Genomic DNA, 72,089 nt, shown 5'->3' on the forward strand with positions numbered 1-72,089 from the left:
CAATTGCAAATATTGTGATTAAACACTCAGGGAGATTATACCGACTGATTGTTTGTATTTGTATGTGAGCGGTTGTGTGACCTGTAATAATCAAACCATCGACTTGTGGTAACTCTTCAGCTAATGAGAGGAATTCCATGTGGCAGCACGGAGATTGGGGACTTTAAAAAAAAATGCATGTACTCTGACTGAATGTGAAGCAGCTGATGAGCAGCAAAATGAAGCTGTTTCTGAGCAAATTAACTGATGTGTTGTTTTACAGTTACAAATACTCTGAAATGCACTCTATTCTACTTACATCTGACACCGTTACGGACATCAGACTGCGGTACCTAGTTTGCTGCTGGACGTTCAATTCCTCTCCCCGATTTCCCGGTGTTGGATTCAGAGGGAGGCGACACGTCTGTCTATCAGGTTGTGTCAAACTGCGCTGTATCTGTTGGAATCAGTCAATGTTCTGTTGTAAAGTCAGTGAGGAATAGGAAACAAACACGGACAATTCTGCAGGCATTGAGACCGAGACAGTGTGCATGGAAAGAGAATGCAGTTAACACGCGTGTCAGGGGCCTCTCTGAGAACAGGTTTGAGAAGATACACTTTTAATGCTTTTCCGCACAGGTTCTGTTTTGTCTGGATGAGTGTTTCCAGCATGTCCTGATTTTGTTTTGCCCTTCGGCTGTTCTGTCGCTGACAGGGATCACCATGCAATTTAAAGATTGTCTAATGGAAGAGTCCTGCTATCAGCGTCTGGATTTACTCATTTGCTTCACAGAAGACGTGGAGGCGCCGCTAGAAAATGTTCCATCCAGTACTCACCCTGCTGGCGTATTTACCCAGTGTTAGCTTCCGCTCCTACCTGATATTTCGGTCATCAGTAAGGAATCCGTGTTTAGGTCACATTGATTTTATTTTACTGTATCATTCTCTGCCTCGTCCAGATCTGCACCATTTCGTCGCCCTTCCACGCTCACGTGTAATAATGAAGTGGAATGCTACGAAGTTCCCTCAAATTGCTGCATTGGTTTCTGTTTAGTATTTTCCAAACTTGAGGTTCTGTGTCTCTCTTCCAGCGAACCTGGTGGCGATTGTGATCCTCTCCCGTGGAAAGTGCGGTCTCTCCAAATGTGTCACTCGCTACCTGGTGGGAATGGCAGCGGCCGATCTCCTGGTCGTTATCTCGCAACCGCTGCTGATGTGGACTGCTTGGATTTATTTTCCACAATCATTCCTGTTCATTACTCCTGTGTGCAGTCTCGCCAGATGGTTGATTTTTGCGAGCACCGCGGCCTCTGTCTGGCTAACTGTCGTTTTCACCGTCGATCGATTTGTGGCTATTTGCTATGAGAAGCTAAAAACAAAATATTGCACCGAGAGAACGGCGGCTGTGGTTATCGGGACAGTGAGTGTGCTGGCCTGTTTGGAGAACGTCCCTTGGGGCTTTACTTCTGAACCTCTTGTAATAATTGATGGTGTTCCCTGGTATTGTGTTCTTACATCGAGCTACAAATACTCTTCTTCATGGGCGGTATTTGAGATGCTTCACCGCATTTTTACCCCTTGTGTCCCATTCTTTCTGATTTTGTTGTTCAATATTCTGACAGCCAGGCGGATTCTAGTGGCCAGTCGAGCCCGCAGGAGGCTCCGGGGACAAAAGACTGGAGAGAATGACAAGGACCGGGAGATGGAGAACCGACGCAAATCCATCGTTTTGCTCTTCAGCATAACCGGTAGTTTCATATTGTTGTGGGGAACAAATTTGGTATTTTATATCTATCAACGGATTTCAATGAGTTTTGTTTATTATTCTGTCATGCATCCCGTTTACATTGTAGAAGAGACATCGGGAATGCTGCAGATCATCAGTTCCTGCGCCAACACGTGTATTTACGCCCTGACTCAGAGCAAATTCCGAGAGGAACTCAAGAATGCGGTGATATACCCACTGAAATGGATTTTGAAACTCATTCAGCGGATATAAATAAATGCTGTGCAGTAGTACAATTCAGCTGCTTTCATGTCCCTATTCTGTACTCCCACTTGTGAGCAAACGGAAACAATACGATGAACAGAGTTACAAACAAAGCATGAGAAACTCTGTCGATGCTCGAAATACAGAACACACACGAAATCATGAAGATTGTCTGCCCGAATAGTTGAATGTTTACTTTTTTCCAAAGTTGCCCCCTATCTGCTGAGTTGCTCCAGCATTTTGTGTGTGTTGCCTTACCGTTATAAAACAGCTATTTACAGTCGATCCCGACGGCACCAGTGGCCTCAGCATCCCAGAAAAATCCCCTTTGCATCTCACCCTCGTCACACTGAAATTGAATCTTGAGGCTAACCGGCCACCCCTTCTTCCCGATTCTGACAAAACTGTCTGTTTTTGGAGTATAATTTCGTCGGTATCAAGCACTCCTGTTTCCATCATTACCCGTCCTTTCCTTCACGATCTTTTTTCTCTTCTGTCTCTACCTGTAGTTTTTCCTTTTGTTTTCCCGTTTGAACTAACATTCAGTGTCAGAATTTTAGCTCTCAGAGAAAGAGTTGCGGGGGTGGGAGGTGTGGTTGGGTGGAAGAGGAGATGCTGTGAACCCAGAACAAAAGACACAGTGAAGAAAATGGGAACTGATGTGGTCTAATCCTACACATAGTGCTGGAGAAAAGCTTCAGCTCAGGCAACAGGACTGGATATATATATATATATCCAATTCTGCCCAAGATATCCACAGTTTACTCTTCTCCATAGATGCTGATGTCCACAGTTTACTCTTCTCCATAGATGCTGATGTCCACAGTTTACTCTTCTCCATAGATGCTGATGTCCACAGTTTACTCTTCTCCATAGATGCTGATGTCCACAGTTTACTCTTCTCCATAGATGCTGATGTCCACAGTTTACTCTTCTCCATAGATGCTGATGTCCACAGTTTACTCTTCTCCATAGATGCTGATGTCCACAGTTTACTCTTCTCCATAGATGCTGATGTCCACAGTTTACTCTTCTCCATAGATGCTGATGTCCACAGTTTACTCTTCTCCATAGATGCTGATGTCCACAGTTTACTCTTCTCCATAGATGCTGATGTCCACAGTTTACTCTTCTCCATAGATGCTGATGTCCACAGTTTACTCTTCTCCATAGATGCTGATGTCCACAGTTTACTCTTCTCCATAGATGCTGATGTCCACAGTTAACTCTTCTCCATAGATGCTGATGTCCACAGTTTACTCTTCTCCATAGATGCTGATGTCCACAGTTTACTCTTCTCCATAGATGCTGATGTCCACAGTTTACTCTTCTCCATAGATGCTGATGTCCACAGTTTACTCTTCTCCATAGATGCTGATGTCCACAGTTTACTCTTCTCCATAGATGCTGATGTCCACAGTTTACTCTTCTCCATAGATGCTGATGTCCACAGTTTACTCTTCTCCATAGATGCTGATGTCCACAGTTTACTCTTCTCCATAGATGCTGATGTCCACAGTTTACTCTTCTCCATAGATGCTGATGTCCACAGTTTACTCTTCTCCATAGATGCTGATGTCCACAGTTTACTCTTCTCCATAGATGCTGATGTCCACAGTTTACTCTTCTCCATAGATGCTGATGTCCACAGTTTACTCTTCTCCATAGATGCTGATGTCCACAGTTTACTCTTCTCCATAGATGCTGATGTCCACAGTTTACTCTTCTCCATAGATGCTGATGTCCACAGTTTACTCTTCTCCATAGATGCTGATGTCCACAGTTTACTCTTCTCCATAGATGCTGATGTCCACAGTTTACTCTTCTCCATAGATGCTGATGTCCACAGTTTACTCTTCTCCATAGATGCTGATGTCCACAGTTTACTCTTCTCCATAGATGCTGATGTCCACAGTTTACTCTTCTCCATAGATGCTGATGTCCACAGTTTACTCTTCTCCATAGATGCTGATGTCCACAGTTTACTCTTCTCCATAGATGCTGATGTCCACAGTTTACTCTTCTCCATAGATGCTGATGTCCACAGTTTACTCTTCTCCATAGATGCTGATGTCCACAGTTTACTCTTCTCCATAGATGCTGATGTCCACAGTTTACTCTTCTCCATAGATGCTGATGTCCACAGTTTACTCTTCTCCATAGATGCTGATGTCCACAGTTTACTCTTCTCCATAGATGCTGATGTCCACAGTTTACTCTTCTCCATAGATGCTGATGTCCACAGTTTACTCTTCTCCATAGATGCTGATGTCCACAGTTTACTCTTCTCCATAGATGCTGATGTCCACAGTTTACTCTTCTCCATAGATGCTGATGTCCACAGTTTACTCTTCTCCATAGATGCTGATGTCCACAGTTTACTCTTCTCCATAGATGCTGATGTCCACAGTTTACTCTTCTCCATAGATGCTGATGTCCACAGTTTACTCTTCTCCATAGATGCTGATGTCCACAGTTTACTCTTCTCCATAGATGCTGCCTGGTCTGCAGAACTCCTCCAGCGTTTTGGATTTCTAAAATCTGCAGAGCTCCTCTTGTTTGTGTTTGGTCTAATCCTAGTCAGTGTCAACGAGATGTTTGGCTGTGCCAACACAGAACCGACCCTGGACAAAGAACAAGCGAATAATGGTTGAAAAGGACAGTGTTACAGAAACAGACACTTGATAATTAATGGAACAGAGGCTCAGTTAATTTTGAACTCATGCAACTGGAAAATTGGAGGATCTCTCTAAACAAACGCAATCAGGGATATTATTGTTTATACAATTAGAAAGGTGATGAGAGTAGTGGCAGTTTGTATTCAGATATTACATACTCCAGACAAAACTGAATTGAGGAATCAATCTGAATCATTCAGTGGTTGGTCCGTGATGTCAATTAATGTTCATTGTGAGGGGGTGATATCTAAATACAAACTCTAAATGTAAGCTTGGTTAAGACGGGTAATAGGTAGTGAGGATAATCCTGTTAATTGTATAACCATGACTCCTGGCATTAATGGAGGCTAAATCTTTGAAGGGAATTCTTTGCGATAGGGTTGACAAATATTTGTAGAAGCATAATTAGAGACAGTCAAATGGCTTTGTGAGGGGAAGATCATGCCTTACGCACCTGAATGACTTTCTGAGGGGTTGACAAAACAAAGGCTAGAGTGGTGGACGCTGTGTGTATGGAATTGAGTGAGGCGCTTGACAAGAGCCCCTGCAATAGATTCACCCAGAACGTCGGGAGGCATGGGACTAATGGAAACTCAGCTGCCTGGGTTTAGACTTACCTTGCCCAGTGAGTATGGGACTGGCAGTAAGTGGGGCGTTTCCAGGAGATCTACTTTTTCTCATATTTGTAAACGACTTGAAAGAGGAAGTGGATATGTGGGTTGGTAACTTGCAGTTTGAAGCTCCACGTAGTGTAGTGCTTAGAATCAGACTATTCCAGCTCGGGGCACTGGAAATCGGAGTTCAATGCTGATGTTTTTTGGAAGGAATTTGTACGAAATCCCCATCATATTTATGGGTTTTCTCCCAAGTTAAAAAAGGAAACAAAACTTAGCGATTAGGCTAGAGTAACATTGAGGTTGCTGGGCGCCGTGGCTCATTGTTCTTAGCTTCATCTCTAATTGAATGAAGGACACCGATGTGCTGTTGTTGTGGATAGCGTAGAATTTCATCATAGGTTACAATGGGACGTCGACACGGTGTAGAGCTGGGGTACGATGTGATAGATGGACTTCCATGAGTAACAGTACGAGCTGATACATAATAAAAATTCAAACTGGATTATAGAGCACAAATGGCAGATTTTACCGCAGTGTGGAGGATCAGGGGAGTCGTGCTATGCAAGTCTATAGTCCCCTCAAAATTTCCAAACAAGATAATTGAGTAGCTAAGGAGGTTTATGGCTTAAGAACTGGCAACTCCGGAAAAGTGATCTCACTATTACTTCCCGTGTCACGGGCTTAAGAGGGAAAAGATGCTAAGGAAGAACAGGTACTTGTGTGGCTAACAATTTGTGCAGGAGGAAGGGCATCGTATACACATATTATTGGGCTCTCTTCGAGGTTTGGTGGACTGGTGTAAGAACATTGGTTTTACACCTGCACTGAAAGGGAGTTGATATTCTAACTGGCAAGTTTGATGTATCTGCCCTGGCATTAACATGTGGCATGTGCAGGCCTGGTCTTGGGGGTTGGGCGGGAGAGTGGGAAATGGAACTGCAAGTGAGTAAGTAGGATTGAGTAAAAGGTAGAGACGAGGTCAAGGAATGCCAAAATGAAGTCCAGTCAGGACCCCGTTAATGAGCCCGGTGTCTCCGAGGGGCTGAAGTGAGGTTATGTCAGTAAAGGTGTGTAACACTTAAGACAGACGTACTTAGAACCTGGATTAGTACGTGACACAGTGAGCCAGATATTGCAGAGCTCTGGTTGAGAGAAGGTCAGGGCTGGTCGCTAACCATTCCAGAATTCAGATGATTCAGGCAATCCAGAGGGTGGCGGGGGCGGGGGTGGTTCTGCACTGCTGATCAGGCAGAATGTCAGAATGTCCCAGGTCCGAGATCATCCCATAGGCTTCATCAGTAACACGATGCAGGTAGAGCTCAATAATAAGGAATGTGCAATGGCTCTGATGGTGTTATACCTGCAGCCTGTAAGACAGAGGAACAGACAGGTCGGGAGGTTGTGGGCTGATGTAAAAGCAATCATGCAGTTATTGCGGGTAAATAATCACTCCAACATTACTGGCATTCCCTTATCCCTTGAGGATGATGGGGCTTTATGGTTCAGATGGGTCCTGGAATGTTTCCTGAAAGAGTATTTAGATGGACGACCAGGGAGGGAGACAGGCTTGACTTAGTAGTATCAGTAGTATAATTCTGGAGGTTCGCAAACAGTTTTTGATAAGGATAAGACTGGAGCTGCAGGGGGATAAATGTAAATTCGGTGAAGGATAATGACAGTAGAATTGGGCATCGACTTGCAAACCAAATTATCCCAAAACTAGAATCATTCCAACCATTCACAGGATGACAAAATATGTTACACCCCCAAATCTGCACACTCCTCTCATATAAGTGTGCACCTCAAATCCAGCGACACCCCCAAATATGCGTGTACCCCCAGAACTGAGTGAAAAACTTTCAAAGGAACAGGATATATAAGTCAATCGTTATATGGTAAACTGGATTTTCAGATGACACCTGGATTCGGAGTGTGAGTGGACAGCGAAGTAGGTTATGAAAACTTTTAGCGTGAGTGAAGCAGCTGGAAAAACGGGCTGAACATTTTGAAGTTGGAACTTAATGTGAAATTCCATCGAGATGGGATCTAGTGTGAGCTGTTGCACTTTGGCAGGACCTACCAGGGCAGGACTTATACAATTAGTGGAAGGTAATTCAGATGTGCAGGAGAGCAGAGGGTTCTGAGAATACAGTTTCAAAATTCCTAGATAAGGTCATGAGGAGAATCTTTGCACACATGCCTTCATATATCAGAGTACCGAGTACACGAATTAAAATGTTATGTTGAAGTTGTGTAAGACGTTATTGAGGATCAGCGTGGAGCATTATGTATAGTTCAGATCACATATCTGCAGGAAAGAGATCAATAAACTTGAAAGATTACAGAGATAATTTATTATGATGTTTCAGAAATTGAGGGGTTGAGTCAGAAGGAGAGAATCAATAGGCCTATTCTCTCCCAAACTGAGGCACTCTCCCCTCAAGTTAGGTGAGACTGGAACAAGAGTTCATATTTTAAAGGTGAAAGTAGACCACGAGAGGAAACTTCTTCACTCAGAGGGCGGTATGAACGTGGGATGAGTAGCCAGAGGAAGTGGTGAATGCAGGCTCAATCTCAACATTTAGGAGACACTTGAACGGGTAAATGGATGGGAAGTATATGAAAGGCTATGGTCTTAATGCAGGTCGTTGGGACTAGGCCAGAAAGCAGCTCGGCAGAGATTGGAAGAGCCAGAGAAAATGTTTATGTGTGTGGTGTTCGATAACACTACATCTAATCCCGAAGAATCCTCTCCAGTAAGTTTCATACCCCGAAGTGTGACTCAGCAGTTGATATTTTCCAGGATAACCCATCCCCTTTTATGAATAATGGAATACCATTTATCTCCGCTTTTTGGGTATCTTGCTTGTAGCTACAGAGAAGAGGTCCTCAGAGTTTTAATCTCCCGCTTCTCCAAGTAATCTGCAAGTATATCCCGCCTGGCCCTGGAAAATTATCCACCCTAATGCACCTTAAGAGACAAAACACTGCCCCCTTAGAGGTCCTGTACTTAAACAAATTTAAAAAAAACACTGTTGGTAACTACAGGATAGAAAAGGTTCGATCAACGACTCTTACGGCAGCGAAAAGTCCCTTCAGACCCAATGCCTTGCGACTGAGATGTACATTCAGGCAAATTTCCATCCCAGAGCAGACGGGACAAACGCAGGCAGATGGGAATGTTTTGTATGGCACCTGAACGCCACAGAAGGGGTGGGCCGAAGGGCCACTGTCAATGCTGTAATGGAAATGTTGTCGCCGAAAGGTCGACTCTACTCCTCTCGATAGATCCAGCCTGACCCGCTAAGTTCCGTGAAAATGCTGCATTCAGCTCTGGTTAGCATTCTATATCAATGATACTTTGTGCTGGAAGACTGCAGAGGAAGTTGACCAGGACTGGGGCTTAGGTCATGGGGAAGATGGGTATGTGTTGATATACTGTGTTGATCTAGAAGGGGGTTTGGGATCCCAGTTCATTACTCTCTTTAGGTGCTGCACAGGGTGAGGGGTTGCTGCGAGCGGCGTAGGGCCTGCTTGTCTTTAGCAGTCGAGGCACTGAGTTCCAGGGTCAGGTAGTTATGCTGCAGTTTTATAAATCTCCAGTTTAACCACATCCTGAGTATTGGATTCTATTATTGGAAAATTGTGGAGGTTTTGAACTGAGAGTCGAAGAGCCTTAACAAGATGCTTCCTTGATAAGGAGAGATTGGACAGTCTTGGGATATTTTACCTGGAGCGGCAGAGGCTGAGGGAGGCCTGATTGAAGTTCATAGGAACATGAAAGGCACTGACATCGTGGACAGCCCGTTTGTTTTTTTTCCGCTGAACATGAAACATGAAATAACTAATACCAGAGTGCATGTACTTAAGATGAAAGGCCAGCGAAATCAGCATAGCGGTTGTTCTCAGATCTGCGCCTGGACGAAAGGAGCAAAAAAATCAAGCAGTTTGTAGGATGGGGGAAGAGGCAGAACGAGCCTCTTGTTGGATTTGGAGTAGGCGAGAGGAGGGGAGCTGGAAGCCAAGAGGAGATGGGCAGTGATTTGGCCACCACTGCCGGCCCATCAACTGGAGAGTGTCGTGGTTAAGGGTCGAAACACTCTGTGAAGGTTGGGAACCACCTGGTGTCATCTGCTTCTGGCTGAAGGCTACGGTTACCTTATAAGGTAACTGGAGAATGCACCCTAACAGGTATATGTAACAAGGTGAAAGGGGGAAAACTACTGGTGAGAGAGTTTATTGGGATAATGATAATGTGTGACTGATGAAAATTGAGCATTATGAACTGTAAATTCAGAATCGCCGCTCTGAGAAACGATTCTCACATGGCCATGGAAATAAAAGACATTCAAATATCTGAGTCCGCGTGTTGTTTTGTATTCTCCGACAATATCACTATTTGAGTCCGAACGTGATTTGACTTGGCCTGACAAATTTGGCGACGAGGATGGGACCTTTTAAACGCGATATAGTGAACCCTTGACCGAGAATTTGGCCCCTCGGACTGTGCCAGAAAAGGTTGTCCCTCACCAGCCGGTGATCAGTGTACCTGCGTTCGGGTAAGGAAAAGAAGAAAACTGCGAGAAGGGACAGGGAACCATGAAATTTAAAATTGCTTTAAAATAAAACTGATCCACTTTGTGACCCAGATGTTCGCTGTTATAATCAGTGGATTGTATAAGTGTATAACTGAGGCTCGCGAATGTTGCAACATCTGTTAAGTACACTTTAATTCTGAAAAATGTTGGGTTACCGTCCTAGTAGGTTGGTGGACCCCTCTAAAGGTAAACCGGCAAGAACGGCGCCTCACGAGCGACGCCCGAGTGATCCTAAAACGAAAGTACCGGTAAACGACACCGCGATGTAGGAAGTCGAAAAGTACAAGACAAAGAATTTGCTGGTTTCCTGCAGGATCGCCCGCTGATAAGGTTTGGTTGAGAACAGGGGATAGCATGTACTCTGTCACATTTTCTAGTGAGTCATATGCTTGGAGTCAAGGGGATTGGATTTATGGCGGTGCTTTCGACTCGCTAAAAATGAAATATTTGACCTCGATTACATGTTATGGTGTTCTAACAAATGGGACACCAACAACTTACAACTGAACGCAAGAAAGAACCTATTTCTAACAAATGAATCATGATTTCGAGGTGGCGCTCTCTGCGTCGGCTATTGTTTCCGCCGAGGTGCCGGGTCAGAACGGGTCCCCGAATTAACACCTATTAGTCGGGAACAGACAGGTCAGAAAAAAAAAATCAAAAGGGAACAGGAGAGAAGCAGTAGATAACTCTACTGGGGAAGATATCAGTGAGTTTCCCCGAAAATTGTGGGGAAAATCACAATTCTAAAGCCCTGGGTCGCGCCTGTGGTATAGAATACCGTTAATTAATCTCCTAACCCGCTAAGACAACCAACTGGCTCACACAAACTTGTCAAGTTTTCCAGACCGGGGATTTGCGCGCACTTCTCAGTGTTACATATGGAACTTCTTGGGGAGGGACACAGAGTAGGTTCTCCAGTCCCAGACAGACGTCCGAACGTGACTGGAAACCAGGTCGGGCGGGCGATGTAAGACAAGCCATGGATCGCTAAGGTAATGGAACCCATTTTAATGACGGCCCGACAGCACGGGGATTTTTGCGAACTTTCCCGAAGTCCACATATAAAAGGCAAATCCCTTTCGGACATTATAGCTCGTTTTAAGGATACCTGGTAGTCCAGTGCTGGCAAACTCCTAGACCATCAGAATACCCAGCTGGCAGTGTAGACTTTTCTGAACTGCCTCCGACCTGCGATTGCCCAGTCCTTTCAGTTAACTAATCTTAATTGGCAGACCCAGCAGTTATTATTAAAGTTTCTATAAATGAAACATTCTTGAGATTTTTCACTCCCCACCCCCCACCCCAAATCGGTGTGCAAATATATTTGCCAACATACCCCTAAATTTGTGCACATTCCTAAATCAGCACGCACCACAAAATCCTTGTGGAACCCCAAATCTGCGTCGGCTTCCAAATTCACGCAACCCGCAAACTCGCTGACATCTCCACATGCACATTAAATTATTCTTGAGCAAAATAATTTCAAACAGATCACAATCTGTCTGCTTCCACCTTATAAAACAGTAAGAACAAAGTTCATAATTGGAAGTGCTTTAATTAATAAAATATCGGAAGTAAAGGAATGTTGAGATTTGTCACAACTCCACATGCAACGGCTCCCACAAATCCGTGTGCAGCCCCACTTGCCTGTGCACCCCCATGTTTTTAAAATGTTTCTTCTTTGAAAATAAAATGTGCGTACATGGGTGTCAGCTGGGTTGGTGGTGCATACGGTCTAAGGGTGCTTACGGATTTGGGGATGTTGGTCGATTTTGAGTTGTAACGAATCTCAAGGTTGTTTCATTGAGAGGTATTTTATTAATAAATACACATTTAATTTTCATCTCTGCTCTTACTATGATTTTTAAGATGGAGGTTGCTACTGAGTGGCCTATTTGAAATTATTCCTCCTCTAGGATAAGCTGATGTGTATCCAAAGGGTGTTGTCAGGTTCGCAGTGAGCAGCGATATGGGTGTCCATCCGTACTTGTGAGTGCATCTCGATTTGTGGGTCTTGGTGGATTTGGGTTAATGACAAATATCAAGGTTGTTTCGTTTAGAGATACTTTAATAAATAATGCACTTCAACAGCGAACTTTGTTCTTGCTATTTTCAATGTGGATTCAGCCATCTTGTGAAAAAGATCGAAATGATTCTCACTCCAGGATAAACAATCGTACTTGCAGGAGCGCACTTGTATTTGAAGGTGCACAGACATTTGGAGATGTTCACGGCGAGTTTGAGTACACACGGATCTGGGGATGTCTCAAGGTCTTTTCGTTTATAGATACTTTAATAACAGATGCACATCGAACTTTGAATTTGTTCTAGATTTTTGAAAGCGGAAACAGCTATTCTGTGAACTGTTAGAAATGACTCCCGCATTTGGATAACCTAATGTTCATGTGAAGTTGTCAGCGGGTTTGGGATGCATATGGATTTAGGGGTTCGCTCTTATTTGCTGATGTGCGCAGATGTAGGGTCTGATATGTCTAATATGGAGGTGCACACGGATTTTGGGTACACCATATTTGGGTGTATCGGCCGATTTGCAGTTGCAGTTGAATTTTCGGATGCGTGCGGATTTTTATCATGGAAACAGTCATTTTCTGAACGGTTTGAAATGATTCCTGCTCTGAGTTAATCTGTTGCGGATGTTGGAGTTTCAGCCTGTTTGGAGTGGGTACTAATTTGTGGAGTGCTCTGATTTAGGGCGGTGTTGGCAAATAGGGGATTTCACACTGGTCAAATGATCCGAACAGATTCAGTGACGTGACCACCAGTATAATGGTGCAGTCTGATTCGCGAATGCTCGTTGATTTAGGAGCATGCAGATTAATATGGGGATGTTTACGGATTTCGGGTTTCTCACAGAGATGTGGTGCTTGTGGATTTGTAGTGTGACGTATCTGAATTTTGTTTTATTTATAAACACTTTCAGAATCAATGCACTTTGAAGTTTCAACAGTATTCTTGTTACTTTATGGCAAACAGTTTGCGAACGGTTTGAAATTATTCTTTGACCCGGATACTGTTCGGATCATGTGGTGGGTGTCAGCGTGTTTGGGATCCGCACTCAGTTGGGGATTGCACAGAGTTAAGGTAAATTCGGTATGTATACGGTGCACAGAGTTTTTGGGGGCTGCGCCTGGATTTCGGCATGCATGCAGATTTAGGCGTGTGCTCTGCCTTGGGGGTACACACGGATTTGGTGATATGCTCAGATTTAGAGCGTGTTGTCGAATATCCGGCTGCACACAGATTTGTAGTAACTTAGATATTTGGGTTGCGTACGGTTTTTTAATGTCGAAATACCCCCATTTTCGAAAATTTTTGAAATGATTCCTGCTCTGGAATGATCTATTATGGGGTTGCAGCGTGTTTGTGATATGTACTTATTTCCAGATTGCGCAGACTTAGAACAGAGTCCGCTAACAGAGAGATACACACCGATTTGGAAACGTCCATTGATTTAGGGGTGTGTAGGCCAATATGGGGCTGTTTATAGAATTCGGGCTTCTAACGGATCTGTGGTGTTGGGAACAGAGAGAGCGAGAGACAAGTGGTGTCAGAATGGGAACAAGTTGATCTGAGGTCGGTGTGGTAAGTTGTAAATAAAATTGACGAACTCAGCGTAGGTGCAGGAAGCAGCACCAATTCAGACGTCACTGGACTGACAGCACCAATTCAGCCGTCAATGTAGGGCATGAACGGGTTGTTTCGGGAACCCAGGCAACCTCGCAGGAGAATGGCTTTGCACCTGGACTAATGTCTCTGGGCAGCCAGAAGGATTGCAGGGTGGAACTACGGTGTAAATTGGATAAATAGGCCAGAGATGAGAAGATAGGCCGGCGAATGAGGGGCGATCATTGCAGCTGTATAATGAAAAATTTATGTAATTTCCGCTTGGGAGGTGTGAGTGGAACAAGGATATCGCAGGACCCAGAGGAACAAAAATTGCCCACAGTGGATAGAACTTCAGTGGTTTCAGGTCGAGCGACGCCGCAACGTCACGAGTTCTTCACAAACATGAGAGAGAGCGGTGATTTTACCACATTCTTTAGCTGCTCCCTGAACTTGGTCTGCGTAACGGTGTAAAGGGCCGTGTTCGTGCAACAGCTCAGAAGCTGCAGAATGGCGCCCAGCTCTCGCAGCGAATCAGGTGGGCGCACATACGTGACAAAAGCATACAGCCGATTCCACGCAGAATACACAGTGAAAGGTGCCCACAGCAAGATGAAATTGCCCGAGACGATCAGCAATAAAACGAGGGATTTCCTGCGTTTCTCCATCTCCGGGTCTCTGGCACTCTGTCCGTTGCCAGGAAAACTGAGTCTCCTGCGCGCTCTGCTCGTGACTAAGACGTGCCTGGCGGTGAAGCAATTCGTCAGCAGAACCAGCACAAATGGGAATACAGGGGTGAGGATGTAATAAAATAGTTCAAATTGAGTCGCGATAAATAAATTCAAATAATGCACTCTCCCCCTACAAATAAATGGAACAGCTATCCACGTGTAGTACCCCGAGAGTCTAAAATACCAGTAAATATTCTTTAAAAAGCCAATGGCACTCACTGTCCCCAAAACCACGACAGCGGTTTTCTCGGTGCAATATTTTGATTTCAGCTTCTGGCAACAAATGGCGACAAACCGATCAAAGGTAAACGTGACCGTGAACCAGACGGAGCAGTCGGTTGCGGTGTAAAGGAGAACAGCGTGGATATTACACCCCTTGGTCATTGATCGGAAGAAAACGTCGATTGGTACGTACATAAGTGGAATCTTGCTCAATATCAGGTCGAGGATAAGAACCAGCAGATCCGCCACTGCCATGGCAACCAGGTAGCAAGTGACAACTCTGGAGAGGCCGCACTTTCCCCGAGAAAGGACGAATATGGTCACCATGTTCACTGCGAAGATAGGAATCAATGAGGGTAAACACATCAGGAAGCATTTACATATAAAGTAATCCACTTTTCTGTATGTGACAATGTCAAGAATGAGCGTACCTGACAGAATAAAACAATCGCAAAAGTTAAACTGCTTTGCAAATGTGTGTACACTCAATGCAATATGTTGGACCGAATATCGGTAAAGAAACAGAGAGCGGAGGTTACAGATAACGATGGCTGACGATTGATGGATTTCGTACTTTTTGAGGCAAAGGGCCGAATAGCGCATCATCGATTAAATCTGCGGCATCTCGACTGTCGTGAAGTTAGTATCCTTGACAGGAACCACCTCTGGATAAAGAGCAGCTTCCCGCCGCTGACCGTCACCAGGGGCAACGGGATTTGCAAATGGAGCAGCAGCACAAATCACAATTATTGCACCTCTCTTCCCGTTTCTCGACTTTGAGGGAGTGTTATTCTCTTCAAATTATACCACGAGGCTCACCGTCTATTTGTTGTAGCTTTGCCTTTATATTCGTATGATATTCATTATATTCTCAAATACGTTTTATTTTCTCAGCAAGAATGAAGTTGATTTGTCACCATAAAAATACGTCACGATCAATATTTCAAGAACTTACGGAAGTCTATCACGTTTTCAGAAATGTGTTACCTAGGCTTTAAACATCGTCAAATGCACCTGGTGTGAAATATACATTCTATAATTTTTGATACCAAACGGAATATGCAGTTTTAAGAACACAGTGGGGAGGAAGACGGTCAGATGCAGGAGAGGGACGTCCTGATTACATTCGCGGAGAGATGCTTCCTTTGCTTCAGTGGAAACTCAGGCAGCTCGTGAAAGTTGGAAAGTGATTAAAGTTTGTGTGAAATTTGTCTTCCGACTGATGTTGGTTAAAACGACCAGGGAGAAATGGAGAAGGAATGCTCACAATAAGGTTACACTTTCTACAGGAATAAGACAGATAATAAGATACACTGTTGTTGTAAACCCGCTCTGGATCATCACAAGTGTTAGCACATATTTCCTTAGGCAGGAGTCCTGGATTCAGTAAATTATCGAAGTGTATTTGCTTAATTATCAACTGGTATGTGTGTCAGCAGCCTTAATTATTATTATGAGAGGTACAGGCCAAAAGGAAAATGTGCAGTTAAATTTTGTTTCATAAGTTACCTTTGGACAGAGACTCACCGGGAAGAGCAATGATGCCGAGCATAGGGAAGAAAATCACTTGAATGGTGAATAAAACATTCGTGACTCGAAAATCTACCGTTATCCGTTCATCATGCGCAAAAATATATGGAACCATCCAGAAGATGTTTTTCCCATTTTCTGTTATATTCCAAGCCGTCCATCCCGAATTCTGATCCATGACAGAACGAGCCGGTCTGTCCTTACTCTCCTCTTTGTGCCGCTCCGGATCTCTGTCCGTGACAGGAGAGGCTGTGCTCGCTGAAACTGGGGGAACTGAGTGAAAGCGACTCTTATTAATAAGAGAGAGAAACCCTCCGGTGACGTCAGCAGCCTACCTTGAAAAGGCGCTATTTATTTTCCATGAAATGACAGAAAGAGTTAACCCTTGGTTTACCCAGTAGCTGAGGAAGAAGTGTATATATAAGCACTGCTGCTATTACATATATTCGAATTACAAAAATAAATTTTAAAAAAAACTAACAATATAACTGCACCTCTTCCTAGAGATGCTGCCTGGCCTGCTGCGTTCACCAGCAACTTTTATGTGTGTTGCTTGAATTTCCAGCATCTGCAGAATTCCTGTTGTTAACAATATTTCAGTCGACTTAGCTGAATATTAAGTTGAAAAAATGGTCCTTAAATAATGAACAAATGTATGTATTTTGTTTTAAAATCCCGTGTAAGGAATGAGGTAAATAAGTCAAAAATCACAAGTGATTCTTCCTTGGTGTGTGTAAAATAAGAAATGCAGAACAGCGGTTCTGGAACAGCGGCATTAGCTTAGGATGTGTTAATTTTTATAACAGAGAAAGACTATCAGCCTTTCTCGAAAAAGGGGTTCCCTTGGGAGCCGGGAGTAGCGAGTAGACAAGAGCGGCAGATATGCGGGGAGGAGGAAGACAAAAGGTGAGGGAGAGAAAGGCAGAAACAGAGACAGGGGATGATGGAATTAACTGTCGGCAACTGGGATCCCTCCAGCACAGTGTGGATCAGATCACCGAGTGGCCGATAAGTATTCTTTGCACGCAGTCTTACTCTGCCTCTACAAGTGGCTGACTGGTATTTCTCACGTCATCCTGATATAGTAGTAGATTAATAATCTTCAACATGTGTACTCAGTCTCGGTTTACTGCGAATTCCTCATGCTGTTAAATCAGAAAGAAACAAGGGCAAAAAATAACTCCTTACTGTCGATACCCGTATACCATACAAGAGGCCAGGACGCATTCATACATACGGTACCACTCTCCGGCAGCTGATGCAATTCCGCTGGGTGTAAAGAGTCGATGTGACAGAAAACACTTAAATCCAGGAGCATCAGCACCTTTCTATGAAATGACTTTGTACTTATTGGCAAGCAAAGGTGACGCTGTACGTTTGTACAATTTACCCTCCATTGAAAATCACACAAAAAACAAAAGACACCAGTGCTCTAAATCGGTTATTCGGTTTACTTTATTATGATTCTCCCCTTTATGTAGCCTTCTTGGAATGTTTCCTGTTCTTTAACAGTATCTGCCTTCATATATTATTTGAAAATCTTTGGGAACTGGTGTTATTTTCATTTCCCCCTGAATAATGTCATGGCATATTTGTGAGACTGCAAAGATCGAACGGGAACTAGTGAAACACGTCTCTTCTTGACTGTTATTAATCTCTGTTGTGGTTTGCAATGAGCTCCTCTTAAAGCTTAGAAATGTAGAAACAGCAGAACGGGCACGTTTATTCACAATGGTCACCGCAATATATTTGTCAGAATGGTGTTCAAAGCGGTAAGCTTTTGATTAAAAGCGTACACGTTGCAATAAAACATATTTCTTCGTCACACAAAACATCAGACAAGCACAGTTGTGCATAGCAGGTGTCGAAGTAAAGGTATTCTTAGATTATTTTGTCGGCACCATTACGTCCAGCCACTGAATACCAGCGGCACATGGTTCTTCAGCTGCTAATCAACTGAGCAGTAATCAGATTTAGATTTGTGCGTATAAATCACAAAGTTCAACAAATCCCTTTTACAGATGTGTAACCCTGTGCTACAAACACTCGTTTTCCCTGCTGTGCTCGGAGTGTAACCACGTCTGATGTGATGATAACGATAAAACACAGCGAGCGTTCTTCCCCAACAGCTTGTGTTTACTGATATTCTTGTGTAAAAATATAAATCCAGGAATGCATCAATGATACCAATCCTGAGCCACTGACTCTGCAGTATTGTGTCTTGCTCAAACAGCCGTTATGTTTGCCTGTATGTGAGCGGCCATTGACAATCGAATATATTGTGAATATTTTCATATTTGCCTTTCGTAACCCGTGACAATGGGATCACTGATAATTGGACATCATCTTTAGTCGAACAGTTCTGCTCAGTGACATTTTTAAAGACAGGGCTTCGCACTGCCAGTGATGGTGTTGAAGTAGCAGCGACATTACTAGGGTCGACCCTACTGGATCTGGGCAAGCTGCTTAGTTCTCCGTGTGGACAGTGATGGGACTGGATATGCAGTGAGGTTATCACTGTGGTCAGGGATGTGGATTTGATCAGTCGTGACTCTGTCAGTCTGGTCAGTGATGTGTCTGGATCTGCAATGATAATAAGGAATAGCTTATTTCCCTCAGCAATCAGGATTCTGAAAGGGCATTGAACCCAACAATACTCCCTCACTACATGTTGTCCTCTTTTTGCACTAATTAAATTTAGTTTTTTTTTTACATATTATCTTCTAACTGTGATTTACAGTTTTTATTATTATGTATTGCAGCGCATAACGACACATTTCACGACATATTAAACCTCATTCCGGTTCTGATTTTCTACAGTCTCTGATTCGCGGCTGCTCCATTTATTACTACTCGGGTCCATTTACGGAATAAACTATGCCTCTGATAGCCGTCACGTTTCAGAAGTGCAAACGATTTTTCTCCTTCAGATCTGACAACTTTCTTTATCTACTGTGCAATATTACATTTGTAAATGTTTTGAGTTTACACTCTACCACGAATCACTTTACACGGTACGAAATAAATAATGTATTGTGCCAACCTTATTTTAGAATCATGCTAACATTTATTTCTCATTTTCATCTGTTTTTACAGTGCACCAACGTAGGTCTATCTTTCCGCAGCATAGTCTACGTCATAGTCTATTCATGTTGTTCAGCCACTGGGCTGGTGCCTTTAGCATAATGTTTACTCCCCTGCACAGGTACAGTGATAGGAACATGCAAATTAACCGACACCAGTACTCTGCATTAAAGGTATCAGATGTTATTTTTTCTTTCGTGATGCATATCCAGCAATCGTCGTCTTGATTTTAATTGTAATGTACTAATGTTGCATTTTGTCTTGGATATTTGCATTAGATATGACAGATATGTATTTCTTTAGGTGAACCACATACCCTAAAGATTAACAAGTACCATTTTGATTCATGTGATAACATACTGTATATTCATTGATAGAGCTGAGCTCTTTTATTTTAGCTTGTAGAAGAACAAAAGTACGTATAACTTTCCTGCACGAATATACTGTACTTTGCTGATTAAGTATGAGCTTCAATACAATCAGTCTCAGATGTTATAATGGGTCATGTGCTTGACCTGACTGCAGGCCAGGTCCAGGCCCCATTCGAAAGCCTGGTCATTCCTGCGGGCAGTGGCCACGTGACCTGATAGCTGCACGTCATGTTTCATGATTTTGCGATCTCCCTGGATTCAAGGATTCAAAGCTGGGTGGCAGTGTGAAATGTGAGGAGGATGTTATGAGAATGCAGGGTGACTTGGACAGGCTGGGTGAGATGACAGATGCAGTTTAATGTGGATAAATGTGAGGTTATCCACTTTAGTGGTAAGAACAGGAAGGCAGATTATTATCTAAATGGAGTCAAGTTAGGAAAAAAGGAAGTACAACGAGATCTAGGTGTTCTTGTACATCAGTCACTGAAAGCAAGCATGCAAGTATAGCAGGTTATGAAGAAAGCTAATGAAATGCTGGCCTTCATAACAAGGGGAATTGAGTATAATGGCAAAGAGGTCCTTCTGCAGCTGTACAGGGCCCTGGTGAGACCACACCTGGAGTACTCTGTGCAGAATTGGTCTCCAAATTTAAGGAAGGACATTCTTGCTATTGAGAGAGTGCAGCGTAAGTTCACAAGCTTAATTCCCGAGATGGTGGGACTGTCATATGTCGAAAGATTGGAGCGACTGGGCTTGTATACTCTGGAATTTAGAAGGCTGAGTGGGCATCTTATTGAAACATATAAGATTATTAAGGGATTGGACACGCTGGAGGCAGGAAGCATGTTCCCGCTGATGGGAGAGTCCAGAAACAGAGGCCACAGTTTAAGAATAAGGGATAGGCCATTTAGAACGGAGTTGAGGAAAACTTTTTCACCCAGAGATTGGTGGATATATGGAATGTCCCAGAAGGCTGTGGAGGCCAAGTCTCTGGATGCTTTCAAGAAAGAGCTGGATAGAGCTCTTAAAGATAGCGGAATCAAGGTTATGGGGATAAGGCAGCAACTGGATACTGATTGTGGAAGATCAGCCATGAATACAGTGAATGGCGGTGCCGGCTCGAAGGGCCGAATGGCCTGCTCCTGCACCTATTGTCTATTCTAAGTTCCAGATCCCTTCTGACATATGGTTGGAAAAGTATCTTTTCCTCAGATCCCTCTGTATTGCCAATCCTTTGACACGATTCTATTGTCTATATACTCTCCCGTCTCGTCGAGTGAGAAAGCTGTCCGGTTTTGAGTATTTCAACACCAGATGTACTGAAGAAGATGCTGATTATGTGTTATCTTGTGCGTAAGTCTATACTACACACGTGGAGTTTGAAACATTGACTGCACAGAAGCTAAAGTTGAAATTAGCAGCATGTTTACCACTCAGTTACATTACTGCTTTGCTCAATTGCTTCGCTCCGTCGTCCGAGCTATAAAACAAGCTATTTCTGTTGGTGTCTGTTTCATAGAATTGGCAATCAGGTGTGCGGTGGCTTACCTGTATAGATTCCAGACCAGATGCAGTTTAATAATTTGCAATCTATTGGCACTATAATAGCGACATATGGGCTGCACGTTTAAGATAAAAGCCGATGTTCGGGGTGGGCGCTGATCCTGCACCTGAGATTAGCGCTGAATCCACAGGACAGTAGATGGAGCAGTAATGTAGAGCATCTATTGACGCCTTTGATCAATATAATCGCGATCATCTGACTGCAGGGAGCTCTCACTTGATAATTCTCAACTTGGATTCCACGCAAAGTGGAGGAATTTAAAATATGGGTGCCCTGACAATGACCAGGACACGCTGTTACATAACCAGTATTGTCACTGTTAAGGCCACAGAGACAACAATATTATCATCATGGTCAACGGTAGTAATGACGCGGCAGCTTGGCCTGCAGTGAGATCATCCAGTCAGCTGAGCTGAGTTCCAGAGAAGCAATGACAACACCAGGGTGTTCAGTGACGTGCTTTGAAAGTGCAATCCATTCTGCGTATTGAATACAACAGCCCGTAGCGGTTCTGACGCTCCAGCATTACACTCAAAGTGTCGGCATCGTGCCTGCTGTTCTGCATTTCCAATGCAGGGAGTGGCTCTCCTGGAGGTCGGAGAGATGAATCTGACCGCGTTTAGTGGAGACTTCGGCCAAATTTATCAAGGCTGTGTTTTACATCCGTCCCCATCTGCAGAGTCCTTCTCCGTAGAATATTGACTCCCATTGTAGCAAACATTTCAAATTATTGCAAAATACTTAGTAATAACATGTCGTACTCTCATTTTATACCAGCATATGACGCATTCCATATTTCTACATGTACTGAACTACATCTGTTTCTGACTGCAGTTAATCTGATTTGTGATGTGCAATAATTCTCTTTGTTGTTGTACACTGCCTGCCTGGCACAGTACAAACCCCAACATTTATTTGCAGCACTCTTTACAATATGTTGACGCGTTTAAACATGTGAAACGTATGTTTACGTGCATACAGGATATTTTAATAATTATATTCACAATGTTATTGCCAGTATGGGAGACCAGAAATAAAGAAGCAGCTGTATAAAGCTGAAAGCGATGTAGACTTTGTATTTTTCGGTTCTCCGGTGAGTTCTGTTACCTGCACCTCTGAACACAAGCTGCATCTCTTTTCATACTTGATGCTCTTTATCCACTAATCCACTGAAGATTGTTCGGAATTATTTTTGTGCAGATAGACCAAATAAAAGAGATGTACGCGGCTCCTTCCCTCTGCCAGTTTGCAGGTTACTCTTGAGCATGGTTCGCCCACCTACTTAAACAATTACTCTGCTTCTCCCTCCGCCCGACAGATCAGGGGGACATGCAGTCTTGGGACTTGGTAGAGTATGGCCGTATTTGCAGCTAACGTACATCACAGGTCCCGGTCATGCGACCACTAGCACCAGGCTCTGAAGAGTGTAAGTCATGCCTCGGGTCCTCAGTTACCGGGACGATTTGTTGGCTTTTTGGTCATTGGCATTAATGTTGTGAATGAGTTAGTTGTTGAGACTGTGGTTGAGATTCTGGGGAGGGTACGACCGGTACGAGAGGAATGGGTTACAACTGAACCCGAAGGATCCAATATCCTAGCGGGCAGGTTGGCCTAAGTTGCTCGGGTGGGTTTAAATTAATTTGTTACAGGAATGGGAACCTGCAAGATGGTGCTGAAGATGCAGTCGTTGGTTTACAAGCAGAGGCAATGTATAGAGAGACTCCTTGAAAGGAAAGGCCGCTGATAGGACAAAATTGCAGTTAGGAGGACGAGTTGCAACATCAAAGCGGGAAAAATCGAAGTGTCTGAATACAGGACTGTTGGTGTGACATTGAATGCACGCAGTACACTGGATATGGTAGAGGAACTTGTAGCACAGTTACTCATTGTCATACATGCATATGCAAAACGGAATCATAGTTGAAAGAAGTTTATAGCTTGGAGATTAATATCAAGGATACACATTGTAGCAAGGGACAGGCAGGAAGCTAGAGGGGGCGGCTTTGCTCTGTTCTGCAAGATTAAAGCAAATCATTTAAAAGAGGTCCCACAGGATCAGAAGGTGTTAATTCATTGTAGATAGATCTATGATCGAATTCATCCTGAAATTTGAGAAGGAAAAGCGAATGTCAGATGTATCAGAACTTCAATGGAGTAAATGAAATTACAGAAGCATGAGGGAGGAGTTGGCCAGAATTGATTGGGGGGAAAAGACACGAGCAGACATGGCGACAGAGCAGCAGTGCCTGCAATTACGGAAAGGATTTAGAAGGCACAGGATTCGTGCGTCACAAGAGAAGCGGTATTGTAAAGAAAAACATGACAAACTGTGTCGAACAAGAGAAGAGAAAAAACAACTTAATATCCAAAAATTAGGCACATAAAAGAGCAAGAATTAGTGGGGTTAGATGATTGGGACGTTTTTAAACATTCAACAGAAGGCAACTAAAATGTCAATAAGAAGGCATCGAAGGAATGCAAAATAACGTTAGCCAACAATATTAAAGACGGTACCCACATTTTTTTAGATATATAACGTGAAAGAGAGTGACCAGACTGGACATCGGACAGCTGGAAAACGATGCTGGACAGATAGTAATGGGGAACAATGAAATGGCGGACGCGCTGTAACATTTTGCATCAGTTTTCACCGTGGAAGACAGCAGCAGTGTGGCGGAAGCTCCAGATGTCAGGATTCATAAGTGAAACCAACACTCTCCCCAATAATCCCAAAATCAGAGTTGCTAAGTATATAATGTTCTGCATACGTGCGAGTAAATTTCCTGTCACATTACAAGTACTTCAATGCTACGTGATCTGTCATGGCAACAAACGTTCAGTAGTCTCTTCATTATAGTAGCACATTAGGTGGTGCATGGCGTTTCTGAAGTTGTGAATGTTGGGGAAAATTTGATAGACCGGGGAATACTATATAAAGCACTGAACAGACCATTTGGCGCACATTGTTTGCCGACTTTGACACTAAGTTCCGCTTTTATTTTCAAACGGATTGCACACAAAAATGAACCTGAGATTCACGTGAGAAAAATGTCACCAATAATGGACATAACTACGTGTCGGGAAAACACTCCATCACATTCGATCCCTCCAAGTGTAAATATTTTGAAGACTAATAATAATACAGCGAGTTTTTCAGAAACGGACTGTGCCATTCCCGATATTATAGCGAATAGAATATAAAAGTTAATGCTGAATGCTTCTGTATTCCTCTGTCATATCCGTAAATATCTCTCCTCAGATCTCTAGATTATCAAGCTCATAACAACTTCTCGGACAATTCTGTCCGCGGCATCGGTAGTATTTTGGTCTGACAGGGATTGGAAACGTCATTATTACTGTCAATGGGTTTTGTCGATTGTAGCTTGGATTAGATTAGATTATGAGGACACGAAGTCCTCTTTTATTGTGATTTAGTAATGCATGCATTAAGAAATGATACAATTTGTTCCTCCAGTGTGATATCACAGAAACACAAGACAGACCAAGACTAAAAACTGACGAAAATCACATAATTACAACATACAGTTACAACAGTGCAAGCAATACCGTAATTTGATAGAAGAACAGACCACGGACACGGTAAAAATAAAGTCTCTCGAAAGTCCCATCATCTCAGGCAGACGGTTGAAGGAAGAAAACCCTTCATGCCAAGAGCTTCCAGCGCTGCAAACTTGCCGATGCAGCATCCTGGAAGCACCCGACCACAGTCCGACTCCGAGTCCGTCCGAAAACTTCGAGCCGCCGACCAGCACTCCGACAACAAGCATCGAGCACCATCTCTACCGAGCGCTTCGATCCCGGCCTCGGCAACAGACAACAGGCAATAGGCAAAGCCGAGGATTTGGGGCCTTCCCCTGGGAGACTCTCGATCGCACAGTAGCATCGGCAGCGAAGCAGGCATTTCAGAAGTTTCTCCAGATGTTCCTCCGTGCTTTTCACAACTGTCTCCATCAAATCAGGATTGTGCACGGCATCCTACTTCACAAATACGGTATCAATTCGGAGCGGTCGCGCGCACTGCGTCACGCCGTCATCTTCTTCTCCCCCTGATGGATAATCAGTATTTTATTTCTTGCAAGGGAGTGGACACTGGAAATGAAGTATGTTATCATTGTGGTCTCCGTTGTACTTGAATAACCAGTGTCCGTGTGGAAATAATGTCTGGAGTACGGTGACAGTAATAGGGGGGACTTGTGGGCAACGACGAGTAAACAATAGAGTCGCGCAGAAAGCGATCTTTGGAAACCGGAGATGGGGGAGGGAAAGTCCTGCCGGGTGGTAGAGTCGCTATGGAGATGGTGGAAGTTATAGAAGCTATCTTGCATGCGAAGGCTCATTGCGTGTTACCTGAGGACCAGGAGACCCCATCACTTCTGTTAGTTTGGGAGGGATGGAGTGTTTTACCTGCGTGAAATGAGACAGGGAGTGGTGATGGCACCTTCAATCGTGGTGAAAGAGAATCTCCATTTGCTGTAAAATGACTTGAGAGGAAAGTCTCATCTATGCAAATGATAGAATGGAATAGCACTTTTGCCAGTATCCGTGCGGCAGGAGGTATCGTCAAGATAACTGTGACAGACAGTAGCTTGGCTTTGTAAAATATTTCGTTAGATAATCTGTCTCTGGAATTTGGGACAGAAAGATCGATAGATGAGAGAGATGTCAGAATGGAAGCAATCTAATCTGAGGTCCATGTGGGAAGTTGTAGGCAACGTAGATGAAAATGACGAGATCAGCGAGGCTGCAGGAAGCATCTCCAATTGAGTCGTCCATGGACTCGCGGCACCAATTCAATCATCTCTGTAGGGGGTGAACGGGTTGTTTCGGGAACACAGACACCCTCAGAGGATTATGGCCTTGCAGGTGAATCAAAGTATCCGGGCGGCCAGAAAGAATGCACGTGGAACCATGGAGCAAAATTCACTAACATCTGTAGGGCAGTGATGGGAAGATAGGCCGGCGAATGAGGATAGAGCACTGCGGCTATGTAAGGGAACCTTCTATGTAATTGCCGCGGAGGTGTGAGTGGAAGAAGGATAGCGCCGGACCCAGAGGAACAGAAAGTAACCGCAATGTATGGGACGTAAATTGGGTCAGACCGGAGACACCGCTAATTCACGACTTCCTCACAACAATGACAGCAAGCGCAGAATTTACCATATTCTGTAGCTGTTCCCTGAACTTGGTCTGTGTAACGGCGTAAAGGGCCGTGTTTGTACAACAGCTCAGAAGCTGCAGAATGATGCCCAGCTCTCTCAGCGATTCGGGCGGACGCACAGGGTTGATAAAATCATTCAGCCGATACCACGCAGAATAAACAGTGAAAGGTGCCCATAGCACGATGAAATTCCCCGAAGTGATCAGCAATAAAACGAGGCATTTCCTGCGTTTCTCCATCTCCGGGTCTATGGTACTCTGTCCATTGCCGGGAACCCTGAGTCTCCTGCGAGCTCTGCTGGTGACTAAGACGTGCCTGGCGGTGAAACCGTTCGTTACTAGAACCAGCACAAATGTCAATACAGGGTCGAGGAAGTAATAAAATAGGTCAATTTGAGTTATGAAACTGAAAACAAGAACTCTCTGTGAACAAATGAATGGGTTGATTGTCCACGTGCAGTTCTCTGAGAGCCTAAAACACCAATACATATTCTTTAAACAGCTGATCACAGTCACTGTCCCCAAAACCACGGCCACAGTTTTCCCGGTGCAATATTTTGTTTTCAGTTTCAAGCAATAAATGGCGACAAATCGATCAAAGGTGAACGTGACGGTGAACCAGACCGAACAGTCGGTGACGGTGTAAATCAGAGCAGCGTGGATATTACACCGTGGTCATTGAGCGGAAGAAAGCGCCGATTGGCATGTGCGTAAGTGAAACCTTGCTCAGTATCAGATCCAGGATAAGAACCAGCAGATCCGCCACGGCCATGGCAACCAGCTGCATTTGACAACTCTGGAGAGGCCACACTTTCCCCGAGACAGGATGAATATGGTCACTATCTCTACTAGAAGCAGCAGCAGAGAGGTTTCATTTTTTCTGACGGGAGGCGGAAATGCGTGCCCTGTAGTGGCCAAATGTGGTGGAGGACCCGTTTGTTCTTTATGGCGTTCTCGGAGACGATTGTCCAACCAGGTGGACAGGGAGATCAGGGAATCCGGGCTGTCGGTGTCATCTCTTGCCGCTAGCTTGTTTTTCACCATGTCAATGAGACCGTTCCGAAATACGTTTTGGAGTGCCTTATTGTGGGCCGCTAACGTCCGGAACGCCACGGAATATTCGGCAACGCTGCGTGAGCCCTGGCGGAGTGTGAGTAGGCGCTTAGCCGTATCTGTACCACGGACGGAGTCGTCAAAGATCTTTCTCATTTCCGCGATAAAGGTGGAAAAAAAGAGCAGATATCCGGTTGATTATATCAAACAGCTGTAGCCCACGCTAAGTCACTTCCCCGCAACAACCCCATGATATAAGCAATCTTTGACGTATCCGTGGAGTACGTGGATGACGGCTGTTATAACACCAAGGAGCACTGCAGAAGGAAGACCCGGCACTTTCCCAAATCCCCAGCGTAGTGCTCTGGTTCAGGTTCGTGCGGCTATCTTGATGGTGATGTTGCTGATACGTTGGGTGTTGGCACTACAGGCTGTCTGGGCTGGTTAGACAGAGTTCCAGGAGTGGGTAAAATACGCGGTCCACTTGGTCACCGATCTTCGTTACGTCAGCAGGGAGAACGGACGTTCGCCATGACCTCCTGGAGGAGTTGGTCATGCAAACCCAGTTGGGAGTCCTGGCTGGTGAGGTCTTGTTGCAGGGTATTCGTGTCCGCTAGGTGCATAGTGGCCAGATCTTTCTGTTGCAACGAATGAGGCGACACAGGCACGGAGATTTAGTTAGGATGCAGACGTGAACGGCAAACAGGAAGGAGAGCAGGAAGGCAGAAGACGCACAGAATTTATCTTGACTCGGAGCGTAGAGAGAGAAACGGCTGACAAAATCCTTCTTAGCACGGAGAGACGGAGTTACGCAGGCAAGCCTTGGTGCTGAATTAACACTTTAAAAGACTTATTTTGGCGCGGGGAGGCTGGGTTTCACAGGTAAGCCTCTGAACTGGAGTTGAACTTAGAAAACTGATCCTGACACGAAGAAATTCAGTTTCACAGGTAATTTTCGATACTGGGCAAAACCTAGAACATACAGCCTTAAGCGTCCGGGAAAAGTTATTTACCACACCCTCAAAACCAACAATCTGGCAACTACTGGTTGTAACGCCGGAGTTCTCATGCTGCAGGTCCTGATGGAAACCAGGTGTGCCGTCATCAAAGAGAATTAGGAGCAAGTGGGAAACTGACGGTCGGAATTGTGGCACTATCAAAGGAAATTAGGAGAAAATAGAGAATTTACGATCCGGACCCTGACATGCACATTGTATCGAAAGGAAAGGCATGGAAGCAAAGCGCACAGCGCACTTCTGTTGGTACAAAACTAAAATCTAATCATTAGAAAGAGAGTACATATGGTCAGATGATGTTGTATCTTTATACGTAGGGCTAAGGAACAGCAGGGTAAAATGACCCAGATGGGAGTTATGTAAAGATCCCCAAACAGTGGCTAAGATAGAAAATGCATGGCAAAAGTGTAGTGTTACGACAGACGTGAGGTATTTCAATATGTAGAAAGACTGTGAAATCAGATTTTCCAAAAACGCTTCCAAGAGGAGACATTTCTAGTATGCTATGATATGGCTTTTTCGAGCGGCTGGTGGTTGAGCTCACTTGGGGATCAGTTATGCTGGACTGGCTGTTGTGCAGGGAAGAGAAATTGATTAGATAGCTTTACGTAAAGCAACCTTTAAGGTGGTAAATACGGAGGATAGGTAGAGAGATTTACCGATGCATTATTGATTCCAAAGAAATTTACAGATGTCACATTAATATTACAAGTGCTCAGATACACAAATATTAGAGGAGAGGTACGAAGGAATAGAAGTAAGTACCTCAAAATATAAACTTTCCAGGAATAATAAATCAAAGATGACAATATTCGCAAGATTTACACGTTTACACTGATAAGATGGTAGTGCAAGATTTGCTGTGAATTTATACAATAGTGGTGCACATTCACACAGTCCAAATAATAAGCGACGGTAAAATTGCACAGTATTGCAGTCAGTGTCCGCCATACCTGGGAATGGTAAATAGTACTCAAACTGAGCTCTGTCGAACAGAGTTTAACAAGAGTCTAACAGTAAGGGACATTCACTTGCAGAATTGTGAGCAATTTTGCGTCCCTTTCTTATAAAGATATGCTGACATTGTGGAGGTCAATCAAAATGATTCCGCCTTTGAAAGGCTTGTCATTTGAGGGGCATTATATGGCTCTAGTCCTGTACTGTGTAATTCAGAGGAATAAGGCTGAACCCCTGCCTCAGCAAGGACCCGTTGCAATTTGCCTATCGCCACAATACGTCTTCGGTAGATGCAATTTCACTGGCTCTTCACGCGGCCTCTGACTATCTGGACAGCACAAACAACAAAGGTGCTGTTAATCGACAATATCTCAGCATGTAATACCATCACTCTCACAATCCGGATTGAAAAGTTGCAGACCCTGGGCCTCGGTACCTCCCTCTACAACTGGATCTTCGAATTCCTGACTGGAAGACCACAATATTTGCTGATTGATGATAAAATCTCCTACTCGCTGACAATCAACACTGGTGCGCCTCAGAGTTGCGTGATTAGCCCACTGCTCTAAAATCTTTAATGCTCAAATACCGTCTATAAATTTGCTGATGACACAACCATTTTCTGGTAGAACCTGACATGGAAACGAGAGGGCGTTCAGGAGCGAGATGTCCCAACTGGAAGAGTGGCGTCGTAGCAACAACCTTGCACTCAACGTCAGTAAAACCAAAGAGCTGATTGTGGACTCTGGAAAGGTAAGAGAAAGGAGCACTTTCCAATCCTCAGAGGATTCAGAAGTGGAGAGAGTGAGCATTGTCATGTTCCTAGGTGTCAAGATCTCTGAGGATGTAAACTGGTCCCAACATATCCATGCAGTTATAAACAAAACAAGAAAAAGACCATACTTCATTCGGAGTTTGAAGAGGTTTGATGTGTGAACAAGTACAAATGCAGTTTAAAAAATCCTCTTTAGATGTACCGTGACGCGCATTCTGACAGGCCACATCGCTGTCTGGTATGATAGTGGGGGGTTGTGGGGTGGTGGTGCTGTGCTACTGCACAGGACCGAAAGTATCTGCAGACGGTTGTAAATCTAGTCGACTTCATCTTGGGTACCAGCCTAACAAAGTACCCAGGACATCTTCAGGGAGCGGTGTCCCAGAAAGGCAGCGTCCGGTATTAAGGACATCCAGCACCCAGGACAAGCCATTTTTCCACTGTCACCATCCAGGAGCTACAGAAGCCTAAAAACACACGCTCGGTGATTTAGGTAATTTTCCTCCCTTCTGTCATCCGATTCGTAAATGGGCATTCAACCCGTAAGCACAACCCACTTTTTAATATCTTATTTCTCTTTTTTGCACGATTTTTAACTGTAATTGATGTACTTATGCCTTTGTTGCTATTATTATAATTTATTATATTCGTTATGTATTGCATTGAAGTGCGGCTGCTACTTTAACAAATTTCACGACACATGCTGGTATAACGGCCTTTGCCGCAACTGGCTCCCGTTGCCTAGGGCGAATAGCCGTCGACCCGCCAACAGTGCAATTGCTTTGGTGTGGATACGGTGTGAGGCACCCAGTGATCAGCCACGACACAAATATCAAACAATATGCCAAGTGCGAGTAAAGATTTATACGTTATAGCAAGTTTTGGTGATGGGTTAGTGGCAACAGCTAGAAGAAAATGTGCCCCGTTAGTAACATATCAGTCCTGTGCGCATAATATTTTAATACTTCGGAGCTCACGCCTCCGATTCCATCCACAACGTCTTTCCGAGACTGCGGCCACCATCCGAACCCCCGAGGTCCGGTATCTGCCGCCCTGGAACCGCTATCCGTTCCCCGCACGTCTGTCCTGTCGGCTCGCCTCCCGAAAAAGCCCGCGCTCCTCAACTCAGCACACATATACAAGATAACATAACATGACTTGCATTGGCTAGCAAATGAAGACAATTTCCATTATCACTACGTATATTCCAAACACGCTGTACAGAGAACACCTTGCTCAGCATTTAACAGTACGAGAAGCCATTTTGGTAATAAGCAATTAACAGTTAACTGTCCATCTAGTATTACTGAGAACCCTACATTCTCCCCCCACCGAAGTAAGTCATGCCGTCATGACAGTCAGATAATTCGCCACGCCTTCCTGCAAAACAAACAGCCCAATCCACGTGCAGAAAGCAGGGAAATAACTTCCCAAAACAGTAGAGATCACACCCTGCTCCCCGGGTGCAACATAGGCCAACTTCTCCGGGGGGTTCCGACTTCTATGAGACCTACGTATCCCCGCTTCTGACTCTTCCGCCTCGGAGACTATAGGGGACCTTTTGAAACTACGAGGCGGTCACCCAAACCCCTCGGCGCCTCGGAACCCTCTATCTCTGGTTCAAACCCGACATACTCTCCTTCAGCGCCCTGCGGTACCACGGACTGCCTATCACTAGCCCCCCTTACCCCGTCTAACACAGTGGGGAAATGCCAGGACTCTCTTCCTCGATCACGGGAGTATAAGCGAACGGCAGAAGATACCAACCATCCCAGTCATCATCCTCCGAGTCAGTATCCCGCACAGGGGCTGGACCTGGGCCCGTCTCTCCCGAGGTAGGCACGTCCTCCACCCTGCGGGGACGCAGAGTCCTGATACTGGGTGCAGCCGCCGCTTCAAGCTCCCGTTTTATCTGTACGTCTTACCCCAGGGGCAAAAGGTGATTCTGATGGAGAATCTTGACAGGCCCCTTTCTATCCTCGGGCCGCACCCGGAAAACCGGTAAATTTGGCATCTGACTCTCCACCACATAGGGCGTGGCTGCCCAGTGATCAGCCAGTTTGTGCTTTCCAGTTAATCCCAGATTCCTTATGAGGCTTCGTTCTCCCGGTAGGAGTTGGGAGAACTTTACTTTCGTGTCATATCTCCTCTTATTTCCCCGATTCTGCCGGACGGCCGCCTCCCCGGCTAACTCGTAAGCCCATTTCAGCTCTTTCCTCATATCAGACACATACTTCAAGTAAGGCGTCGGCGATACCTCACCCGCATCAGTCCCGAAACAGAGGTCAATGGGCAACCTGGCTTCGCCCCCAAACATAAGATAATAGGGGCAGTAACCAGTAGCTTCATTCCGTGTACAGTTGTAACGGTGAACCATTTGCCTAATATGTCGACTCCAGCGGTTCTTTTTGCTGATCTCCAGAGTCCCGATTAAACATCTCCGGCTGGGGACCGCCCTGCGGATGATAGGGCGTGGTCCTCGATTTCTCAACCCCGAGCATGCCCAGTCAGTCATAGATGAGTTTACTCTCAAAGTCCCGTCCCTGGCCACTATGTATCCGCCGGCGAAAAATATTCTTTCATTGCATCTTCGCCACTGTAGTCGCTCCCTGATCCTTGGTGGGAAAAGCTTGAGCATACCTGGTGTTTTGGACCGTGGTGACCAAGATATTCGTCGTGTTGCTGGCATCGGGTTCTATGGCCACGAAATCCATGCACACCAGGTCAAACGGCCCCGCAATCTGCAAGTGGGACAAAGGGACAGCCTGCCCAGGCAGCGAATTCCGCCGTATGCAGGATTAGCAGTACTCTTCGACCTCCGTCCTCATTCGGGGCCAGTAAAACCGGTCCTTGGGCAATCCTTAGGTCTTTTCCACCCCCACATGTCCAGAGCCATCATGGAGGGACTTCAAGACAACCTTCCGATACTTCTCAGGCAGGACCAGCTGCCAACACCGAGGTCGGTCCGAGAGTGACCTTACCCGCTATAAATTTTTGTTTTTCAAACTCAACCGTAGTTATTCGCTCAATAACAGAAACACTGAAACGTGTTCAGTCTTCTCCACCTGTGTCACATCCCCCTCTTCCACGGCGTGCCAGACAGGGCCAATGCCCGGGTCATCTCGCTGAGCAGCGGCCACTTCCCCAGGGTTTAACTCCGGCAGCTGCGTGGTCTTCAGAGCAGTGAGATCACTGTAAACTAGGGGCACGGCGTCATTGGACGCCCCGAATGAGTCCACTGCTCGATCTGGCCTCTCCTTCTCCTCAGCCTGCACCGTGATAGCAAGATGGCCCATCGCCTTCACCCCGGATGCAGAAACACTCTCATACTCCACGTACTTCTTCAGTTCCTCATTCCTCCGTCGGGACAGAGCATCCGTATCGACATTCCGGCTCCCGGGGCGGTACTTCAGGCTGAAATCATATACAGACAAGGCTGCCAGCCACCGACGGTCTGTGGCATCCAGTTTATCCACCACCGCCCATTTCAACGCCAGCAACTCCAACTTTTGAGTGGGATAGTTCCTCTCCAAAGGTGACAAACACTGGCTGACAAATGCCACAGGCCTCAGGCCAGCGCCCTGATCCTGATATAGAACGGCCCCTAACCCTCATGACTGGCGTCAGTGTGTAGCACGTAGAACAATCGGGGGTTTGCAAAAGCCAGCACCGGCGCCTGAGTCAGCATCTCCTTCAGTAACAGAAAAGACGCTTCACATTTGTCATCCCATCTCTGTCCGAAGGGCTCTGACGGGTTCAAATATTCTCCCATCTCCCGTCCTTCCCCCACCCCCCTCTGTCCCAGGGGAGGGTAGCCACGCAGAGGCTGGTTCAAGGGATGACTCACCTGGGCGTAGACCTTCACGAATCTCTGGTAGTACCCATAGAACCCTAGGCACGAACGCAGAGCACTCACGGTCTGGGGCCTTGGCCAGGTGGTCACTGCTTCGATCTTAGCCGTGTCCTTCGCTACACCATTCCGCGAGATAATGTGTCCAACATAGCTAACAGAACTGGCACTTGTCCAGGGAAAGCTTCAACCCTTCCTGCTTCAGCCGGTTGAGCACCTTCAGTATTCTCGCTTCTTGTTCTTCCAAGATGGATCCAAATACTGAGTCAACCAAATATACTAACATTTCGAGCAGGTTCCTATCTCCCACTGTCTTCTCCATGACCCTCTAGAAGGTGCCAGGGGCCCTCGATATGCCCTGGGGCATCCTTTCGAACTGGTAAAATCCCAGAGGGCAAATGAAGGCTGTATTCTCCTTATCGGCCTCACTCATCGGGATCTGGTAATATCCAGTCCTCAAACCCACTTCGCCCCACTCAGACAGGCCAGCGCGTCTTCGACCCGGGGTCTGTGTTCTGATCAAGGACCCTGCGCCTGTTCAGTGTTCTATAGTCCACACACATATCAACCTTCCCATTCTTCTTCTGGGCCACTACGATAGGAGAGGCATAAGGTCTTCGGGACTCTGTAATGATCCCAGCCTCCTTCAACTTGCCCAAATGCTGCCGCACGTCTTCCACATCTGCAGCAGCCAGTCGCCACGATCTTTCACTAAACGGAGTATCCTCAGTTACCCGTATGGTGTGGTGAATGCTCTTGGAACAACCCACATCAAACTCGTCAGTGGAAAAAACACCTGTCAGCGTCATCATCTTCTGCACCAGCCTCCGCTTCCAACCTTCCTGGACAAGTGATGCCCCAAAGTTAAAAGCTTTCAGCGGTCAACTTAGGCCCTTGTCCCAACAGCAATCTCCCAACTGGCCTCACGGGGGTGCTATGCATCACCATCATGGGGAACAAATGTTCCAGAGGCATCTCTCGCTTAAAGGTGACATCCCGTTTCGTAGTGTTCCTGACGAACACCACCAGCCTGCGTGCCTGCACCACCGAAGCAGACTGGAAGACGGTTTCAATGAACAACTACCCACTGGCCCCCAGAGAAAGCAGATCTCCCAGTGGCCACACATTTTAATTCCACATCCCATTCCCATTCTGATATGTCTATCCACGGTCTCCTCTACTATCAAGAAGAAGCCACACACAGGTTGGAGGAACAACACCTTATATTCCGTCTGGGTAGCCTCCAACCTGATGGCATGAACATCGACTTGTCTAACTTCCGCTAAGGCCCCACCTCCCCCTCGTACCCCATCTGTTACTTATTTTTATGCACACATTCTTTCTCTCACTCTCCTTTTTCTCCCTCTGTCCCTCTGAATCCAGATCCATGATCCTCTCATATCCCTTTTGCCAATCACCTCTCCAGCTCTTGGCTCCATCCCTCCCCCTCCTGTCTTTTCCTATCATTTCTGATCTCCCCTCCACCCTGCCCCCCCACTTCCAAATCTCTTATTAGCGCTTCTTTCAGTTAGTCATGATGAAGGGTCTCGGCCCGAAACGTCGACTGTACCTCTTCCCAGAGATGTTACCTGGCCGGCTGCGTTCACCAGCAACTTTTACGTGTGTTGCTTGAAATTCCAGCATCTGCAGATTTCTTCGTGTTTGCAGATACACCAATAGCTTCACACTGGGAAGCGGCCGTTCACCTGCTCGGTGTGAGCGAAGAGACTCATTCAGTTAACCCACCTTGTGATGCTCCACTGAGTTCACTATAAATAGAGGCCACATTTCTGTCCGGAGTGAGCAAGGAGTTTTACTCAATCATTCCAGCTGCTGTAACACCAGCAACTTCACATCAGGGAGGAAGTTCAGATCAGCTCTGTGTTAAATGTTTAACCATCACGGTGACTGAAGGCAGCTGCAGGTTCATGAGGGACTGTTACTGTCAGATTCTGCAGTTCTTGCGGCTGCTCATCGCACCCAGGACTGAACCCTAGTCACTGAGCATTGGAGGAGTCCGTTCTGCCGATGTTAGCCTTAAACTAGACGAGTGTTTAATATTCTGGATCTGTGAAAGATAAATCAGTTCTGTATCAAATCCCGTGTCTCAGGTACTTACTGTCTCTGCCACACTCACAATGTAAACTAGGGAGGCCACTCAGACTATTTGATCCCTGCCCATATTTCCGTTCCATATCAGTATATCAAAATCTATCCCTGCCTTTCCCCTCTCACTCTCCCTGTGATGACAGGTTGCAACCAGTCACCACTCCGTGGGAGAAGAGATCTCCCTTGAATTTCAGAGAATCATAGAAATCTACAGCACATTACAGACCCTTTGGCCCACAGTGTTGTGTCGACCATGTAACTTACTCTGGAAACTGCCTAGAATTACCCTACCGCATAGCCCTCTATTTTCCCGAGCCCCATGTATCTAGTCTCTTAAAAAACCCTATTGTATCCGCCTCTACCACCGTCGCTGGCAGTGCATTCCACGCACACACCACTCCTTGTTTAGAAAAAACTTAGCTCTGACATCTCCTCTGTGCCTATTTTCAAGCAGCTTAAACATATGCCCCCTCGTGTTAGCCGTTTCAGCCCTGGGAAAAAGCCTGTGGCTATCCACACAACCAATGCCTCTCATCATCCTATACACCTGCATGAATCTCCTGCATGATTGTCTCCAGGCTGAATAAGACGACGTGCTCACTGTGGTTTTGACGTTCTTCAAGGCTCCGGACGAAGTTGGTTAAACTCCTTCCCCGCTCTTTCCAACGTTTTGTGTCATTTTCACTAATTTCAAAGGACTGTGCTTCAGACAGCTGGGTTGTTGCAACGCGACTCTCAAGCCTGACAGCAGACCAGCGAATGAATTTTCGACAGAGCGGATTCAGAAAGAGTTGGCAGTGTGAGTCAGGGCTTTAGGGCTCCAGAGAATTATGGGGTCTAGAGTTTACGAGGAGGAGGAGAAATCAGACCAGCAGGATATGGCTACAAATTAAAGATCAGAAACATTTGGAAACTGGTTGAATGAAAAAAAAGGTGGTTAATTTCTGCAAATTACTGGTGGAAATCAACAGATCAGGCAGCAAATGTGGAGAGGAATAAATACACAACGTTTAGGCCGAGCTCCTTCAGTATACTTAGCCTATGAACTCCGCTGCCCATTTGCTGCCTGAACTGCAGAGTTCCTCCAGCATTGTGTGTGTGTGCGTCTCTGTATTTCCAGCAACTGCAGAATCTCTTACATTTGTAAGAGGATTGTACTTTGGCATTAGATACACGGAATACCTGTTGATATTGAGCAAATCGTTTATGGGATCCGCTTTCTGTGTTAAAACAGCTACTGGGTATTCTACACAAAAAAAAAACTGAGGTCTGGACATGGAACAGAAGCTTGCCGGAACATTTAATGGCACCGTGATTACCCAGAAAGCTCGGCATAACAATTTTCGCCGTCGCTGAAGCACCGATCAAATGCGCAGACGTCAGGGTTGATGTTTGTTCCCGAATATCGCGCATGCGCGCAGTACACTAAAGGCCTCGGAAAATCGGCTCCAGGTAAGAGACAGTTTGCTGGTGGGGTTTTCAACACCGAATTCGGGATAATTACTGTGAGCTCCGGATACCGTGACCCGCAATCCCGGGACAGTCCTGTTCTCTTCCCTCTCTCTCTCAGCCCCACGACCCGTACACGGACCCCGGGGAGCTTCCGGCTGGTGAGGGAATGGGAACCGATGGATCTCTCAAACAGAGCTGAGCTCCAGCTGTCTAAATGCAAGGATTGGGAACTCGGAGAAAGGGAACAAATCTTTTAAATCACCTTTGTTCTACCTCCTATCACAAACGAGAGAAAATCTGCAGATGCTGGAAATCCAAGCAACACACACGAATTGCCGGAGGAATTCAGCATTAGTACTCTTCCTTAGATGCTGCCTGGCCTGCTGAGTTCCTCCAGCATTTTGTGTGCGTGTTGTTTCTTCTACCTGCTCTTGTTCTGGACTTTTCTACTCGTGAGAACACGTTTTGACCCACTCTCTCTGGGTACATAATTATATCAAACACTTTTGTCCTGGGCAACAAGTAGCTTTCACATCACAAATGTGCCGGACAGAGTACTGCCTTTCCCTTCATACTCATTGGCATTGCCATCAATAAGCTCAGCACCGACAGTCACTTGGGGGGAGGGTTCAGGGGAAATATTTATGTACGATACAGAATCTGTGTTTATTGTGGTGATGCAAAAGTTGCTGGAGAACTTGCAAGTGGGAGGAAGTGGAGTGATATTTGGAAATCTGACTTTTAAAAGTGTCATTTAGCAAGCAAATCAGATATGGATGGTGTGCAAAAGCTGGAGTGAGAAAATTCTTCCTAACCCTCTACAGGCCTGCTACGTAGGTTGTGTGAAAGTGCAGATGAACTTGATCAAATCCAGAGGATATCAAAGTTCTTATTGACAGTGATTTACTAGCTGTTAAAATGAATACCTCTATTTAAAGTTCAGTGTGCACATATTATTGTCACTGGGTAAAAATTGCACAGCCCAAGATTTTTTGGCACACGGCTCATTACAAATTAGATGGGACATTGGTGGGAAGGTGGGGAGACTTCAAGTGTCCTTGACATCCTCACCTGCTAGGTGTGCGTCCAGCTGCAGCTTGTAACCCTGCATGTTAGGGAGTTTGAGCTAGAAATGGATGAATTCCAGATCATTTGGGAGTTGGAGGGGGTGATGGATATGACCTGAAGAGAGGGGCCAGGCACCCATGCAGCTTAGCAGGAACAGGGAATAATACCAATGGAGAGAGTCAAACTGACCCAAGGCACAAATTGGAGACAGCAAAATGCCCCATTCTTACAGAGACAGGAAGATCATCAGGGAATTGATGGTCATTCCAGATGCCAGCACTGTGCCCAGTTTGAAGATAATTTCTCTCTTCAACTTGGGTTGAACTTCACTAACAGTAATACCAGATCAAACCTTGGCAACTCAAGTAATCTCATCTGAAATGTTGTCCTACACCCATTGATGTATTTTGTAAATTTTTTTACAGGTTAAACACAAGAAGGAATTTGTCTACAGGAATCTCAAACACGACGCGCCAGTTTTGCTGTCTCTGTCTAGATATTTAAGAAGTGGAGCAAGGGATTCAATCGACCATCCTTCCTGCTCAGACTGTGGGGAGGGATTGACTCGGTCATTTGACCAACTGGCATGCCAGTCGTTTTACACGGGGAGAGGCCATTCACCTGCTCAGACAGTGGAAATGGATTCACTTGGCCATCTCAGTTGAGGGTCATCAGCAAGATCACACTGTGCAAGGCCATTCATCTGTTTTGTGTGTGAGAAAAGATTCAGTCGGTCATCCCACCTGTAGACACACCAATCGGAGGCTGGTCATCTGCTCAATTTCTGGTAAAGGATTCACTCGATCATCTGACCTAATGTTACACCAGCGAGTTCACGCAGGAGAGAAACCATTTTCCTGCTCAGTCTGTGGGAAGGGATTCACACTGTAATCCACCCTACAGAGTCACCAGCGCGTTCACACTGGGGAGAAGCTGTTCACCTGCTCAGTCTGTGGGAAGGGATTCACACTGTAATCCACCCTACAGAGTCACCAGCATATTCACACTGGGGAGAAGCTGTTCACCTGCTCAGTCTGTGGGAAGGGATTCACTTTTTCATCTAGCCTAATGGCTCACCAGCGAGTTCACACCAGGGAGCGGCCATTCACCTGCTCGGACTGTGGGAAGAGATTCACATTGTCATCTCAACTACTGACACATCAGCGAGTTCACACTGGGGAGAAGCCGTTCACCTGCTCAGTCTGTGAGAAGAGATTCACTGATTCATCCACCCTACAGAAACACCATCGAGTTCACACTGGGGAGAAGCCATTCACCTGCTCAGTCTGTGGGAAGAAATTCACTCAGTCATCCAACCTACAGATACACCATCGAGTTCACACTGGCGAGAAGCCATTCACCTGCTCAGTCTGTGAGAAGAAATTCACTCACTCTTCCACCCTGCAGAGACACCATCGAGTTCACACTGGGGAGAAGCCGTTCACCTGCTCAGTCTGTGGGATGAGTTTCACTGATTCATCTGCCCTACAGAGTCACCAGCGAGTTCACACTGGGGAGAAGCCATTCACCTGCTCATTCTGTGGGAAGAGATTCACTCAGTCATCCAACCTGCAGAGTCATCAGCGAGTTCACACTGGGGAGAAGCCATTCACCTGCTCAGTCTGTGGGAAGGGATTCACCCACTCATCCAACCTGCAGAGTCACCAGCGAGTTCACACTGGGGAGAAGCCATTTACCTGCTCAGTCTGTGGGAAGAGATTCACTCAGTCATCTGACCTAATGGCTCACCAGCGAATTCACACTGGGGAGCAGCCATTCACCTGCTCGGACTGTGGAAAGGGATTCACTTTGTCATCCACCCCACTGAGACACCAGCGAGTCCACACTGGGGAGAAGCCGTTCACCTGCTCAGTCTGTGGGAAGGGATTCACTCAATCATCCACCCTGCAGAGTCACCAGCGAGTTCACACTGGGGAGAAGCCGTTCACCTGCTCAGAATGTGGGAAGGGATTCACTCAGTCATCCAACCTGCAGAATCATCAGCGAGTTCACACAGGGGAGAAGCCGTTCACCTGCTCAGTCTGTGGGAAGAGATTCACTGATTCATCCACCCGACAGAGTCACCAGCGAGTTCACACTGGGGAGAAGCCGTTCACCTGCTCAGTCTGTGGGAAGCGATTCACTCACTCATCCACCCTACAGAGACACCAACGAGTTCACACTGGGGAGAAGCCGTTCACCTGCTCAGTCTGTGGGAAAGGATTCACTCGGTCATCTGAACTACTGGCACATCAGTCAGTTCACAGTGGGGAGTGGCCATTCACCTGCTCAGAATGTGGGAAGGGATTCACTCATGCATCCCACCTAAAGAGACACCAGGGAGTTCACACTGGGGAGAAGCCGTTCACCTGCTCAGAATGCGGTAAAGGATTCACTCAATCTTCCAAACTACTGGCACACCAGTCAGTTCACACTGGGGAGTGGCCGTTGTTATGAATCCCTTGGTTTTGTTTGCTATGGACATTCATTTTAAAAGAGAGAGAGAGATTAAGAAGGTGAATCAGTCTGACTTACGGCTTGTTTACATTGCTTGCAGCTTGTTTAGATTTAACCGAGGACACGGACACTCAGAGTCAGACAGAGACGAAGGAGGTAAAATGGAAGGATCGAAACAAAGGAACTAGTGGCCAAGGGTCACTGTTTAGAACTTTCCTATGCCCACAAGGGTGGGTTAATTATCGATTCAGCGTACATCGAATGTGTGGTTATCACCTCTTTTGAACTATAGGAGTGGATTGGATTTGGGGTATCCTGTGAAGACCAGTTGTGTGTTAACCCTTGACTGCGTGTGATGTGGGAATTCACTTGAGGATGATACCCCTTGTGACAAGTCACTTTCGGTGATAATTCGTATGTGGATTTGGAACGATGACGGATAAAATCTACAGCGACTGTTCTCTTGTTTTACCACCGTGGAACCTGTGGAATTCGACATGATTCCCTCCTCTGGACATTTACCCTGGATTACAAATATCTCTGTCTCATCACCTATTCCATGGATGAATTGAACTTTCATACTTTATCATCTCAAAACCCTAAGCCTTGTTTCCCCTGCGTTCAATAGCTTGGGAGTAATACTTCCACACGTATATACACGTAACACTGTTAACTTTTGTTTATCTTGCTTAAGTTATTATTTATAAGTAGACACTAATAAAGATAGTGGTTTTCACATCAAAACCAGACTCCAGTCTATTGCTGCTGGTTCGTTTCTAAAGCATTACGGTTCGTAACAAAATTAGGGCCTGCGTCTGGGATATGAACAAATTTGGGGGCATATTGATTGATTAATTATCAATTTCATTGGGGAAATCCCTTTTGATTTATTTGTGTGTGGAAAATCACCAGCAATGGATGTTGATAGATTTCTGGAAGCACCAACCTCTGAGGCATTAGAAGACGCCAGAAGGATTGAGTTGTTGAGTATTGCTAAAAGGTTAGAACTTGCTAAGGTGAAATCAACAATGAGGAAGGCACAGATGCAGAGGACAATAGCTGAACATTATGTATATGAGGGTGTGTTTAAAGTGGAAGAGTTGGAGGTGTTTCTGGAAAGTAAACTTAGTGAGCTTGAGCTCCCGTACAAGTTAGAAAAATTAAAGATGGAGGCTGTGGAAAGGCAGAGGCAGTTTGAGGCTAGAGAGGCAGAAAAACAGGGAGGAAGCAGAAAGACAGAGGCTGTTTGAGCTGGAAAAGATAAGAGAGATTGCAGCAAAGGGGTCTAGTGTTAGACTCTGGTGATAAGTTTGAGTCCAGTCGGGAAGTTAAATTGGTACCTCCATTTGATGAGGCAGAGGTTGATAAATACTTTCAGCATTTTGAGAAGTTTGCTCAGAGTATAAAGTGGCCAAAAGAGGGTTGGCCTATTCTCTTACAAAGTGTAATTAAGGGCAAGGCTCAGCAAGCCTATTCTGCTTTGACAGTTGATGAAGCAGCTGATTAAGACACAGTGAAACAGGCTGTGCTCAAAGCTTACGAGTTGGAAAGTTTAGAAATTTGAGGAAATCTCTGAACCAGACTTGTATGAAATTTGCTTATGAGAAGTTTGTGTGTTTTGACCACTGGCACATATATAAAAATGTAAATGATGATTTTAACAGCTTGAAAGAGTTGGTTTTAATTGAAGAATTCAAAAGGTGCGTCCCTGATGACATAAAGACATATTTAGATGAAAAGGATGCTGCCACTTTGCAGGAGTCTGCTAGATTCACAGATGAGTTTGCTTTAACCATAACTCATGAGTTCACCCTGAATAAAAGCTTCCAAAAGAGCAGCAGGGATAACCAGGGTAAACCAGAAATTAATGCTGGAACTAATAACAAGAGTAAGGATGAAGGGAAGCAGTTGAAGGAGAAATATTCTGGTCTTACTTGTTACTATTGTAAGAAAGCTGGTCATATGATGTCTTAATTTTTCCATCCTGAAGAAGAAAAAGGAAAAGGAGTCAGTTCCAAATGCCTGTGATCAGTATGTTGAAGCACCTATAAACCCACATTCTGTTGAGGCTCAGTTAAGGACTGAGAGGTCTGACTGAGTTCAGAAGGTATTCGCCTCACCTCCCCCTCGTACCCCATCCGTTATTTGTTATTATTTTTATATACACATTTGTTCTCTCACTCTCCTTTTTATCCGTCTGTCCCTCTAACTATACCCCTTGCCCATCCTCTGGGTTCTCCCCCCCCCCCTTTGTCTTTCTCCACGGACATCCTGTCCCATGATCCTCTCATATCCCCTTTGTCAATCACCTGTCCAGCTCTTGGCTCCATCCCTTCCCCTCCTGTCTTCTCCTATCATTTTGGATCTCCTCCTCCCCCTCCCACTTTCAAATCTCTTACTAGCTCTTCTTTCAGTTAGTCCTGACGAAGGGTCTCGGCCCGAAACGTCAACTGTACCTCTTCCTAGAGATGCTGCCTGGCCTGCTGCATTCACCAGCAACTTTGATGTGTGTTGCTTGAATTTCCAGCATCTGCAGAATTCCTCTTGTTCAGAAGGTATTCGATCACTTTATGTCAGATGGGTTTGTATTAGTAAAGGAAAGGTCAACCCTGGTACCTATGAAAATTCTTTGAGATACTGGGGCTTCTCAGTCACTTACATTAGACAGTGTTCTAAAGTTTGGTGATGAGACTAACATAGGTGAGGTAAATCTTATTAAAGGCATTGGGGGTGGCATGGTTTCTGTGCCACTGCACAGGATAATTTTAGTCAGGGTTGGTTTCGAGACCTGTTAAGATTGGATTATGCTCCAGTTTACCGGTGGAAGATGTTACTTTGCTGTTAGGGAATGACCGGGCAGATGGTAAAGTCGTTCCTGCAGTGCAGTTGACAACTAAGCCAACCACTGACGACCCACAGATGGATTTTAACATTTATCCTTCCTGCGCAGTAACTCAAAGTATGGCTAAAAAGTCTGCCAATGCAGACAGTTCTGTGCAGCATGATTCTGATACCCATGACAGCCAAAATCAGGATTCAGGTTATGATGACTTGTCAGGGACTTTTCTGCCTTCTTTGTTTCAACAGGACTCAGGTAGTAAGTCTGATAAGAAAGATTTATTCCTGTCTAGGAAGGAGTTTATAGCAGAACAGAACCAAGACCCTGAGATTGAAGCTTTAAAAGAAACAGCTTTCTCAGATAATGAGATTAAGAAAGTACCAGTTGGCTATTATCTCAAGGATGGAGTGTTAATGAGGAAGTGGAGGTCACCTGCTATACCTGTGAGTGAGGAATGGGCAATTGTTCACCAAGTTGTTGTCCCTAAAGTTTATAGGACTAAAATATTAGCTTTGGCCCACAGTATGCCCTGAGGTGGCCATTTCAGAGTGAATAAAATGGTAAACAGGATTATGAAACAATTTTACTGGCCTAATTTAAGGAAAGATGTTGTGACCTTTTGCAGAACCTGTCACCCTTATCAATTTGTGGGTAAACCTAATCAGGTCACCCCAGTGGCCCACTCTGGCTATACCTGTATTCGGTGAACCCGTTTCCAAAGTTATAGTGGATTGTGTTGGCCCATTGCCAAAGACTGAATCTGGCCATCAGTATTTGCTAAATATTATGTGTACTGCATCCAGATTCCCAGAAGCAATAACTCTCAGAAATATTAAAGCTAAAACTGTGGCGAAAGCTCTTAACAGGTTTTTTACTTTATTTGGTTTACCTAAAGAAATCCAGTCTGATCAAGGAAGTAATATTACACCTGGATTGTTCCAGCAGGTATTTTATGAACTGGGAGCTAAACAAATTACATTGTCTGAGTACCATCCGGAATCACAAGGGGCTTTAGAAACATTTCCTTCTACACTCTAAACAATGATTAAGACATACCGTGTTGAAAATGGAAAAGACTGGGATGAAGGAATACATTTGCTTTTGTTCACAGTAAGAGAGTCGGTACAGGAATTACTGGGCTTTAGTCCTTTTGAACTTGTATTTGGTCATAGAGTGAGGGGAACTTTGGCCTTGTTAAAGGAACAGTGGTTTGATGGGGATGTACATGTTAACCTGTTAGACTGTTTTGAAGTTCAAAAATAAACTACACCAAGCTTGTAGTCTAGTGAGACAAAACTTAAAGATTTCTCAAAACAAAATGAAGTGTTGGTTTGATAAGTGGGCTTGCGGAAGAAAATACGAGGTGGGGAATAAGGTGTTTGCCCTATTTCCAATGTTGACGTATCCACTTCAGGCGAAATTCAATGGACCATATGAAATAGTCTCTCAAAGTAATGATGCGAATTATGTTACTAAAACACCCGACCGACGTCAACTAACACAGGTGGTACACATAAATATGATAAAGCCTTATTTTGTCAAGCAGGCAGCATCTGTGAGTGTTGTTGTCAAAATATATGAATCTGGCAATGCTGAGAATGAAACAATTGACTCATCTAAGGCTACGTCCACACTAGACCGGATAAATTCGTAACCGAAGCTTTCTGTCTTCGTTTTGACCCTCTGTCCACACTGAAATGGTGTTTTCCTCCCCCAAAAACAGAGATTTTCTTCAACACCCTCCGGAGTGTGTAAATTTGTAAACGTCGATTGCGCAGAGCAGTGTGGACGGGGTAAATGGATATTTTTAAAAACGCTGTCATGACGTGCCAGAACAGATGGCGGCAGCGCGACATTTCATTGTTTTCTTGAACGCAACCCCCCCACACAACCTAACAATTTCAGAACAGACAGAAACAATACTGAAGCCAGAAGAGTTAGAAATATACTTACCAAATACTTTGACCCATAGCTTACTGAATAAGTAAGTATACTAACTTTGCCCTGTTTTCTGTCCTTGCTTGTATGAAGGTAGTTTACCTATTTATGCAAGTACTTCTGATGGGCAGCTGAAGTTCCCCAACCATATCGCAGCCACCACCCTGCGACCAGACGTTGTCGTAGTGTCTGAGTCTACTAAGCAAGTGGTGCTGCTGGAGCTGACAGTCCCATGGGAAGATAGCTTGGAGGAGGCCTTTGAAAGGAAGCTCTCCAAGTACGCAGGACTGGTCAGCAACTGTCAGCAGGCTGGATGGAAAGCAAGGTGTCTCCCAGTGGAGGTTGGTTGCAGGGGATTCGTAGCCCGTTCTTTAGTTAGAGCCTTCAGCATTTTGGGCATCGAGGGAGAGGGGAAGAGGAGAGCCATCTGCAGTACCACTGATGCGGCAGAGAGGGCCTCAAGATGGCTGTGGCTCAAAAGAGGGGAGCCATGGATTCGTAAGCAGCTAGCCATCTGGACACAAGCTGGGACCTGATCAGCCCCGGCTGGGTCACCTGGAGGAGGTTGTATGATGTTGAAAGACCCGAAACACCCGATGATTCCAGGAACATCACTGAAGATGTGTCCAGAAGCTTCAATAGATGTACGTACACAGAGTTTTTACTATTTCTCCTTTAATATCTTCCAGCTGTTTGTTGTTATCTTGTCGGAACTCATGAATCTCTCTGAGAATCAAAGACAGATTCACCGATTCCTCCTCATTATCTCCGTCCTGGCTTGCCGTGGGGGAGCTACTTTGATCCGTACCTTATTGAATAAATAAGTATACTTACTTTGCCCTGTTTTCTGTCCTTGCTTGTATGAAGGTAGTTTACCTATTTATGCAAGTACTTCTTTGACAATGGATGTGTAACAGCCTAATGTAACATTGTATGGAAATACAAGATAACACTGATGCAGACATGTTTTATACATTTAACAAGGCACCTTATTTGTCACGGACCCTTCTGGCAATCCCCCACCTTACTGTTTACCTCAGGAATTGGGCTTCAATCCCCTCGTTTAATTTCTAATCATTCCCAGGTTCCACTTACACACACACACCTGCTTTCCATCAGAAAATGCAGGATAAAGACCCTGTGATCACAACAACGAGCTGACAGTTCGTTGGTCGACGCCAGTGTGAGTAACCTTCGTTCATGGTTCTTAGGACTGTTAGTTCTAAGTCTAGCATCGCTCCTGGATTCTCTCCAAACCCAAGACTTCAGGTAAAGACTCCCCTGGAAACCGATTCCACGCTCGCTACGGTGATAACGACTCCCGACTCTGTCCCCACGCCCGTGTTCTGCACTTGGGTTCACCCATGCTTGTGTAACATGATAAATGTATTGCTTGTGCAAACAGTCAATAGATGCAATTGTCACCTTTGCCCAGTAACTCATTCTATTGCACATGTTAAATACACCAAAATAATACACAAAGACATGGCAAAAGTAAAGGCAAACAAATGAGGTAACAGCAAATTTCACTTTTGCCCAGTAACAAGCCTCATTCCATTTAGTTGTACCTGTCGTCCCTTTCATCGGTGAAGAGACTATGGCTGTAGAAAACGTTTCTGGACTAACGCGCACCAGGTCTTTTGTTTGGCAATTTCCATTTAAGTTTCTCTAGTCCAACTGGACAAACGCGCACCAAGTACACCGTTTCCTCTTCGATTTTTTTCCGTGTGTCTTGCGCATGCCCAGTAGGAGGAGATTCACCCAAATATCCATTCTAATGAGGACAGAGGTATTTTGAAAATTGCCTGGTGTGGACACCTGGCGTTTTTACGCCAAACCTGCGTTTTCAAAATTATCCGGTGTAGTGTGGACGTAGCCTGAGATTTTTCACAAGCCAGACATGGTCCCAGTTAGGCTAATGAACTTGGTCGTTCTAGAAAACTTTGATAACAAGTTGGCTCATCTGCAGCCAAAGCAAGATAATTCTGAAGTTTAAAAATTTATTTCCCGACGTTCCCAAGCAAACCACGGTCGCAGTACATGACGTAGATATTGGTCAAGCCAAACCAATTAAACAGCACCCATATTGCATGAACGTAGAAAAGCGTAAATTGGCTGAGTAAGAAATTGAATATATGCTGAAAAATGGTATTATTAGGCCTTCAAAATCAGATTGGAGCTCACCCTGCGTTATTGTGCCCAAACCTGATGGTAGTGTTAGATTTTCCACTGACTATAAGAAGGTAAATGCAGTAACAAAAACAGATGCCTATCCTATCTCTATGGTGGATGATTGCCTCGATAAGGTTGGAAAAGCTAAATTTCTTAAAGATTGATCTGTTGAAAGGGTATTGGTGCGTTCCATTGACAGACGGAGGTAGAGAAATTTCCGCATTAGTGACTGCTACACGGGGTGTATGAATACAATGTTTTGCCATTTGGAATGAAAAATGCTCCAGGAACATTCCAGAGAATGATTGATTCTGTAATTTGAGGGTTAGAACACGCAGTTGCCTATATTGGTGACTTAGTCACAGGGAGTGACACTTGTGAAGAGCATATCTCTGCAGTAGAAAAGCTGTTTGACAGGCTTTCCCAGGCCAACCTTACAGTTAAGAGTGAATTTGGCCATGCCACTGTGACCTATCTTGGCTATGTAGTAGGTCAAGACAAGTTGGCTCCTGTTCAGGCAAAAGTCCAGGGAATTTCTGAAGTTTAAATTAAGTTCAGCAAATTTAATTAGTAGATTGGAGCTGTGGGTGGTGACACAAGTCATGGGTATAAAAAGAGTAAAGGAGGGAGCCAAGGAGACAACCCTGTGGGGTATGTGTGCTGAGGGTCAGAGAGACAGAGGTGAGGGAGCCCACTCTTACCACCTGCCGGCGATCTGACAGGAAGTCCAGGATCCAGCTACACAAGGCAGGGTGAGGGCCGAGGTCTCTGAGCTTCTTGTCGATACTTCACGCCTTCGTATGGCTACTGCTCTGCCCATGACTGCAAGGAACTGCAGAGAACTTTGGGGAACAGAGACCATTAGAGAAACAAGCCTCCCCTCCATAGACTCTTCCTGCACTTCCCCTGCTTCGGAAAAGCAGACCATGTACTCAAAGACCCTCACAACCTGGACGTTCTTGCTGCAACCCCGCTCCCCCATCAGGGAAGAGATACAAAAGCCTTAAAGCGCGTACCACCAGCCTCAAGGACGGCCTCCTGTCTGCGGTTATAAGCCAAAAAAATGGACTCGACCTCACAACGTAACTCGACGTGACCCTGCACCATACGTCTATCTGCACTGCACTTTCTCTGCAGCCATAATGCTTTGTTACAGTTATTGTTTTGATGTATATCAGCTCAATGTACTGTTGTAATGTATTGATCTGTGTGGATGGTATGTCAGGCAAGAATTTCACTGTAGCTCAGTACGTGATAAAAATAAACAAATTCCCCACTTTAATTGTGTGGAAATGTTAGACAGACTGAGCTGCTTTGGAACCACAGAAGGAAACTTAACCTTTGTTATTTCTGTAGAATACAGATAAATAGAAAAGGCTTCAATCTCGCATTACAATCTGCGGTAACTGGGATCAGGTGACTGGTGGTGGGTCTCCCATACCGATAATCAGAATCAGGTTTAATAGCTCCGGCATATGTCATGAAATTTGTTGTCTCTGCGGCAGCAATAGAACCCAATTCATAACAATAGATTTTATCAAATGTGATTTAAGATAAGAATATACATATTAAACAGTTAAATTATATAAGTAGTACAAAATAAAAAAAAAATATAATAAACTATTTTAATTGTGTGGAACTAAATACTGACTGGGTTGTTGCTTTGGAAATTCTAGAGTGAAGCTTAAGTAAACTACACATTTATGAGAAGCTCAGATAAATAGAAAAGGCTAAACTCTCACACAAATTGGTCATACACACAGAAACATTGGCTGCACTTCAGCAGGTAAAAACAGTGGAATGAAACATGCTGAAAATATTGCAGAAAAAAAAACATATTGTCCACCCACGACAAGAGGACGTGACAGATCCGGATCTCACTGCCTTGTCTGAATGGGCGAAAGATGAAGCTACACGGACATGTAGAGTAGTGACCGACAGATGCTGCAGATCTGCAGGGAAATGTGAACAGGAAACGGGATCAGGTGACGGGTGGAGGGTCTACCACCTGAACCGGTGACTCTGCTCCTCACCCCTCACCCGCTGCCCGACCCATCCGCTGTATTTTCCACATTATTCCACTTACACCAGATACGTAGTTACCTTTTCCCTCCATATTTTCCCTCTCCCTTTCCCTCCACCTCCAAGTCACAGAGTCAAGGGTTCAATTCCCATTCCTATCCAACACACAATTCAGACCCAAACAGGAAATGTGCAGGTTTCATTTAAATCAGTCTGTGTTTAAAAACACTCATTTCTATTCACAGTCCCCCGGCCTCACTGGACAGCAACACTGAAACATCAAGTGAGAAACAGCAGGATGTGGCCATTCAGCCCCTCTAACCATCAACAAGATGACGGCTGCTCTCCCATCTCAGCCACATGTTTCTGCCCGATCCTCATTTCCTCGATCCCTCCAGTCTCCACACATCTGCCGGCCTCTGTTTTATGTGAGGATGATCACCGAATCTTCACCGCCCTCTGGGGTGGGGATTTACCACTCTCGGAGTGGAGACATTTCCCCTCATCTCAGTCCCGGACAGTCCAACCCCCTTTTCAGAGACTGGGATCCCTGGTTCAACCGGTAATGATGTTGTGCATTTCAATGTGTTCACCCCTCGGTCCTCGATTCTCTAAACGAAATGGTTATCACATTTGATGTTTCTTCATATGATGACCCACCACTCCAGGGATCAGTCTGGTGAATCTTCATTGCACTCTCTATAACAAATACTCTCTAACCTCTCTGTTAATCCTCTATGGAATTAATTTCCATCTTCTGCAGCCCCGTGTTGCCCCAACCACTCACCTCCCACCCCTGTCACTATTTCCACCTTCCCACCTCCCCCTCACCTGGATCCACCTCTCACTCCCCAGCTCTTGCTCCATCCCCACCCCTCACCTCTTTTCTCGGACTATTTCCCGTCCACTCTCAGTCCAGAGGGAGGGTCTCGGCCCGAAATGTTGACGGTCCATTTCCCTCCACAGATGCTGCCCGACCCACTGAGTTCCTCCGGCAGTTTGTTCTTTGGTCTGTATAACCCGTGTTAGTGTGGGGAGCGGGATTTTACACCATATTCCCGGTACAATCTCAACAAAACACAAATAATTGTCACTTTGCCCGGACCATTGGCCCCGCTTGCAGGGCAACAGTCTGCCGGTGTTTGCCCCCAATGTGGTGAATCGCCACCACCGTGGGCTCAGACATTTCCACAGATGAGCCCCTCCTGTCCCTACCGGGACAAACATCCTGTCCGCCCCCTCTCTCACCGTCTTCATCCTCTCCCTCCCCGGGGAACCGGCATCAAACCGACGGGCCGAGCGGTCTCCTCCTACCTCTCAGCGATACATCAGACTCCGGCCGCAGGAGACGCTTCACAAACGCCCCAACTTCCCTCGGAGGGAAATGGAAATAAATCAGAAAGCGGACATTTACTTTGAGGTTTGCTCCTCTTTGAGCGGGGTAACGCCCTCTCGGCTGGTCCGCCTCCGCTATTGGGCGGAAACAGTGATTGACATCGCCTCGGAGGTGAGGGGTGGAGGGGTCTCGTGGTCGGTAGCTCAGCCGTTAAACCGCCTCAGCACGAGCAGAGCGGCGCGTGTGTGACGTCAGTTACGCACGGGGGGAACCATGTGTGACGTCACCTGTGGGGGAGCGCTTGTAATTAAAAACACCTGAATGGACATTTCTTATGATTTCAGTGGGACAACAACATTAATCTCGGGTTTCATCACTGAATCCAGTGTTGTGAGATGTAAAGTCCCCTGTTATGTGTCCGGCTGTGCCGTGTTGTTGGTGGAGTGGGCAGCGTGGTGTTTGTCTCGATTCGGGTCACAACACCAGAATTGCCAGCGGGGTCCACACACAGTGTATTAGTGACCAGAAAACCTCCCGTCCCTGCAGTCTTTGTCTCCTGGTAAACTCAACACCCTGACAATGTGGACCATAGATACCCCTTCCTCTCAGAGTCAGGGAATCATTCAGACAGCTGATCAAAGAGAGGAATTATATTTATTGGTCATTAAAGTTCACCCAGATTCGTTTGGACGGATTTGATGTGGAGTTCGGGGGTCACAGTGAAAGGGCCGGACGGCCGAACTCTCCCCGTTATCCAAACATCCTTCCAGGTGAGGCGACACTTCACCTGTGAATCTTCCGGGGTCGCCCGTTGTGTCCGCTGCTCCCGATGCGGCTCCTCTACACCGGTGACACCGGCTCCTCCGCAGTTGTGCGGGGTCGGGTTGTTTTTACTGGGGGATCGATGTTATTTTTCCCTTTTGTGGGAGGGGTGGGTTTTGGGGGTTGACGATCGGGATGCCGTTCTTTTTCATGCGGGGCTGGGGTGGGAGTTTGATTTTTTTCGCTCTGAAAGCCTTTTTCTTTCTTTGTTTCGTGACTCTCTGGAGGAGAAAAAAACTCAGAGTTATTTATGGATACCTACTTTGATAATAAATTAACCTTTGAACTATCCGTGCCGAGCGGGACTTCCCGGTGTCCAAACATTTCATTCCGACTAACTGAAGCTATCAGCTTTTCCAGTCTCTCTCTCTCTTCAGACCGGCCGACTGCCTGTCTGCAGATCGCTCTCTCTCTCTTATGGTTAAATCCACAGTCAGCGCCGTCAGCCTGTGACTGACGTCATAGTCCCGCCTCCTCACTCCGGCGCTCTTAAAGACACAGTCACAGTCCGACCGCAGACTCGCAACAGCCGCAACACAACTTCCCGACTTTTCAACTCAGTGCTTCAACTAATAAAGACAACCACGCCATTTGCCTTCTTAACCACCCGATCAATCTGTGCAGTCTCTGTCAGGGACCGATGAACTTGGAGTCTAAGATCCCTCTGATCATCAACACTGTTCAGGGTTTTGCATTTAACAGTGTACTGTCTCAAACATTCGACCAACCGAGCTGCCAAGTTCACAAGTACGGGAAGGTACAGGTACAGAGAAACACTGACTTGTGGCAGCATCACAGGCAAGTACATTCAGATAACACACGGAACACAAATTATACGATTCTCTGTCAGTAACAATCTATAAATACGTTTTATGTTATTAACAATATGTAAAATACATTGTGTCGTGATCAATATTAAAATGTGCATTTTGTGTCAATAACAGACTTGGAAATGTTGAATTTGGTCCCTGTCTCCATTCCTCCTGGAGTCCACAACCAGCTCCTTTGTTTCTGTGACATTGAGGGAGAGGTTGTTTTCTTGACACCACTGTGTCGGGGTGATGACTTCTTCTCTGTAGGCTGCCTCGTTATTATTTGAGATTAGGCCAATCAGTGTAGTGTCGTCAGCGAATTTAATTAGCAGATTGGATCTGTGGGTGACGACACAAGTCATGGGAATACAGAGAGTAAAGGAGGGGGCCAAGGAGACAACCCTGTGGGGTATGTGTGCTAAGGGTCAGAGAGACAGAGATGAGGGAGCTCACTCTTACCACCTGCCGGCGATCTGACAGGAAGTCCAGGATCCAGCTACACAAGACAGCGTGAAGGCCGAGGTCTCTGAGCTTCTTGTCGATACTTCACGCCTTCTTATGGCTACTGCTCTGCCCATGACTGCAAGGAAAAGCAGGCCATGTACTCAAAGATCCTCATAACCGGCACATTCTTGCTGCATTCCTCTTCATTTTAATTGTGTGGAAATATTAGACAGACTGAGCTTCTGTTTTGAAACCTCAGAAGGAAACTTATCTGAACTATTGTCATTTCTGTGGAATGCAGGTAAGTAGAAAAGGCTTCAATCTCGCATTACAATCTGCGGTAAATGGGATCAGGTGACCGGTGGGGGGTCTCCCATATCAATATCAGAATCAGGTTTAATAGCACCGGCATATGTCATGACATTCGTTGTCTCTGCGGCAGCAGTAGAACCTAATTCATAACAATAGATTTTAACAATTGTGAATTACTATAATATACATATTAAATAGCTAAATTACGTAAGTGGTGCAAAACTAAAAATTTAAAAAATGTAATAAACTTTTAATTGTGTGGTAATTCTGGAGCAAAGCTTAACTAAACTGTACACATTTATGAGAAGCTCAGAAAAATAGAAATGTCTAAATTCTCAAATGCATGGCTTTGTGTTAAATGTTTCACCAATATGGTGACTGAAGGCAGCTGCAGGTTCATGAGGGACTGTTACTGTCAGAATCTGCAGTTCTTGTGGCTGCTCATCGCACCCAGGACTGAACCCTGGTCACTGAGCATTGGAAGAGTCTGTTCTGCTGATGTTAGCCTTAAACTAGACTGATGTTTAATATTGTGGATCTGTGAAAGATAAATCAGTTCTATATCAAATCCCGTGTCTCAGGTACTTACTGTCTCTACCACACTCACAATGTACACTAGAGAGTCCTCTCGGCCCATCTGGTCCCTGCCCATGTTTCTGTTCCATATCAGTATATCAAAATCTATCCCTGCTGTTCCCCTCTCACTCTCCCTGTGATGACAGGTTGCAACTGGTCACCACTCCGTGGGATAGGAGATTGTCCATGAATTTCAGAGAATCATAGAAATCTACAGCACATTACAGACACTTTGGCTCTAAATGATGTCACGACCATGTAACTTACTCTAGAACCTGCCTAGAATTACCCTACCGCATAGCCCGCTATTTTCCTAATCTCCATGTACCTATCTAAGAGTCTCTTAAAAGACCCTATTGTATCCGTCTCTACCACCATCGCTGGCTGTGCTTTCCACACACACACCACACTTTGTTTAAAAAACGTAGCTCTGACATCTCCTCTGTACCTACTTCCAAGCAGTTTAAACCTATGCCCCCTCGTGTTAGCCATTTCAGCCCTGGGAAAAAGCATCTGGCTATCCACACGACCAATGCCTCTCATCATCCTACACATCTGCATGAATTTCCTGCATGCTTCTCTCCAGACTGAATAAGACGATGAGCACACTGTGGTTTTAATGTTCTTCAGGGCTCTGGTCTAAGGTGTTTAAGCTCCTTCTTCCCTGATCTTTTCAACGTTTTGTGTCATTTTCACTCATTTCAAAGGTCTGTGCCTCAGACAGCTGGGTTGGTTGAATGAGCCTCTAAAGTCTGACAGCAGATGAGCGAGTGAATCTTCGATGGTGTAGAGTCAGAAACCAAAAAGTTAACAGCCTGAGTCAGGGCTTTGGGGCTCCAGGAAGAGATGGGAATTAAGAGTTTACAAGGACAAGGAGGAAGAGGAATCCAACCAGCAGAATATGGCTACAAATGAAAGATCAGAAACACTTTGAAACTGTTTGATTGAAAAAAAAGGTGGTTAATTTCAGCAAAGTACTGGAGGAAATCAACAGATCAGGCAGCAAATGTGGAGAGGAATAAATAGACAACGTTTTGGCCGAGCCCTTTCAGCATGCCCAGACTGTGTACTACTCTGCTTAGTTGCTGCCTGAACTGCAGAGTTCCTCCAGCATTTTGTGTGTATTTGTTTACATTTCCATCAACAGTAGAATCTCTTGTGTTGTATATCTGCATTTGTAACAAGGTTCTACTTTGGCATTAGACACGCGGAAAGCTTGTTGATATTAAGTGTATTGCTTATGGGAGCTGCTTTCTGCATTAAAAGAGCTGCCGAGTTTTCTACACAAAAAAAAACTGAGGTATGGACATGGAACTGGTGCTTGCAGAAACTTTTAATGGCACCGTGATTACCCAGAAAGCTCTGCGAAGAATTTTCGCCGTCGCTGAAACACCGATCGAATGCACAAGCTGTTCCCGAATATCGCGCATGCGCGCGGTACACAAAGGCCCAGAGAATTCGGCACCAGGTAAGAGATATTCCCCGGCTGCGGGTGGGGGTTTTCAACACCGAATTCGGGACAATTGCTGTCCGGCTCTCTTCCCTCTGTCTCAGCCCCACGATCTGTACACGGGCCCCGGGGAGCTTCCGGCTGATGAGGGAATGGGAACCGATGGATCTCTCAGACAGAGCTGAGCTCCAGCTGTCTAAATGCAAGGATTAGGAACTCGGAGAAAGGGAACAAAATCTTTTACATCACCAGCTGAGAAAAAAACACCTCTGTTCTGCCTTCAATCACAAACGAGAAAACCTGCAGATATTGAAAATCCAAGCAACACACACAAAATGCTGGAGGAATTCAGCATTAGTACTCTTTTCCATAGATGCTGCCTGGCCTGCTGAGTTCCTCCAGCATTTTGTGTGTGTTGCTTGTTCTACCTCCTCTTGTTCTGGACCTTTGTACCCGTGGGAACATGTTTTGACCCATTCTCTCTGGGTACATAATGATATCAAACGCCTTTCACCTGATCAACAAGTAGCTTTCACATCACAAATGTGCCATTCTCCAATGAGACCTGCCCTTCCGTTCATATTCATTGGTTATCAGTCCCCTGGGGGAAGATTCAGGGGAAATATTTATGTACAATATAGAAACCAGTGTTACCTGTGTGTGTTGTGGCAATGCAAAAGTTGCTGGAGAATTTGCAAGTGCAACGAAGTGGAGTGATTTTGGAAATCTGACTTCTTAAAGCATCATTTTGCGAGCAAATCAGATATGGACGGTGTGCAAAAGGTCTGGCGAGAAAATCCTTCGTAACCCTCTACAGGCCTGCTATATAGGTTGTGTGAGAGTGCAGATGAACTCAAACAAACCCAGAGGGCATCAGAGTTCTCATTTGCTAGCTGTTAAAATAAATACCTCTCTATTTAAAGTTCAGTTTGCACATGTTGTTGTCAATGGGTAAAAATTGCACAGGCAAGATTTTTTGGCACACCGGTCATTACAAATTAGACGGGACATTGGTGGGAAGCTGGAGAGACTTCCAGTGTCCTTGACACCCTCACCTATAAGATGTGCATCCAGCTGCAGCTTGTAACCCTGCACGTTCGGGAGTTGGAGCTGGAAATGGATGAATTCCAGATCATCCAGGAGTTGAAGGGAGTGATAGATATGTCATGAAGAGGGGTGCATTGCACCCAAGGTGCAGGACACACGAAACTGTGTGAGAGTTAGAAAGGACCCTGTACAGATTACAGATGTGGAGGTGTTTGTTGTCTTAAGGCAAATTACCATGGATAAATCCCCAGGGCCTGACAAGTTGTTCCCTGGGACGCTGCAGAAGATAAGTGCAAAAATTGTTGGGGCCCAAGCACAAATATTTAAATCATCCTTTGTGACAGGTGAGGCACTGGAGGATTGGAGGACAGCCAGTGTTGTTCTGCTGTTCAAGAAAGGCTCTAAAGGTAAACAAGAAAATTTTATGTTAGTGAGCTTGACATCAGTAGTGGGAGAGTTATTGGAACATATGTGCAGCAACTGGATATATAAGTATTTGGATAGATGTGTTCTGATTAGAGATAGGCAGCATGGTTTTGTGCATGGTAGGTCATGTCTAACCAATCTTATAGAGTCTCTCGAGGATGATATCAGGCAGTGGATGTTGTCTACATGGACTTTAGCAAGGCACTTGACAAAGTCTCATCTGGGAGGTTGGTCAAGAAGGTTCAGTCACTCAGCATTCAAGATGGGATAGTAAATTGGATGATACACTGTCTTTGGGAGAAGCCAGACTGTGGTAGCAGATGGTTGCCTCTCTGACCGGAGGCCTGTGACTAGTGGTGTGCCACAGGGATCAGTGCTGGATCTGTTGTTGTCATCTATATCAGTAATCTGGATGATAGTGTGGTTAACTGGATCAGCAAATTTGTGGATGACACCAAGATTGGTGGTGTAGTGGACAGCGAGGAAGATTATCATGGCTTGCAGTGTGATCTAGACCAGCTGGGAAAATGGGTTGTGAAATGGAGAATCGAATTTAATGCTCACAAGTGTGAAGTGTTGTAGGACCTAGAATTGCACAGTGACTGGTCGGGCACCAAGAAGTGTTGTAGAAGAAAGGGGTCTGGGAATACAGGTCTATATTTCACTGATAGTGGTGTCACAGTTTGATAGGCATAGAAAGAAAGATTTTGGCACATTGGCCTTCATAAACCAAAGTACTGAGTACAGGAGATGGATGTTATGTTGATGTTGTACAAGACATTGGTGAGGACTAACTTGGAGTATTGTGTGCAGTTTGGTCAGCAACCTACAGGAAGATGTAAAAGAGGTTGAAAGAGTTCAGAGAAAATTCGCAAGTATGTTGCCAGGTCTGGAGGACTTGGGTTATGAGGAGAGATTGAACAGGTCTGGGCTTTATTCCTTGGAATGTAGAAGATTGAGGCGAGATTTGATGGAAGTGTATCAAAATTGTGAGGGTTATAGATGGGGTAAGCGCAAGCTGGCTTTTTCCACTGAGATGGTGTGGGACTCCAAACAGAGGCCATGGGTTGAGGGTGAAAGGTGAAATATTAAGGGGAACATGCAGGTAAATGTCTTCACACAGGCAGTCATCCAGGTGTGGAATGAGCAGACAGCCCAACTGGTGCATGTGAGCACAATTTCAACATTTAAGAGGTTTGTATTGGTATCTGGATGGTAGGGGTATGGGTGTAGATAGGTTAAATAGTTCAACACAAACTAGATGGGCCAAAGTGCCTGTTTCTGTGTTGTACTTTTCTGTGACTCTGTGACAAGCACAAGAAATAATACTAATGTTCATTTAATTCCTTTTAACAGCTGTGAAGACCAGCCATTCATCTGGGCAGGAAATGTTTACATGGCGTTAAAACTGTGGCACTTTACATTGACAGTAGATAAAAGAAAATCCCTGCTGCACGTCCGTCAACAAAGGCTATTTGTGTGAGAGTGTTTCAGTTACTGTGGGGCCAGGCACCCATGCAGCTCAGTGGGAACAGGGAATAATACCAATGGAGAGAGTCAAACTGAGCCAAGTCACAGATTGGAGATGGCAGAAATGCCCCATTCCTATAGAGACAGGAAGAGCATCAGAGACTTTGATGGTCATTCCAGATACCAGCACTGTGCCCAGATAGAAGATGATTTCTCTCTCCAACTTGGGTTGAATCTCACAGAAACAGTGTGATGGCAGATCACACCTTGGTGACTAAAGTGATCTCATCTGAAATGTTGTCCTTCACCCACTGATGGATGTTATAAATCTTTTTTCAGGTTAAAAACGACAAGGAATTTATCTATGAGGATCTCGAACACAACACGCCAGTTTTGCTGTCTCTGTCCACGCGTATAAGAAGTGGAGCAAGGGATTCACTTGATCATCCTTCCTGCTCAAACTGTGGTGAGGGATTCACTCGATCATCTGACCGACTGGCATGCCTGTCAGTTTACACAGGGGAGTGGCCGTTCACCTTTTTAAACTGTGGGGATTCAAGGTCATCTCATGAAGGTACATCAGCAAGTTCACACTGGGACAAGGCCATTCACCTGTTCTGTGGTGGGTCTTCTCACCTGTGGACACACCAGTCAGTTCACACTGGGCAGAGGCTGGTCATCTGCTGAATTTGTGGGGAAGGATTCACTTGGTCATCTGACCAAATGGCTCACCAGTGGGTTCACACGGGCGAGTGGCCATTCACCTGCCCGGAAGGTGGGAAGGGATTTACTTGCTCTTCTAAACTGAAGGTACATCAGAGAGTTCACACTGGAGAGAGGCCGTTCTCCTGCTCAGACTGTGGGAAGGGATTCAATCAGTCATCCACCCTACTGACTCACCAGCGAGTTCACACTGGAGAGAGGCCATTCATCTGCTTGGACTGTGGGAAGGGATTCAATTCTTCATCTAATCTACAGAGACACCAGCGAGTTCACACTGGAGAGAGACCGTTCACCTGCTTCGACTGTGGGAAGGGATTCACTGAGTCGACTAGCCTACAAGCACACCAGTCAGTTCACACTGGAGAGAGGCCATTCACCTGCTCAGTGTGTGGGAAGGGATTCACTCGATCAGCTCAGCTGAAGGAACATCAGAGAGTTCACACTGGAGAGAGGCCATTCACCTGCTCAGGCTGTGGGAAGGGATTCACTCGGTCATCTGACCTAATGGCACACCAGCGAGTTCACACCAGGGAGCGGCCGTTCGTTTGCTCGGACTGTGGGAAGGGATTCACTTGGTTATCTAATCTGAAGGTACACCAGAGAGTTCACACTGGGGAGAGGCCGTTCACATGCTCAGTCTGTGGGAAGGGATTCAGTCAGGCATCAAACCTGCAAGAGCACCAGAGAATTCACACTGGGGAGCGGCCGTTCACCTGCTCAGACTGTGGGAAGGGATTCACTTGCTCATCCCAACTGAAGGTACATCACAGAGTTCACACTGGGGAGAGGCCATTCACCTGCTCAGACTGTGGGAAAGGATTCAATTCATCATCCCAACTGAAGGTACATCAGAGAGTTCACACTGGGGAGAGGCCGTTCACCTGTTCAGACTGTGGGAAGGGATTCATGCAGTCATCCGAACTAAAGGTACATCAGCGAGTACATACCGGAGAGAGGCCGTTCACCTGCTCAGACTGTGGGAAGGGATTCACTTTGTCATCTAAACTGAAGGTACATGAGCGAGTTCACAACGGAGAGAGGCCATTCACCTGCTCAGACTGTGGGAAGGGATTCACTTTGTCTTCTCACTTACTGAAACACCAGTCACTTCACACCGGGGAGTGGCCATTCACCTGCTCAGTCTGTGGGAAGGGATTCACTGAATCATCCTCCCTACTGAGACACCAGTCAGTTCACATCAGGGAGTGTCCGTGGCCATTCACCTGCTCAGTCTGTGGGCAGGGATTCTCTGAATCATCCTCCCTACAGAGACATCAGTCAGTTCACACTGGGGAGAGGCTGTTCACCTGCTCAGACTTTGGGAAGAGATTCTCTCAGCCAAATCAACCCTATGTGCATCATTGAGTTGATTGAGCTGGAATGAGGCTGTTCACCTGCTCTGAATGTGGGAAGCAATTCACTCAGTTATCTGAACATATGTAACTCTCGCTTAGGCTAGCAGCTTAATATAGGTGGTGATAGCCTCCCAGCCCAATCTTATCTAATGCTACTTTCGTCTGTTTTTTAAGCTTAGCTGAATAAGAAATGATCTGGCCATGCAAAAATGCTTTAAATGTATCCCATATAATTCATTTGGACGTACCCACTATATCATTAAAATGAAAGAATTCTTTTATCTGGGTTTCAATAAAACCAATAAAGTCAGAGTTTTGCAATAATGTCTGAGACATGTGCCATGTGCTATGTTGAGTGGGCAAGAATGACATAAATTCAAAACACAAACTCAAAGGTGCATGATCAGATATAGCAATAGCGTCATTTTCACAATTTTTAACACTAGGCAGGAAGCGGGATTGATTATAATATAATCAATCCTCGAATATTTTTTGTAAACATGTGAAAAGAAAGAATATTCTCTGTTACCGGGGTGCAGATATCTCCATAATTCGATCAATCCAAAATTGATCAAAAAGGAGTTAATAAGTGACACAGAGTGAGTTGGAAGTCGCTGATTGGTTGAGCTCTTGTCAATCATAGGATTTAAACAACAGTTAAAATCCCCACGCATTATCACATATATTCATTTGAATCAGGCAGTAAAGCAAATATCTTTTCTAAAAAAAGAAGGATCATCTAAGTTAGGACCATACAGATTGACCAAAACAATTCTTCTGTTACAGATCACTCCTTTGACAATTAAAAATCTACCATTCGAATCTGACTCAATATCCTCTTGAATAAATATATTAGATTTAATAAAGATGGACATGCCTTTAGTTTTACTCTGAGAAGTAGAGTGGAACTGCAAACCTCTCCACCATCCAAAAAAAATCTATTTAGATCTCCTGCCCTGATATGTGTCTCTTGAGCAAAAATTATATCAGTTTGGAATCAGTTAATAGTTTTGTCTATTTTTCATTTAATAGGATGATTCCAACCACAAACATTCCAACTTATTACATTAATCCGTTTAAATACCATATTATAATTTTATTATACTTTATACCTGCACAGAGCACATACCAATACGGGATGATCAAAAATGGTGGTGATGAAGAATACAACCACATAGAAAACACCCATGCTCCAGAACCACCCAAGAGGAAAAAAAAAACTCCTAATTCTAACCCCACCCACCTCCCTGAAAGCCCCCCAAAAAAAGGCAAGCAACCTATGATAGCATACGAAGCCAGGGACCGCTCTGTCTGTACAGACTCTTGATGCCCAAATTACTGAAGCCGAAATTCATAAAGCTATTTTTTCAATGCAATCTGGTAAGGCCCCTGGACTTGATGGCTGTCCTGTAGAATTTTATAAAAAAATTGGAAAATTGCTTTTTCCAGATATATGTTGGAAATGTCTAAGGATTCTGTTTTGAAAGGTGATTTACCCTCTACTTTCTATGAGGCTTCTATTTCTTTAATTCTTAAAAAGGATAAAGATCCTACTGACCATGCCTCATATAGACCTATTTCATTATTGAAAGTCGATGCTAAGATTCTGTCAAAGATAATGGCCAATTGGTTAGATAATATTTTGGGTAAAATTATTTTTAAAGATCAAATAGTCTTTATAAAGGGCCGTTATTCCTTTTCAAATGTTCGGAGACTACTTAACATTATATATTTATCCTCTTTTAAAACTCCACAATGCGTCGTCTCTTTGGATGCTGAAAAAGCATTTGATCGAGTTGAAATATTTCTTTAATGTTTCAGAGAAATTTGGCTTTGGTGTTAATTTTAATAATTGGTTTGGAACGATATATAAAGCTCCTATTGCTACTGTTATCAATAACAACTGTAGGTCTCCTTTTTTTCAGATTTCACAGGGGACAAGACAAGGTTGTCCATCAAGTCCTTTGTTATTTACTTCAATATTAGAACCCCTTGCTATTGCTCTTCGTGAAGCTAAAAATATTCATGGGATTTTTGTGAATGAGACCATTCATAAGATTTCTCTTTACGCTGACTATTTATTGGTTTATGTATCTAATCCCGAAGAATCTATTCCTGCCTTGCTAAAATTATTCAATAAATTTGGAGATTTTTCAGGATATAAAATTTATTTTATTAAAAGTGAATAGTTTCCTTTAAATGAACCTGCCTCTATATATGATAATACTCCTTTCAAAGTCACAGATTCTTTCAGATATTTAGGTGTTATAATCACTAAAAAAATATAAGGATCTTTATAAAGCCAATTTTGTTCCTTTGGTAGACTCTATGAAGTATTGATTTAATAGATGGAGTCCACTTAGCTTTTCACTTGTCGGTCATATCCATATAGTTAGAATGATGATTTTCCCAAAATTTTTATATTTATTTCAGAATATCCCTGTTTTATTGACTAAGAAGTGTCTTTGATCAGATTGATTCTATTATTTTAACTTTTATTTGGAATAATAAAAGACCAAGAATTAGTAAATGTCACTTACAAAAGTTGAAAAGGGATGGAGGTCTCACTTTGCCTAATTTAAGAATGTATTACTGGGCTGTTAATGTGTGATACATGTCCTTTTGGTTATATTGGGTTGATAAGAACGATTGGCCAATTTGGGTAGACCTGGAATTGAAAGCTGTGAAACAGTTTTACTTAACCTCGTTATTAGGAGTTGCTTTACCTATACAATTAGCTAAAGTTGTTAATTTAAATCCATACCCTGTGATTAAGCATTCATTACACACTTGGCTCCAGTTTTGCAATTTTTAAAAATTTTAATCTTAAAAAAATTAAACTTTGTAGTTTAATTTATCAAAATTACTTTTTTAAGCCTTCTTTGAGTGATCCAATTTTTTTACTTTGGAAAAATAAAGGTATTATTTTTTTTTTGTTTTTTTAAAGAAGATAGATTGGTGTCTTCTGAACGATTAGTTGATAAACATTATCTTTCATACTCACAGTTTTTACAATACCTTCAAGTTAGACATTTCTTACAAAGACATTTAAGTAATTTTCCTTGCGTATTGGAGGCTGACCTGTTAGATACTATTATGAGTATGAACCCTTTGACGAAGGGTTCTATTGGAAGAAATTATATTTTTTTTATTACAATGGGATAAGTGTTCTTTATTTAAGATTAAACAAGATTGGGAGAAGGAACTCAATTTATCTTTTATGATGGAGGATTGGACACGGATTCTGAAGCTGAACTCTTCTTCAATATGCGCTCGTCATTCACTATTCAATTTAAAATTGTACATCGTTACCCTTTGACGAAGGAGAGACTGTCTAAAATATTTCTTAATGTTGATAGTTATTGTGATAGATGTAAAACTGAGACAGCTATGCTGACACACATGTTTTGGTCTTGTTCTATACAGGAACAGTTCTGGAAGTCAGTTTTTTCGACAATTTCTAAAGCACTTAAAATTAATTTACAACTTAACAAATTAACTGTGCTTTTTGGAATAATTCCTCAAGATATCCGTGGTATCTCTATATCTGACCAACATGTTATTGCATTTGTTACTTTGATAGCTGGGAGGGCCATTTTATTGAAGTGGAAGGATACATCAGCTCCCACTTTGTCACAATGGTTCTCTCAAGAAATGCTATGTCTTAGTTTGGAGAAAATTCGAAGTCGAACCTTTGAACCTTTATTTGATTTTGAGAAAAGATGGGATTCATTTGCTCGTTATTATCATTTGAGTTAATTGGTAGATTTCCTCCATGATCTAATCGTAAATTTTGGTATATTTTTTTTTCTTGCGGCGGATTGCTGTTTATTTTTAGAAGCTTTTTGTATGACGCATGGCTCCGGGTTGTACACCTAATGGGGTTTCCCCCCACTTTTTCCTGCTGAGTAGGGTTTCTATTTAATATCAACAAAATTTTTCAATCTAGAAAATAATGTTTTTTTTCCTCTAGACATTGTGTTGCTTAATTTGATGTACTCGTATTATTTTTGAATAATATAATAATAATAAAAAAGATTTGAAAAGAAAGAAACTGCTGAGATACAGTCGGCTAAGAGCCAAGTGCTGATAAATGGGACCCGTGTAGAATTGATGAAGTTCCTGTCTCTTTCTCCATTCATGTTTCCTCCTTACAGCAGAACTAACCCTCTCACTGTGTCAGAATCAATGATTAAATCCGGCCCCAAACACTGTGCTTTCATCCCTGCACATTGTAACTTGAACCACCTCACTGAGGGTCTGATGGAGACACAACCCCTGCCCTCTGCACATGTGATCACATCTCCCCTGCTTCTGACATTTCAAATACCCTCAGAATGGTTTTCTGATTCAGTCTGAAGGTTATGGTACATTCAGCTGTTCGTCAGACCTGACAAACCATGTCTTCCCACAGCTGGTTCCACCTGTTGGTGTGTCCTCTTTCCTCCACCTCCAGGAAAGCTGCATCTCCACACAAACTCCTCACTTGAGACGACTGTCTGTACCCGTGACACAGGAAATCACATCACTGTCACTCTCCTGATACCATCCGGGAAGCGGTACCACAACATAAAAGCCAGGACCAACAGGCTCCGGGACAGCTTCTTCCACCAGGCCGTCAGACTGATGAACTCACGCTGACTTGAGTGTGCTCTATAGTACATTGTCTGTTTTATTTATTATAAACTAATATAAATTACTATGATTGCACGTTGCACATTTAGATGGAGACTTAACGTAAAGATTTTTACTCCTGATGGATGTAAGAAATAAAGTCAATTCAATTCAATTCCTGATCCCGTGTCTGACCTGCTCGCCTCCGGGTATCCTCCGTCAACAAGCTTCTTCCTCAGTCACCATCTGTCAGATTATAAAAAACAATTAAAACGATCTATCAGACAGCTCCTGTACCCCTCCACCCCTGAACAGGTTCCCCTGTTAAAACTCTCTGCTCAGCCCCTTCCCTATTCCCTTTCCCTTTCAGACTCCCGATGTGCCAGCAGATCCGAATTCACCGTGTGGACATTTCTACCCCACAGGAGGCTGTACAAACCCGTGTCCTTCTCTGATGCACAGCTCAGTGACCCCAATCCCTGTCTGCACTCGCAGCCCATGACGGTGACAGCTGTCCTAGACTCTGTAACTCACAATCTTGTAACACAGAATCTTGTTCACAGTAAGTTCAGACAGTCATTAATATGAAGAGAGAATTGTTGTTTCCCGAAAGGACAGGCGAGCGAAGCTGTCTGATCCAATTCACCAGATGGTCCGGTGTTTACAAGTTAATTTGTCCCGGGACCCACACCCACACCCGCTCATAACCCCGACCCACACAGACAGACAGACAGACAGACAGACAGACTGTCCCTTCGCCCCAAACCCCCTGCAGAACCACAAGGAATTGATCCACGGCCCGGGCTCGGTCGCAAAGTGAAAACCGGGGCTGAGGAGAGCCCGGAGACAAACACCCCGCTGCCCACTCCACCAACAACACGGCACAGCCGGACACATCTCACAACACCGGATCCGCTCCCGATGAAACCCGAATTTAATTTTGTTGTTCCAGATCGGACCCAACAAAAGGGGTTTTAAAATTGAAGCGCTCCCCCTCACGTGACGTCACACAGCAGCCCCTCCCGCACGCGCCTGACGTCACCCATGGTCTCCCCGTATCTGCATCTGCTGTCACGAGCACGGTGCCTTACGTCACACACGCGCTGCTGTGCTCGAGCTTTTTCGGTTTAACGGCTGAAATCGAGCCCCGCCCCCTCCCCGAACAGTCAACAGAGGAATTGAACTGATTGCAGAGCTGCGCTATTCCCATTGGTGCGAAGCGATGTCAATCACTGGTTACACCCAATAGTGGAGGCGGACCAGCCGAGAGGGCGTTACCCCGTCCCCTGGTGCAGCGCGAACTGCCCGTTAAAGCAGAGCAAAACCCAAAGTAAATGTCCGCTTTCTGATTTATTTCCATTTCCCTCCGAGGGAAGTTGGGGCGTTTGTGAAGCGTCTCCTGCGGCCGGAGTCTGATGTATCACTGAGAGGTAGGAGGAGACCGCTCGGCCCGTCGGTTTGATGCCGGTTCCCCGGGGAGGGAGAGGATGAAGACGGTGAGAGAGGGGGCGGACAGGATGTTTGTCCCGGTGGGGACAGGAGGGGCTCATCTGTGGAAATGTCTGAGCCCACGGTGGTGGCGATTCACCACATTGGGGGGCAAACATCGGCAGACTGTTGCCCTGCGAGCGGGGCCGATGGTCCGGGAAAAGTGAGGATGGGAGAGGTGTTTGGGTGCCCGGGTCTTATTGAATAACAGGACGGTGTGGAGGGGCCGAGTGGCCTTCCTGCTCTCTGTGTGTTCAAATACAAGGAATAACCAAACGCTTCCCGGGCCTGCAGGATGTCCCAGTCGGTGTTGTAGGGACCGGTGCTTTGAACCCAGTTGTTCCCAGACTGTGTCAACTATTTGGCTGAGAGACCAAATCCAACATTTCCAAATTTGTTACTGACACAAAATGTATGTTCATAGAAAATCTACAGCTCAATTCAGATCCTTCGGCCCACAAAGCTGTGCCGAACATGTCTTTACCTTAAAATTACCTAGAGTTACCCATAGCCCTCTATCTCTCTAAGCTCCATGTACCTATCCAAAAGTCTCTTAAAAGACCCTATCGTATCCGCCTCCACCACCATTGCCAGCAGCCCATTCCACCCACTCACCATCCTCTGAGGCCACTGGTGACCAACCTCCATGCAGAATATGACCCGTCTACAACCACTCTTTGCCTTCTGTGGATCCACAGAGCAATGTCCCCTTGAATCCCATGCCTCTTTACTTTCTCAATAAGCCTTGCAATTAGATCATCTGAAATCCAAGCCAACAACATCCACTGCCTCTGCTTTATCTATCCTGCCTGTTATTTCCTCAAAGTATTCCAAGAGATTTGTCAGACATAATTTCCTCTAAAGGATTCCTGCTGACCTTGGCCTACTTCATAAGGCGTCCCCAATTACAGTACCCAGAAAACTCACCCATCATACACTCCATCATCTTCCTGACCACTGAGGTCAGACTAACTGTCCTATAACTTTCTTTCTTCTGCCTCCCTGTCTTAAAGAGTGGAGTGACATTTGTACTTTCCAGTCCACCAGAACCGTTCCAAAATCTAGTGATTGGTGATAGATCATTACTCATTACTTTAAGAGAAAACTAAGGGGGAAATTATCTGTTCAGAGGCGGGGAGAGTGTGCAACGAGCTGCCAGACCAAGTGGCAGGGACGATTTTAACCTTTAAGAGAAGTTTGCTTTGGTGCATGGATGAGAAGGATATGGAGGGCTATGGTCCAGGTGGAAATTGTTGGAACTCGGCAGATTAATGCTTTGGCACAGACTAGATTGGCCGAATGGCATTTTCCTGTGTTGTGGTGTTCTATGACTCTAATGCCTTCCCAATCTCTTCAGCTACCTCTTTCTGAACCCTGAGGTGTTCACCTTCTGGTCCAGGAATCTTATCTACATTCAGGCCTTTTAGCTTCCAAAACACCTTCTCTCCTTGGTAAAAGCATGTCTCCTCACTTCTGCCCCAGATACTCCCGAATGTTTGGCATTTATGTAATAAATTTAATGACACAATTATAGTGTGTGACTTCAGTCTGCAGGAGAATTGGGAAAGTCAGACTAGTGTGAGATCGCAAGGAGAGTATGCATTGAATGCTTACAAAATGGCTTTTTAGAGCAGCTGATGTTTGAGCCTACTCGGGGAACTGCTATCTTAGATTGCATGTTGTGTAAGATGTGGTTAATGTAAAGGAATCATGAGAAGGCAGTGATCATAATATGATTGAATTCCTACTGCAATTTGTGAGGGAAGAGCATAGGTCACATGCATAGTATCGCAATGGAACAAAGGGAATTACAGAGGCATGAGAGAGGTGATTCTCCAGGTGGATTGCAGAAGGATACTGGTGGGGATGACGTCAGAGCAGAAATGGCTGACGTTTCTGAGAGTAGTTCATAATGTACAGGATAGATATGTCTCGATGAAGTAGCTCTCAAACAGCGGGGCTAGGCTACCGTGACTGACAAAGGGAAGTTAAGGACTGTATAAAAGTGAAGGAAAGTGCATATAAGGTAGCAAAAGTGAGTAGGAAGTTAGATAATTGGGTAGCTTTTAAAATCCAAAACAGGCAATGAAAAAAAGCTATTTGAAGAGAGCAAACTAGACAATAATATAAACCATTATAATAGTGGTCTCAGCCTGAAATGTCGACTGCACCTCTTCCTAGAGATGCTGCCTGGTCTGCTGCATTCACTAGCAACTTTTATGTGTATTGCTTGAATTTCCAGCATCTGCAGAATTCCTGTTGTTAATAGTGAATTATTATCTGATTGGGGAGAAGGTTCAAACAACAGAAGTACAGAGGAAATATGAGTCCTTGGGGCAAGACTCCCAGAAGGTTAATTTACAGGTTGAGTCTGTGGTAAAGAAGGCAAATGCAATGCTGGCATTTAAAGTGAAGTAGAAAATATAAGCAAGGAGATAATGCTGATAATTTATAAGGCACAACTTAGGCTGCACTTAGAATATTTTGGACCCATATCTCAGAAAAGGTGTGTTGTTATTGGAGAGAGTCCAGAGGATACTGAAGAAGATGATTCCGGAAATGAAGGGGTTAAGATATGAGGAGCATTTGCCAGCCTTGGGCCTGTACTCCTGCACTGACACATGTTTAATAAATGCAGATGATGGGGGGTAAATCTCACTGAAACCCACCGAATGTGGAAAGGTCTGGATAGGGTGGATGAGGAAAGGACTTTTTGTATGGTGGGGGTAGCCATAACAGAGGGCACAGCCTCAAAACTGAGGAGTGACCTATTAGAGTAGTTAAGGAGAATTTTATTTAGTCAGAGAGCAGTGAATCTGTGGAATTCTCTGACACAGATGGCAGTGGGGGCCAAGTCTGTGGGTACATTTAAGGCAGAAGCTAGTAGTTTGCTGATCAGTCAGGGCATTACAGGATATGCCGAGGAGGCAGGTGCATGGGGCTGAGTGAGAACCGGGATCAGCCGTGATAGAACGGCGGAGCAGACTTGACGGGGCTGAATGGCCTAATTCTGCTCCTATGTCTTATTGTCTTATACTGCTCGTGTTTTACACAGTGAAGACTGACACAAAATACTCATTACGCTCGGCCGCTATTTCTTTGCTCTATTACTGACTCTCCAGCATCATCTTCCAGTGGTACAATATCAACTCTTCCCCTCTCTTTTACTCTTTATAGACCTGAACAAAAACCCTGCCAAACAGAGCTCAATAGTTAACAAATACAACAAAGGCAATAAACACTTTCATCAATATCGACATTGACTTTCTTAATGAAAATATCTTGGTCCCATTTCAATCATTAAAATTTACAAAGATAAATAAGAACTTTAGAAAAGACTATTTATATTCAAACACACTTAGATTAACACTACCTTGGACAGAAGGGAGAAGAGAAATAACACACATGAAAAAAAAATCACACAACAGTCAAATAAAACTTGTAAGTATATATTTTCATCAAAAATGAACAGAATTCAGCACTCCATGTGTGTATATGCCATCGTGATAAGAAATACAGACCAGAAAACTTCAATGAGAGGACAACTCAGAAAAATGAATCATCACTATGGAAGAAAACATTAACCAGTGGAACGAGTATGACCCTCCATGGGAGACATCCCAATGATCTGAGCAGACGAGATGGTGATAGGGAAGCATCGAGCACCAGACTGAGAGTTGGAGACCTCTTCCCAGAAACAGAGGGGTTCCTTGCAGAAATACAGGACAAGGTGGTTAACAAAAAGAAAGAAAAAAAATCGAAAATACATGAAATACAAACAAACAAGGCAATAAGTGCAGAAAATGCCAAGAGAAAGCAGACACAATCCAACACATGCCAGGATCCTGCAGAAGTTTAACTCAGTCTGATTACTTACAGAGGTACAATAAAGTGGCAAATATCATTCACTAAAATTTTACTTTAAAATACAAACTCATGAATGTCCTCCATCACTTCATAAAGGTACCATAAATTCAAGCCTGATCCAGTTTTAGAGTCAAAATCTTACAAATCATATGATAATAAATACATTATTTCAGATAGGACCATCCATAAAATCATCCGGATATAATATTATAGGATAAGCAAGCAGGAACAATTCACTCAATAGATATAACCATTCCCAACACACATATGTCCCTCGACCAGAGGAGCACCTCACCACAGATATTGTTTGTGTCATCAGTCAGACAACCGAAAGATTTTCTCTGTCAATCAGCTTCCAAATGTTGTTACTCTGTCATTCGTTGCTACGCCCTGTTGCTGATTCCCTTCTCCTCATTATAGGTTCTTACCCTGACCATCGTCCAGAGCCCCAAACTCTGCCCTGTGCAGACCTGCCTCTGGCTTCTGACCCTGCTTCATTGAAAATCCAACTAGTAGTTTCTCATTCTGCTTTCAGTCTTTAGAGGACAGTGGTGTTTTCTAACAACCCTTCTGAAGCAGAGAAAATGACCCATAATGTGGAAATGAGTCATGATTAAGGAGGTTAATAACCAATGTCATTCTTCCTCAGCCCAGAGATTAGAGGGACGAAGAACATCTCAGACAGAACTGCAGTCAGCTCAACTTCTTCAGACTGCAGAGAATGCAAGAAAACCTCTTCATCCACAGAGTGGTGACTGTTTGGAACCAATCACCAGTGGGAGAGCGAGAGATGAACAACAGGGCAGGATTTAAAAGGGCTGCCGTGGAACTGAATCACTGGCAGGGTCCAGCCAGCCTGAGCTGATTCCCTTCTGTAAACTAGGTGTGTTATAAATTCACTAAGTACCAGAGACAGAGTTTAAAATAGAAATGACTTATTTGTCTCAGATCCAGAATTTTAAACTCCAGTCCCATCAAAGGTGAATATGCAGCAGAAGAAACTCTTCCCATGCCCAGTAACCAGGGTGCAGAACTGGGTGTGGTGACCAGCAGCAATAATTGCAGAGTTCAGCACCGATAGTCATTCTCGAAATTGTATTCAGCAATGGTGATGGACAAATATCCAGCAAGCAGCTTATTGAAACTTTCTCCCCAGTATGAACCCGGTAGTGTGTCATAAGTGTAACACGCTGTAAGTTTCACTGCTAATGTAACGGCCTCTCAGCAATGTTTCACTGCTGAGGTAATGGTTTCTCTGAAGCAGCCATGTTTAGGTAATGACTAGAGATAACAGGGTTTTGGAGTGCAGGGCTATCCAATGACAAAAATGTTCTTTCTTGTGAGTCTGGAAGAGAGATTTTCATGGTCTTTTGCTGGGGAGAGATGAGAAGGCACGAATGGTGAGAGTGGGCCCTTTTCCTTTTTTTTTTGTTTACTTTACTAACCCTATAGTCAAAGTAAGTATTATAA

At 44.7% G+C, this 72,089-nt stretch overlaps 2 protein-coding genes across 2 annotated transcripts; one reads left to right on the top strand and one right to left on the bottom strand.

Annotated features, from left to right (window-relative positions):
- Positions 1-13,875: 13,875 nt before the first annotated feature.
- On the bottom strand, positions 13,876-16,087 carry LOC140207900 (probable G-protein coupled receptor 139). Its single transcript, XM_072276443.1, has 2 exons — positions 15,970-16,087; positions 13,876-14,774 (listed from the first exon to the last, which is right to left on the bottom strand). Exons 1-2 carry the CDS (start codon positions 16,085-16,087, stop codon positions 13,876-13,878), a joined length of 1,017 nt encoding a protein of 338 aa, XP_072132544.1.
- A 21,247-nt stretch (positions 16,088-37,334) lies between these two features.
- Positions 37,335-42,313, top strand: LOC140207542 (uncharacterized). Its single transcript, XM_072276078.1, has 2 exons — positions 37,335-37,381; positions 38,875-42,313. Exon 2 carries the CDS (start codon positions 39,518-39,520, stop codon positions 40,904-40,906), a length of 1,389 nt encoding a protein of 462 aa, XP_072132179.1. The 5' UTR covers positions 37,335-37,381; positions 38,875-39,517; the 3' UTR covers positions 40,907-42,313.
- Positions 42,314-72,089: the final 29,776 nt, after the last annotated feature.

The sequence above is a fragment of the Mobula birostris genome, chromosome 13 (genome assembly GCF_030028105.1).
Source record: "Mobula birostris isolate sMobBir1 chromosome 13, sMobBir1.hap1, whole genome shotgun sequence".
In the NCBI taxonomy this organism is placed as follows: Eukaryota; Metazoa; Chordata; class Chondrichthyes; order Myliobatiformes; family Myliobatidae; genus Mobula; species Mobula birostris.

Bases quoted from the DNA above. Each gene is read 5' to 3' on its own strand.
- LOC140207900 (XM_072276443.1), bottom strand. From the start codon at position 16,087: ATGGTTCCATATATTTTTGCGCATGATGAACGGATAACGGTAGATTTT. The intron at 14,775-15,969 runs GTGAGTCTCTGT...CTATCTTCGCAG, and splicing joins CGGCATCATTGCTCTTCCCG to TGAACATGGTGACCATATTC.
- LOC140207542 (XM_072276078.1), top strand. From the start codon at position 39,518: ATGGCTCACCAGCGAGTTCACACCAGGGAGCGGCCATTCACCTGCTCG.